The following is a 70,063-nucleotide window of genomic DNA, read 5'->3' as shown; positions in this document are numbered from 1 at the left end:
CACCCATCAATAATGTGATCTGATGCCCTATGCTGGCACATAGACTTATATGCAGATAAAGCACTCACATACATTAAGAAAAAAAAAAAAAAAAGGATAGAAAAGAAAGCGTTCTTTTCCTAATAATTTTTCAGAATTCACTAGAAGACCTGATTAGACTACTGACCTTCAGGACTTTCTGAGGCTGGGCCCACTCACCACTGTGGGGTAGTTAGCCAAGGTTGGAACGTGTTTTCGTTCTCAAAGAGCATTTGTAAGTTGCCTCCGAAACATGACTGTGGGCTTTCCTTTCTTCCCTCCTGATTGCCAACTGCCTGCATTTTGGCCGAGCTCTAGCCTCTTTGCCTCCACAGCTGCAGCATCAAGAACACAGCAAGCGCATAGCAAGAACTTGGTAAATTCCCATCACATGATCGGACAACCCAACCCACACTGCCTTTTTCTGGGGTTTTCCTTCTTTTAACTTAATCCTAGCTCTAGAGGCAGATACAAGTTTTCTTACTGACTTTTTCTTTATTTTATTATTATTTGTTTGTTTGTTTTTCAAGACAGGGTTTCTCTGTGTAGCCTTGGCTGTCCTGGACTCACACCGTAGACCAGGCTGGCCTCGAACTCACAAAGATCCACCTTCTTCTGTCTCCCAAGTGCTGGGATTAAAGGCGTGCGCCAACACTGCCTAGCTTACTTCTTTTCTTTTTTAAACAGGGTCTGATGATACGTTGGCTGACCTAGAGGATTGCCTATGGGGCTGAAGAGATGGCTCAGCGGTTAAGACGGCATGCTACCCTTGCAAAGGATCAAAGTTCAGTTCAAGCAATCAGGTCAGGTGACTCACAACACTCCAGCTCCAAGGGATCTGGCTTCTTTTTCTGGCCTCTGTATGCACAAAGGTCCACAACCCCACACAGTAAGATGATGATGATAATAATAATAATAGTAACAGGTGGAGAGGTGGCCTAGTGGTTAAGAGTGCGTACAGCAGCCGGGCGTGGTGGCGCATGCCTTTAATCCCAGCACTCGGGACACAGAGGCAGGTGGATCGCTCTGAGTTTGAAGCCAGCCTGCTCTACAAAGTGAGTCTAGGACAGCCAAGGCTACATAGAGAAACCGTTTCAAAAAAACAAACAAAAAAAGCGCGTACTGCTTCTCCAGAGGACCCATGTTTGGATTCCAGTGCCTGCGTCATGTAGCCCACCATGTCTCTGGGGACATGGTGTTACAATTTGTGTACAAAGGGTCCTCACCAAACAGTAGACAGAACACCGAGAGGGAACCAGATGCTAAGGGACTTGATCTCATCAACAGCCAATCATAACATTGGGAGGTGCTAGAAATGAGGAAAAGGAAGTCTAGGTGGAATAAGAAATATATATATCTTGTTCCCATGCCTTCCTATGTCTGGCTCCCAGCTGCTGTGGGTGAGAGCGCCTTCCCCACCATGCCCTCTCTGCTGTGTCATCTTGCCTCATCTCAAACCAATGGAGCCAAATGGCTGATGGAAACTTCCGGTATGGTGAGCCCAGATACAGCTTTCTTCCTTTTGTTTCCTCTCAGGTTTTTGTCACAGTTACCAAAAGCTAATGAACACAGAATTAAAAAAAAAAAAAAAAAAAAGAAGTGCTCAGGCGGTGGTGGCACATGCCTTTAATCCCAGTACATGGGAAGCAGAGGCAGGTGGCTCTCTTTTTGAGTTCAAGGCCAGCCTGGTCTAAAAAGGGAGTCCAGGACAGCCAGGACTGCAGAGAAACCCTGTCGTGAAAAACCTAAAAATATATAAATAAATAAATAGAAGCAGAAAATGATTAAAACGTAAAATCTTGGCTATTGCCTGCTATATTTAATATGGCACAAAGCTAACATGCTCTCCTTGGTACGTTCACTAGACAGAGCCCGGCGTAGGGAAAGTACATGTTAACACTTCTTGGTTGCATTTGTTACACTAAATATAAAGCACCTATGAAAACGCAGCGGAAGGGGAACGGATACATGTGACATGGGACAACGGTGTCTCCCCACTGGCTTTGCATTTTTCCAGTTCTCCTTAGGTTTGTGATAAGGCATTCTCAGTGGCAGGATGGTTACGGAAACACATCCTCGCCCTGGCTTGCATCCTCCTCTCAGATGCAATTAAGGCAGTTTTATCTCCCCTGGGGCAGGTGCACGGCCTAACTTCAATTCTAGGAAGGGGATATGATGGGGTGTGTGTGTGGCTGACTACTACAGACACCCCTGGACACGAGGTATATACTCCCTCCCCCGTCTCCCAACCCTATAGGTTCAGAAAGCATCGAGGACCAGCTCCCACCATTACAGCCAAAGCAAATTTGGCTCCCTCAGTCAGGGGTGACTGTTGTCCTCAGTACTCAGGTCCCCTAGGAATGAGACTCTTACCGAAATTCCCCAGGGGGGCGGCTCGTTATCCGAACTCGCTGAGCTGTCCTTTGCCACGGGGAGGAACCCCTCTGCCACTCACTCCTCCTCAGGGGGTCATTACCCTTCCTCACTCCCCGGCCCCACTCCTGAGGTAATTCGTCCCTGAGAGCAAATGCTTTTCAAACTCTAGCCCCCTAGAGGGGAGTCGCGGGTCCCCGCGCTGTGGTCCGGTAGCTGAGGAGGCGGAGACGCGCTCCCCGGGTCGCGCGCCGCCTATTTCCGGGCGTCGCCCCGGGCCTGCCCGAGCTGCTGGGCGGGGCTGCCACGGGGACCCGGAGGCGGCGAAGCGACCCGCGCTGCCCACAGCGCGGAGCGGGTGGCAGCGCCATGGCAGGCTGCTGCTCCGTGCTCGGGGCCTTCCTGTTCGAGTACGACACGCCGCGCATCGTGCTCATCCGCAGCCGTAAAGTGGGGCTCATGAACCGCGTGGTGCAGCTGCTCATCCTGGCTTACGTCATCGGGTGAGCGGACCTGGGGAGGGGCCGCGGCTCGGGGAACCCAGACCTGGCAGCGCCCCCCTTGCTCACCCCTCCAAACCAAGGGCCTGGGGCACGCGCTGGGCCTGCCGGAGTCCTCCTCCCTGAGTCCAAGGGGCGGTCACACGCCCTCCTCGAGCTCTAGCCATCTGGAACCGGCTTGTACGGGACACTGGAGACACTTGGATGTCCTCCGAGCTAAGCTTTGGCTAGAGTGTCACCCCGTTTTTCTTGCATCTCAACCTCCCGACTTGCTCCCTGATGCCCCTTGACGTGGTGGAGGGACTGGGCAGGGAGGTAGGGTTTTACTCCAACCGTCCATTTCAAAATCAGCTGACCGAAACCAAGGCTTGTGATTTTCATTCGGCACTTTCTGCATCTGTGGTTTCTGGCCCTTTAAGAACCTTCTGATAACTCAGTACCCTGGAGATGTCACACTTCCCAAAAGTGTCCTAAGGTTACTTCGTTTTGGAATGGCTGGGAATATGGGTACCTACCTTATCCTGATTCTAACCGCCGCTCCCCGTTTACTGTTTATACATCCCCTGCCATCAGTAGGCATTATTAAACGCTTAATTTTTTTTTTTTTTTTTTTTTTTTTTTTTTTTTTGGTTTTTCGAGACAGGGTTTCTCTGTGTAGCCTTGGCCATCCTGGACTCACTTTGTAGACCAGGCTGGCCTCGAACTCACAGCGATCCGCCTGCCTCTGCCTCCCGAGTGCTGGGATTAAAGGCGTGCGCCACCACGCCCGGCTTAAACGCTTAATTTTAATTGAATGCACCTACAAGAATTTAATACACCCAGGAGAGACGGTAGGAGTTACCTCGCCTCCTGGGCCCATTTCCAAAGTATTCTGGTATCAACAGCTGCTGGTTTGGCAGGTGGATCTCCTTTCTCATTCTCTCTAAGGGGCCTAAAGTACAGATCCCTACAATACACATTGAGACCACTTAGGAATCCTTAGATAATACTGATTGCCAGTTCACAAGCTGACCCCCTGATTCAATTTCCAGCACAGAGCTTGCCAAACCTTCTGTGCCTGACCATACTCACTTGAGGAATTTTTGTGTGGCCTCAGATAGATGAAATAGGTACACAGGTCTCTAAAGAGATGGCCCAGTGATTAAGAATGCCTAAGGCATAGACTTTAATTCTCGTCCTGGGGAGGGAGAGGCAGACAGATGTCTGTGAGTTGGAGGCCAGCCTGGTCTACATAGTGAGTTTCAGGACAGCCAGAGTTATTTAGTAAGCTCCTGTCTTGAAATAAATAAAAATAATAATAAATAATAATAGTAAAGCAGGCCTCCTGCTTTGCCTGCTTTGGCGTGAGGTTTGGGATCTGTTCAGACTAATTCACGAGATTGCAGGTTTCCCTTCCAACATATGGAAGCAGAAGGCACTAGAAATAACCTGGTGAAGCCGGCCGGGTGGCAGTCTGCAAACCCAGTATCCATGGGCCGAGGCAGGAGGAGGTTGAGTTTGAGCCGGTCTGGGCTGCATGAGATCCTGTCTCTGAAAACGTCTTCTGTAGATAGTGTAACGTGTTTAGTGTGAGCCTTTGGACACCTGGCTCCTCTCGAGGTTTGGCTGGGCAGTGATGAACTCTTCAGTGCTGAGGCCCGCTGCTGGCTGACTCAGTGACTGGGATTGCAAGTATCTGGAAATGGGAGCTTCTTAGGTAGCTTTGAGCTCTCGGCTTTTGCTTTCCTGGGAGGGTCTGTTCCCTGTGAAGATTCTGTGGCTGTGGTCGGTTTAAGAGGCTCACATGCAGCCACTGAATGCTGGAGCTGCCTCTAGTCTGAATTAAAATGAAAAAAATGCATTCAAACTAAAACATGGGCACTAGATTTTGAGGTACCAGAGATCAAGCCAAAGGCCTTATGCATACTAGGCAAGCTTTGTGCTTCTAATATATATATGTATCTTTTGTTTAAGTGTTAATTTTATTTATCAGTGTGTGTGTGTCTGTGTATGAGTGAGGATACATACACGCTGTAGCACCTGAGGCAAGAAGACAACTTTTGGGAGTCTGTTCTCTCCTTCCACCGTGGGTTCCCGAGACTCAGGTTGTTAGGTGTCCATAGTGATGCTCTTACTCCCTGAAACCATCTCGCCAGCTTTTATTTGGTGAGGAGGTTTTGGGCTCAGGTTAGACAGCGGCTCATGTGATCCAGGTTTTCCTACTCCGTAGTGAAGGATGATGACGCTGGACTCCCAACCCCGCCTTCATCTCCCAAGTGCTGGGATTACACAGGTGCATACCAGTCAAGCCACCAGTCTGATATTCTACAAATTGAGGATGTTAAAATATTTTGTCACCATGCGGTGGTGGTGCACACCTTTAATCTCAGCACTTGGGAGGCAGAGGCAGGTGGATTGTTGTGAGTTTGAAACAACCTGATTTACAAAGTGAGTCCAGGACAGCCAAAGCTACACAGAGAAACTCTGTCTCAAAAAGCAAAACAACAACAACAAAAATATTTGTCACCGGGCAGTAGTGGCACACACCTTTGAGCCCAGCAGAAGCAGGTGGATCTCTGAGTTTGAGGCCACCTTAGTCTACAGAGAGAGTTGCAGGACAGCCAGGGCAATACAGAGAAACCCTGTCTCAATTTTTTCTCTCTAATGGACCACATAAAAATATGTTATAAATTTTTCCTGTGCCTTTTTTTCTTTTTTTAAAAGACAAGATCTGTAACTATCTAGCCTGTAACTTGATAAGTAACCCAGGCTGGTGTTGAAGTCACAGAGCCCTGCTTCCCAGGTGCTGAGTTTAAAGCATGCACCATCGCACCTGGCTTAGGTTATATTTCTAATCATGGACTCTTAGCACTGATCTCCACTCCCTACCCATGCTGTAGTCTGTTTCCATTGGGCAGCTTAGTTATGGGGTCTCCTTTCATAGTATTGTCTGCCCCAGTGCAAGCCAGACAGTGGCAGAGCACGCCTTTAAGCCCAGCACTTGGGAGGTAGAAGCAGGCAGATCTTGGTGATTTCGAGGCCAGCCTGGTCTACAGAGTAGTTCCAGGACAGCCAAGGGGACACAGAGAAACCTTGTCTTGAAGGAACAAACAAACAAACAAAAAACTGCATTCACCCATCTTACTGACTCTGGGTATAAATTAAGGACTTGTTTTAAACTTTAAACTTTTGTACTTTTTGAAAGAGGGCCCTACTATGTGGCCATGGTAACCTTGCACTCACTATGGTCTGGGCTGGCCAGGGAATCTGCCAGTGATTTTTATGCCTTAGCTTCTTGAGTGCTGGGATTACCCACGTGAGAGTCATAATACCCTAGCTTTTAGCTTCTTTGTAAACTTCCTGATTTCATTCATCTTGGTGGAAGTGTAATCTTTCTGCATAGAGCAAACCCTTTCTCTCAAAACGACACTGACCTCAGAATTCCCAGGGACCTCATTCGTGTGATGAAGAAGTAAATAATTGCATGATAGTGGCAGCATCTCTCTGTCCTGATTTATCAACTCAGTGTGCTGGGTCATAAAACCCGTAGCCTCTCTGCCCTAACCTCTGTGTCAGAGTGGATTACACGCAAGCGTCCGGGCCGCTGGGTCCCTGGAAGCCCGGCAGAAGAGGACTTGGCAGGAGAGAAACCCATCTTTAGGATGGGCAGAGGATTGTGGGATGACTTATACTGAACAAACCTATGAAAAATTAACCCAAAAGCTGGGCGGTGGTGGTGCACTCCTTTAATCCCAGCACTCCGGAGCAGAGGCAGGCAGATTTCTGAGTTCGCGTCCAGCCTGGTCTACAAAGTAAGTCCAGGACAGCCAAGGCTACACAGAGAGACCCTGTCTCAAAAAGCCAAACCAAACCAAACCAAACCAAAAGATAAATTCCTGAGAAGACATGGTGCAGGCCTGGGATCCTTATGAGGCAGGGTATCATCTTAAGTTCAGGGCCAGCCTGGGCTACATAGTGAATACCAGCCTGGGCTACATAGCAAGATTGTGTCTCCGAAAGTGCTTGCTAGCCTGGTATGGAGGCACACACCTTTGATCCCAGCAGTTGGGAGGCAAAGGCAGGTGGATCTCTGAGTTCGAGGCCAGCCTGGTCTACAGAGTGAGTTCCAGGACAGCCAGGGCTACCCAGAGAAACCCTGTCTCCAAAAACCAAACAAAATGATTGCTCTGCAAGCCTAACAACTTGAATCTGGCCCCTAGAATCCACGATGGAGAAAATGAACATCTATAAGTTGTCCTCTTTTACATCTGAGGCCACAACTACACACACACAAATAACCCACACACCATCACACACACCAGCCAACAGCTGGGTATGGTGGCTCACACCTATAATCCCAGCACTTGGGAGTCTGAGGTGGGAGGATTGCTACCTCAGCATTTGAGCCCAGCCTGAGCTACATAGCCTGTACCACACCAGCCAGGGCTACATAGCAAAAGCCAGTCTTTTTGTTTGTTTTTGGTTTTTTTCAAGAAAGGGTTTCTCTTGAAGTCCTGGCTTTCTTGGGTTTGTAGGCTGAGCTGGTATTGAACTCACAGAAATCTGCCTGCCTTTGCCTCCTGAGTGCCTGGATTAAAGATATGCCACCATGACCAGCTGCAAAAGCCAGTCTTTTTTTTTTTTTTTTTTTTTTTGGTTTTTCGAGACAGAGTCTCTCTGTGTAGTCTTGGCTGTCCTGGACTTGCTTTGTAGACCAGGCTGGCCTCAAACTCACAGTGATCCACCTGCCTCTGCCTCCCAAATGCTAAGATTAAAGGCGTGCGCCACCATGCCAGTCTTAAACATCCAAAACTACCCAAGAGACAAGATTCTCTTGTCTAGAGACAATGGAGGCATCAGAAGTTTCTTGCCTGAGTTCAGTTCCCTACTCTGCCACTTGCTAGTTATATGACCTTAGGAAAAGTGACTCAACCATTGTCTCTATTCCCATCTCTATAAATTGTAGGTAGTAATAATGCTGTGTGCCTCATGAAGTGATCAGGATTAAATGACCTGCATGTAAATCAAATGGAAATGTGTTATAATAACCTATTATTGGTGACTCCCAAAGACCACAGTGTTTTGAGGCCTTTCAGACATCCAGTAATAAAGACAGCATTCACTGAGCATTTCCTGCGTGCTATGATTGTGCTAGCTGACCACGTCATTTATTTCTCACAAAATACTCAGAGGGGCTACTATGCCCATTTTACAGAAGGAGAATGTAGAAATTTGGCATCTTTTGCAAGTCAACTAATTAGTAAATGCCACACTTCTGCCCCATGGTGCCAGTTTAAATGGACTGAACCCTACAACCTACTGTGTTTTTCAGGTGGGTGTTTGTGTGGGAAAGGGGCTACCAGGAAACTGACTCAGTGGTCAGCTCGGTGACAACCAAGGCCAAAGGTGTGGCGGTGACCAACACTTCTGAACTTGGGTTCCGGATCTGGGATGTGGCAGACTATGTAATTCCAGCTCAGGTATGTCAGCTGTGACTTGTGTGCACACGGGGCTTTGCAAACATACAGTGAGCGGCGGAGTTCCCCACCTCCGTGCGCAGGTGGTTTTAGCCGGAGAAGGTCATGTAGCCAGCTAGCTCTCCCCTGGGCTGTCATTCCTAACAGAGAACCCTCCAGATCTATAGTGTGGCTGGCTCCACCCTAGAACTCTGTCTCTCCCACACCTTTATTTCTCCAAGCTCTAGAGGGTGAGAAAGCAAAGGTCTTGGGAAGCGAGGCTGGAAATAGCACCTTCCGCATCCTGTGTTTGCTTTCCTGTCTTACACCCACAAGGTAAAGCTTGTCACAGGGCATAAACAAAACAACAGTTCAAAACCCAAACTAGAAGGAATTGGTCAGATTCCATCAGGAACAGAGAGGAAGAAATTGCTGCACGGGGCATCCTAGCCTACACACACTGTGTGTTAGTCCACTCAGATGCAAGTTAACATTCTGGTCTCTTTCTCCGGAGCTGGAAACTTCACACATGCTAGGCAAGCACTCTACCGCTGAGCCAAATCTCCAGCCCCAAAGCTGCAGGTTAAACATTGACTCTGCTATGTGCCACTTGGCAAATGCTGGCCTGGCGTCTCCTTTCATGTGGCTGATGTGTATGTATGGTGGCCAGATTGCTGAAGCAAGAGTATTAGCTCCCTCTGTTTTGTTTTTGTTTTTTTGTTTTCCGAGACAGAGTTTCTCTGTGTAGCTTTGGCCATCCTGGACTCACTTTGTAGACCAGGCTGGCCTCAAACTCACAATGTTCCGCTTGCCTCTGCCTCCCGAGTGCTGGGATTAAAGGCGTGCACCACCACGCTCAGCTTTAGCTCCCTCTGGAACTAGAATCATTTCTTTCCTTTTCTTTTGTTTGTTTTCCCAGATAGGGTTTCACTGTGGAATTGCCTTGGCTTTCCTGGAACTCTCTTTGTAGACCAGGCCGGCCTCTAACTCACAGAGATTCTCCTGCCTCTGCCTCCTGAGTGCTGGGATTAAAGGCATGTGCCACCGCTGCCCAGCTGGAACTAGAGCTGCTCCATGTGGGTGCTGGGAGTCTCGAACCCAGCTCCACTGGAAGAACAGCCACCTCTCCAGCCCCGTCTGACTTTCTTTATGGCCCCACTCACCTCTTCTGAGGGTGACCCAACAAGATTTTCTATCTCCACAGGAGGAAAACTCCCTCTTCATCATGACCAACATGATCATCACTGTGAACCAGACACAGAGCACGTGTCCAGAGGTGGGTAGCTCCGTGGAAAAGACCCTCAGGCCTCACACCCACATCTACTCCTGGCAAACTGTGTATGGGGCTGGACCACATGGAACCTGTTTTCATTCATTTTTTTTCCCAGATCCCTGATAAGACCACCATTTGTAACTCAGACTCCAACTGCACTCTTGGCTCCGCGGGCACCCACAGCAATGGTAGGAGTGAGTAACTCGGGTAGCTGGGACATCTCAGCAGATGCTGGACCTGGGGAAGGTGGCTTCTGGTGACATCACACTTCCTGTGGCACATCTGTGATAGAGAAATTGCAGAAATAAAACCCTGGCCCTCCCCGCCCCACATACACCCGGGATACAGCTAAATGGTAGAACAGGGGCTCGGCGTAGATGAGGCTTGGGTTCAGTTCTAGCTCATCAGCAGAGAAGACTGAGCGCCACCCCCCACTCCCCCCGGCCCCCCCCCCCCCCCCCCCCCCCCGCCCCATGCTACGTGAACCTAGAGGAACCTGGTGTAAGAGCAGATCCAGGGACCCTCTTTTTTGTTTTGTTTTTGTTTTTGGAGACAGGGTTTCTCTATGGTAGTCTTGGCTGTCCTGGACTCGCTTTGTAGACCAGGCTGGCCTCGAACTCCCAGTGATCCACCTGCCTCTGCCTCCCGAGTCCAGGGACCCTTTTAACATTCACCTAGCAGAAAGCCCAGATGTTGCTCTTTTTTTCCCTTTTCTCCCAAGACAGGGTTTCTCTGTGTTATCTTGGCTGTCCTGGACTCTCTTTGTAGACCAGGCTGGCCCTGAACTCACAGTGATCCGCCTGCCTCTGCCTCCTCAGTGCTGGGATTACAGGTGTGCGCCACCACACCTGGCATTCCTCGGGGCCTCTTGTACTACACAAAGGTACAAGATTGACAACCAGACCCCTGTCCTGTTGGACCTATCCTTTCTTCACAGGAATTGGGACTGGAAAGTGTGTTCCATTCAATGAGTCTGTGAAGACCTGTGAGGTGGCAGCATGGTGCCCAGTGGAGAATGATGCTGGTGTGCCAACGTGAGTCCTACCCAGGGTTCCAGAACCTTGGTTTTCAGCCTGGAGGGAGGTGACAGAGAAGGTGAGGTGAGCTTGTGTGCTGGGATGTTTTGTGCATTCTTGGCCATTCTACCCTAAGAGAGTGGTTGTCAACCAACCACAAAGCAGGGACACCACAAGGGTTTGCCACTTGCAATAAGGGTGCAGGTGACCTATGTGTGCTGGAGCACTGTCATCGCAAATAACCAACAGGAAACAGTTCTTGGTTTTTGGTCTTCTTTTTTATTTATTTATTTTTTCTTTCCCTAAATAGAGTTTCTCTGTGTAGCCCTGGCTGTCCTGGAACTCACTCTGTAGACCAGGTTGGCCTCGGACTCACAGAGATCCTCCTGAGTGCTGGGATTAAAGATGTGTGCCATCACTACCCCGCTGGTCTTGTAGTATTTTGTTGTTTTTTTTTAAGCACCTTATTATGTAACCTGGGATGGCCTTGAACACACACTCTCTCTCTCTCTCTCTTGTTCTTGGGTTTTGGTTTTTCCGAGATAGGGTTTCTCTGTGTAACCTTGGCTGTCCTGGACTCACTTTGTAGACCAGGCTGGCCTCGAACTCTGCCTCCTTGAATGCTGGGATTACAGGCGCGCGTCACCACACCCAGCTGTTTAAAATTTCTTAAAGAGGCCGTGTGTGATAGTGCATGCCATTAATCCCAGAACTCAGGAAGCAGAGACAGGATCATCTCTGTGAGTTTGAGGATAGCCTGGTCTAGGTAGTGAGTTCCAGGGTAGCCCGGGCTCTGTAAGGTGTCAGGGAACCCCTGGCAGCCTGGGGGTACCTTTCAGAGCCCACTCTGGTAGTACGGTTTCCTTTTCAGCGAGGTTAGGATGCACCTGCTGGTGAACTCCCTGTGCTCTGACTTATAAAACCACATGTAGGGATCACGGATAACTCATGAACACCTTCTTTCTCTTTAAAAAATTTTTTTCTTTTTTCAAAACAAGGTTTCTCTGTGTAGCCTTGGCTTTCCTGGAACTCACTCTGTAGACCAGGCTGGCCTCAAACTCACAGAGGTCCACCTGTCTCTGCCTAAGGCATGTGTCACTATGCCCGGCTATTTTTGGTTTTTCAAGATAGGGTTTCTCTGTGTAACCCTGGCTGTCCTGGACTTGATTTGTAGACCAGCCTGGCCTCGAACTCAGCGATCCACCCACCTCTGCCTCCCTGAGTGCTGGGATTACAGGCATGTGCCACCATGTCCGTCTTCCTTGAACACCTTAAAAGGCAGACATGAGGCCAGCAACTGCCAAGGCATCATGGTGGCCACAGCCAGCATCCTTTTCAGCAAATGCTTTGGGGCAGGAAGTCCCGCCTCTTCAGAGAAAGGATCCAGAAGGCCTGGTGACCTAGTGTTACACAGGAGACAATAGGAAATGCCAGAAGCTCCCATTCTGCCACTGTAAACTGCTGGAAAGGTTGCACAGCCCTGTGCATGTTTGGTAACCGATACAATTTTTTTTTTCCAGGCCAGCTCTTTTAAAAGCTGCAGAAAACTTCACCCTCTTGGTAAAGAACAACATCTGGTACCCCAAGTTTAACTTCAGCAAGTAAGTGGGGGCAGGCACAGCCTCTTAAAAGAACTGGCTCTCCCTGAGGTCCCCCTTGCTCAGACTTCTGCTTCCTGCTTGACCCCAGGAGGAATGTCCTCTCCAACATCACCACTGCCTACCTCAAATCCTGCATTTATGATGCTCAAACAGACCCCTTCTGCCCCATATTCCGTCTTGGCAAAATCGTGGAGGATGCAGGGCACAGGTTCCAGGATATGGCGGTGGAGGTACGTGCTAGCACGGCTTCTCTCTTACTGTCTTGGCCCCAGGCTGGACCCGAGTTCTGAAAGCATGGCTGTGTGTCTCCTGCTCTCTCCACAGGGAGGCATCATGGGCATTCAGATCAAGTGGGACTGCAACCTGGACAGAGCTGCCTCCCTGTGTCTTCCCAGATATTCCTTCCGGCGCCTTGACACCAGGGACCTGGAACACAATGTGTCTCCTGGCTACAATTTCAGGTGTGTGAGCCTAGGCCCTGCCACTCCCCTGTGGGAGGGTAATAGTAGATACCTATGGGGCTGTTCATGTCCCTCCCACTCCCAATGACCAGTGCGCTCAGGACAGGCTGTGTATCAGCAGTTCAAGGCAGGAAGGCCAGGAACCCAGCGGAATTCTCCCAGCAGGGCCTCGCTCCTGTGATGTCCAAGCCCACAAGGGCTCTCCTTGCTCTGTCATGCTGCAAGAAAAGCATTCAGCCTTTAATCCCAGCACTTGGGAGGCAGAGGCAGGCAGATCTCTGAGTTCGAGGCTAGCCTGGTCTACAAAGTGAGTCTAGGAGAGCCAGGGCTACACAGAGAAACCCTGTCTTGAAAAACAAACAACAACAACAAAAAACAAAGAAAAGAAAAGAAAAGAAAAAAAGAAGTGTGCAACAGCTAGCACCTGCTGCTCTTGCAGAGGACCAGGGTTTGGTCCCCAGCACCGACGTGGCAGCTCACAACAGTCTGTAACTCATAATCCAAGGCATCCAGCACCCTCTTCTTTTGGGCACTGTGTGTACATAGAGTGTTTACACTCAAACACATAAAATAAAAATATTTTGTAAATGTGTTGAGGATTGTAGGGTAGACGAGAGAGAAGCCACTGGCTTAGTTTCCGAGGGTCATCCTTTGCCACATCTCTCCCTGCTGTGAGGAACAGATGAGCTTGTGGCTTCTGTTCTAGGCCAGTGGGATGTGGCCTAGAAATGAGTTTTCGAGGGGTCAAATCGGCCCCAGCATGCAGAGGATAGCAGTGTGTTAAGACTCAAGAGAGGCCTGTGCTCAAGCCAGGCATGCTGATACACATCTACAACCCCAGAATGGGAGGCTGAGGCAGGAGGAACACTAACATGAATAAAGCCTGAGCTGTGTTGTGGGGACCCGACTCAATAGAAAGAGCTACCCTCAAGGGCTGGAGAGATGGCTCAGAGGTTAAGAACACTGACTGCTCCTTTAAAGGTCATGAGTTCAATTCCCAGCAACCACATGGTGGCTCACAACCATCTATAATGTGCAGGCAGAATTCTGTATACATAATAAATAAATAAATCTTAAAAAAAAAAAAAAAAAGAGCTACCCTCAAATTTGCCTCCTGAAAATGCTGCTATACCAGTTTCCCTGGGCTCTCGTAACAACTAAAATAGAACAGCTTGAAACTATAGAATTTTACTCGTTGACAGTTCTGAGACCAGAAGTCTAAAATCAACGTGTCTGCGGGGCTTGTGCTGCTACCAGCTCTATGGTCAGACCCTTCCTTGCTGTCCCACGTTTGCTGGCTATTAGTGATCCTCAGTGTGTCCATGGGTGGCCACCTCAGTAGTCACGTGGCCTTCCCTCTGCATAGCTTCTCTGTGTAGCCAAGGATAATCTTCAACTCCTGGCCCACCCACCTGTCATCACCCCAGGTGCTGGGATTAGAGGTGTGAACCACCATGCCCACCTTCTCTCTCTTTGGACAGGCTGGGAACTTGCTGTGTAGACCAGCTGGTCTCAAACTCCAGAAACAGGACTCCATTAACCTACTGAGTGCTGGGTAAAGGCACCACCAAGCCTGGCCCAGTCTCTCTTCCTCTTCTTGAGCGCTAATGAGTTAGTATCTTAATCTAGTATGACCTCATTTTAACTAATTACATCTGCAAAATAAGGTCACCTTTGCAGGCCATACGTAGGCATGAGCTTGGGAAGGGGGAACCATTAAATCCAGGGCACCTGAGAATCTGACGAGAGGCCTGGGAACACCTCTGTCATTTTCTAAAAGTAGCTAAGTCCTGTGAACATTCAATGTGCATATTTGCTGGGCTGGTCTTAAAAGCCATCCTTGACTCCCTCTAGCAGTATTTTGTGGTATCATATTTCTGTGGGGTTGTAAGGCTGTCTGGGTCAGGTTGTCTGAGTCTTAGGGCTAGTATTTGTTTTTTTTGTTTTGTTTTTTTGTTTTTTGAGACAGGGTTTCTCTGTGTAGCCTTGGCTATCCTGGACTCACTTTGTAGACCAGGCTGGCCTCGAACTCACAGCGATCCGCCTGCCTCTGCCTCCCGAGTGCTGGGATTAAAGTTGTGCGCCACCACGCCCGGCTTTAGGGCTGGTATTTGAACTCACCCCTGGGGGTCAGATTTGCACTGTTCCGTATCTATTACTGCAGGGTTCTTTTTTTGAGACAGGGTTTCTCTGTGTAATAGACCAGGTTGGCGATCCACCTGCCTCTGCCTCCCAAGTGCTGGGATTAAAGGCGTGCGCAACCACGCCCTGCTGCTGCAGGGTCCCTACAGGGATGGCTGTGGAGACCTGAGGCTTGGTTTGGAATCCTAGAGCTGAGAAGTTGATGGGTCCCACAGGACACCTGGCCCCTGGCTTCTGCCCATACAAGTCTCATCTGAGGATCCCAAATATAGAAGCTGTGGACCAGATAAACCACAGGCTTTAGGCTTAAAATCCTGGTAGAAGGCCAAGGGTGGGGCCTGACAGAGCAGTATTAAAGGCAAGATTTCTTCTGGAGCTGTTGAGAATCTAAAACTGGCTGGTTGTGGGTTTTTGTTTTTGTTTTGTTTTTTGGAAACAGGGTTTCTCTGTAACAGAGCCCTGTCCTGGACTCACTTTGTAGACCAGGCTAGCCTCGCTATTTAGGTATTTAAGACCAATCAATTGACCTTTTAGTGGCATGCTGGGATTACAGACTCTCCTGGCTTGCATTCTGTAGTCCGGTGGGTGAGCTGTGTAGCTGCATTGCTGCTCAATTGTATATCTCCACCCAGCCATATGAACAACAAAAGCAGATGGTGGGCAGGGAGAAGCACTGAGGCTTGGTGTACCCCACCTGGATGCTGGGCTGAGAGGAGTGCTGGGGCTGGCTTTTTCTCCATCCTTCCGTAGAGTCCTGCAGATCCCCACTAGCTGACAAGTTCTCTGTTGTAGCCAGGGTTCCCCTGGAGAGAGACAGGTGGCCTCAGCTTTGTCAGGAAGGCCATTCAGAGCAAGAGGCTTCTGCCATCCTGAGGGAGGGAGATGGTGATGACAGAGGAGACCTGTTACTCCAGGAGGGGTCCTGACCCCTCCTGCCACACCAGGGCACTTAAGTGTCTGTGGAACTGGCAGAGTAACTCCTTAGCCAAGACCAGCTGTGCCCAGGGACGCAGATCCTTTTCTAACAGTTCCCTCCTAGAACCCAAGCTCTGTACTTGCTCCCTAACCGACCGTCTCTTCCTCCAGGTTTGCCAAGTACTACAGAGACCCTGCTGGCAGAGAACAGCGCACACTCATCAAGGCATATGGCATCCGCTTTGACATCATTGTGTTTGGAAAGGTTGGCCCTCCTTTGGACCCCAGTGGGGCGGGGAGCCTCCCTCCCACTGCCCTGTTTTCACCAGAACACTCCGGCTCTCCTCCTGTCTCATGCAGGCTGGCAAGTTTGACATCATCCCCACCATGATCAACGTTGGCTCCGGCTTGGCGCTGCTGGGGGTGGTGAGTGGCTAGAGTTGTTCCTTCCTCTCTCACCAGTAAGCAGCTGAGTGAGCACTGCTCCTCCCCCTAACCCTTAGCCCTGACTGGGGTCTGGCTGCCTCTAGGGCGAGGGGAAAGAGTCCCCAGATACCCCACCTGGGGCCAAACGCAGAGAAAGGAGGCGCCTTTCCTCCTCAGTAGGTTAGGTTTCAAAGGATTGGGGGGGTGAGGGGGGCTCACAGAGCAACAGCTAACTGCTCCCTGGTTCGTTCTGTGCCAAATCAGGCGACAGTGCTATGTGACGTCATAGTCCTCTACTGCATGAAGAAAAGATACTACTATCGAGACAAGAAATACAAGTATGTGGAAGACTACGAGCAGGTAGGAACCTGTGCCCCGGCGGGCAAGAAGCGTGAGCACACCTTGTCTTTGTCTCTTGTCCCACTGGAGAATGCCACGCAAGACCCTTCTACAAAGGCTGGCACCTGTCAACTGGTCGCCCAGGCAGTTATACCTGTGGCAGCATTGATTTCCTTTTCTTCTTTACAACCCGGCTGTATCTTAGTCACCCCTTGCTTGTGACAAGGAACAGTAGGACAGACTCTTCATCCACATGGCACTTACACGCATCTTTCGGAGTGAGAGTTTTGTGCCGTACTGTGAGACCCCGTGGAACCAACTTGAAGCCTCTCTGATGTTAAGATCCTTCCAGAAACCTGTAGGAAAAGCCTCAAACCCCTTGCCTGCCCTACGTGGTCAGGAGGCCACGCACTGGGTAGTTACTTGTTTACCCCTCTTTGCAGGGTCTTTCTGGGGAGATGGACCAGTGACGCCCGCCCCCACACGTCAACCCCACACAGGCCTCGTCGAAGCAGTGAGATGCGAGAAATGGCTGCTGCAACATTCTAGAGAAAGTCCCAGAGTTCAGCTCAGTCTCCAGTCCACACATACTCAGGGTTGCCCAGCAGGTCTTGTGTTGTTGTCGTTTCTGAGCCTGGGTCTTGCTCTGCAGCCCAGACAGGCTTCAGATTCAAATCCTCTGGCGTCAGCCTCCATGAGTGCTGAGATTGCAATGTACTTCCCGTCACCCGTTTCCTGGTGGTGTGTGTGTGTGTGTGTGTGTGTGTGTGTCAGGGGTGTGTGTATGAGGCTGGCATTTTTACCTGCTGCATTTAAGAGTCTTGTACACAGCTCAGGCTGGCCTCAAACGCAAGACATTCTTCCACTGTCTACACCCTTTTAACTTTGCTTTTTGTGGGGGGCTCATCTGCTCACTTATACAAAGCGGATTCCTGGTGTGCTGGGTCTATAGAATGTGAGCATATCAGGGTAAGAAGAGAGTCTGAGAGCAGAGATCCTGCTGTGGCTTATGGGACTGCCACCTTCCCCAGGGCCTCCAGGGCTGGCTTTCCTGGGAAGTTCCCATCTCTAGACCCTCTGGACCAGCCCAGTCTCTGAGGCACAGCAGCTCTATCCAAGCACTTTATAAGGAAGGAGGCCCTCCTAGGCGCTGTCAGCAAGCCTGGGACTCTGTCCCTCTTCCCCGCGACCAGAGCCTTTGTCCTTGTCACAGAGGCAGTTAGCTATTCCTTTCAGAAGGGCTATGTTGAAATGACCGAGGACCAAACATTAAAATAAATGACTTTAAAAAAAAAAAATCCTTGTCTGTGCTGTCTCTTAGCACCTGAGCCAAAGCTCTCTTTCATTACAAAAGTTGTCAACATCCAAAGGGAGCCACCAAACAAGGCGTCGGGCTCAGGGGTGAGGTCCTTATGTGGTATCTGCCTGATAATAAGATTATGCCTAAGCACAATCTTGCAGTGAAGGTCCTTTGCAGGAGCAGCTAGAATCCCTAAGCACTGCTTTGGTGGCTGCCTGCAATAAACCTGTGACCAAAGATCCTTGCTTTACCATAGCAGGGCACATGTCTCCCTTTACCTTTTTAAGTTTGCCCTAGCTTCTTGGCTGTACCATATGTGCCGCCTCTGTCCTTCCCACTCACCTCCTGCACTCACTCTCTACCGTCTCTCAATAGACTCCAAGAGCCGCCTCCTGTCAATATCTGACCATGACCACCTCTGCAGTGGGAGTTTTGCTTTATATGGTATGCTAGGAATGGAACTCTGCATCTAGTGTGTGCTAGGTGAATGCTCTGCCACTGACCTACAGCCTGGGGCCTTGCTTTTGGAATGTCTATTTCCCCTATTATAACCGTCACAAGCTTAAAAGCTGTGATCTCCATTAGGTTGTGTTCTTGTAGAAAAAACATTTTCCATAGATATTTTCATATGAAGCAGCTATTAGGAGCTGGGCGTGGTGATACACACCTTTAATCCCATTACTCCAGGAGGCAGAGGCAGGCAAATCTCTGTGAGTTCAAGGCCAGCTTGGTCTACAAAGCGAGTCCAGGGCAGCCAAGACTACACAGAAATAAGTAAGTCTACTGTTCTTTAGGCAACACAATTTCAGGGGCGTGGCTTATCTCCCTTATTCACACCTTGAAACAGGACCGACTGCATCTTATCTTGCTACAGTATGAATGTGAGCAGAGCTATTTCCAGCCTGCAGTTTCACCACACAGGCTTCATTCTGAACAGTGAAAAACTTCCCTCCCCTTTGCCATTAGTCAAGTCCTTTCCAAATACTCGGAGGTATGATAGGTTAGGAACATTCTATTTCTTCTGAATAAACGGCTAGCCTGGGCTTTTCTTGCTTTTATGGTAGGTGGCAGCGTGGGGGACAAGAATTATGAGATGGTTTTAACAAAACTGTTTCGTGGTTTTGCTTGTTTTTTTGTTTCTTGTTTTCTTCAAACTGGGTTTCTCTGTGTAGCCCTGGCTGTCTTGGAATCCACTCTGTAGATCAGGCTGGCCTTGAACTCAGATCGACCTGCCTCTGAGTGCTGGCTGGGATGAAAGGTGTGCACCACTGTCACTGTCCCCACCACCCTGCTGTTTTGTTTTTATTACATGTTCACAAGGCATTGAAGGTGGCTACATGGTTAAGAGCCCCTCCTGCTCTTGTAGATGGTCTGAGTTCAGTTCCCAGCACATCAGGAGCGTCACAACTGATTGTAATCCCAGCTCTAGGTGCTCTGACACCTGCCTCTCACCTTCACAGGCAACCATGACACATGTGCACATAGAAATGACATTTCAGGTGCTGCCTAAACACAGATCAAATGGAACTGGAGTTTTATCAATGCTGACTCGGTTAGAATATGTCCCCTCCCCCACTCCCCCTTCACACTTTAGAAACTGGATCTTTGATGCAGCAGGATGAGGGGTGGGGCCTCTTGGAGGGGGCTGAGCCACAAGCACTCTTCATGAATGGGATTAAGTGCCTTATCAAAGGGCTTAACTGAGGGATTCATGCCTTTGTGGTCCTTCCATGTGCTGGACATCATCCTGGAAGCAGAGCAGTCTTCACCAGACCCAGATTCTGCAGGAATGGTGATTGTGGACTTCTAGGCCTCCAGACATTTGGGGGATTTCTACTCTTTGCATAGTAGGCATTTATGGGCACTCTGTTACAGCAACACACACAGACTAGGACATGCTTTGTTCACTCCCCTGGAGGCCGAGATGGCCTCTTGTTATGTTCAGGGATGAGGGATGGATGTCTGGGGCACCGTTTGCTTCACTTACATGAGCCATCTTGCACCGGGCTGCACCTCTGCTCGTGGGCACATCCTGGTGCTAACTCTTACGTGGGCGTTGATGACAAGATCCCCTCAACCTCACATGCATGAGTAGGCTCCCAAGACTCCTTGAAGGCCCTAAAGTGTTGGGGTGATGAACAGTGATGTACCCCAAAAATTGGCTCCTCCACATCCTCAGGTCCTCAGCGGCACTTCTGAACAGGAACCTTCTCTTGACTTTATTTTTCTTTTATTTCTTTTTGAGACAGGGTTTCTCTGTGTAGCCTTGGCTGTCCTGGACTTGCTTTGCAGACCAGGCTGGCCTCGAACTCACAGCGATCTGCCTGCCTCTGCCTCCCGAGTGTTGGGATTACAGGCTGCGCCACCTCCACCCGGCTCTTCTCTGGACTCTTAAGGGCCTCTATTCCTTACTCTTAGACGCTGACCATGCAGCCCAGACTGGCCTTGAACTTAGAATCCTCCTGCCTCTGCCTCCCAAGTACTGGGATTAGCGGCAGATGCACCACGGCAGACAACATCGATATTTCTGCAGCATGGAATGGGACTTTCTCAGATTTCGCATTCCTATCCCCTGAGAAGAGAAAGCGAAGTTCAAATCCAGGAAAACAATGCCAGGCTCCAGGACGTGCCTCACGGGATGAAAACCACTCCCAGTTGCTTGCCTGTCCAGCCCCACTGAATCCTACCCTCACCTTCACACTTGCACCTTCGGGCGGCTCACCTGGGAGCAGTTTACATGGGACCCAGGAGTGTGCAGAACTGTGGCTACAGCTGGTCTCAGAATCACGCTGAGAAGTGACACCCTAGGACATGCCCGCATCAAGGGATCTGCCAGCTGCGTTAGCTGTGACTCGGGCATCTGACTTGCTGTCTGGCAGCCTAAGGGAAGGGACACGGGGGTAAGCAGAAACATGACAAAGGGGCGGCTACTGACCAAAGAACCCCCAGGAGGCCCAGGCTTTGCACCATTTTGCTGTCTGTTTATTTCAAGTTTACAGAGAAGCTTAATCACCTGTGGAAAAACAACCGAAAGCTTATCTTTTGTCTTACGTTCATGTAAGTGATAAATACACAGTATTTAACTTTGTACACCTGATAAAAAGGAAAATGCATAGTAGAGGTTGAAGGGGGATAAAACAGAAGCAGAGGGTACTGGTCACCAAATATAAAAGTCCAAAGTCCCACGAAACTTGGCCCATGAAGCTGGAGAAGAGAGGAACCAACAACCTCCGTTCCCTAGCACCTCGGGAGCACATGGGGCCTCTGGTTCCACCTGGCAACGTAAAGTACATCCCCTGGAAGACGGACGGGCGAGAGCCGCAGGCCTAACCTGCTGTCGACTCGTATAGATGTTCTCCCAATTTTAAAAAGATTCCAGGGTGAGAGCTCTGTCCCATGGAAAGGCCGAACCGGTGGGGAGGTGGCCTCTAGCCTCAAGGGACAACAAAGGACTCTGTAAGGTGTCAGGGAACCCCTGGCAGCCTGGGGGAAGTGTGGGGGTGGCAGGAAAGACAGAGAAAAAGGATGGGGCTTGTGCTTCCTTCAAGGCCTTAGGTGCAGGCCCAGGTTGCTCACACATTAATCGTGGGTGAGCCAGCTAAGGAAGGAATTGTGGGTATCCTCTGGCCACACAGAAATGCTGCTCTGACAGCTTCTCCCCTCGCTGACGAGCTTTTGAAAACATTTGTGCTCTAAGGTTCTAGTTATGGTTGGACCACCTGTACTTTCCACAGCAGCTGGGTAGGACAGGGAGAAGGCGGCCACTCCTCTCCACAGCCTACCTTGATGTTTCTTTGAGGGAAAAAAAAGTTACCCATGTAGACCTCTCAACTCCTTCTGCCTGACCAGCTGGGCAATTCATCCGAGTAAGACATCCTGAATGCAAGGTGGGAAGAAATGGCATTGCCCAGGAGGGTTATGTAAACACATGAGGAGTTCTGTAGCTCCACACAATGCCTGCCCTCCTCAGGCAGGCCCCTTGGCCATGTCCGGGCAGGCGGGCTGGGACTGAGCATCAGGACCTGCTGGCTGTAACCACCACAAGGTGCTTATTGCAAACTGGCTGAACCCCATCTGCGGCCAGAAGGTGTGGAGCTACTGGGCTGTTTCTCCTTCAATTTAAAAGAGGGAAAGTGACAGGAAGTACTTGATCACAAAGACAATGCAAGCAGGTGAGAGGACCCTCCCTACACTGGAGTCTTTGCCCGAATTCTAACCGCTTATGTGACAGCAAGGAAAGTCTGGCTAAACTGCAGTCAAGAACTTAAGAAAACCCACGAAAGCCGGGAACACGTGGACTGCCAACGCCAGGCGTCGGGAGTGAGCCTCACTCCAGCCTCTGCAGGAAGACCCTGCATCAGGAAGACCCTGCATGGAGCCTCACCAGACAAGACTACCAGAGGGCAGTGTTCCGGGCCCCGTTAGTGACAAGACAGTCTACTAGATCACTCCAAAGCACTGGAAAACTGAGTCTGGAAGCCCTTTTCAACTTACTATTTTCCTCTCTGGCCCTGGGTAGTCACACCCGGAAACCTGGACTTCCCATATCCGCTGAAAGTCAGAGAGATCCATGCTAGCTCTCGAAGGGTCTGGCCCTTTGCCCTGAGGAATGTTCCTGCTTCGACACTTTTCTCTACAGTGGTGCCCTGATGTCACTGTGTGGTTCACGCTGAAGCTTTGATCCTAAGGCTAGCCATTTGTGCCTAAGCTGAGTGACAGTGTTGCCTAAGTGGCCCGTGGAAAACTGATGTTTCACTTACTATACCAACCAGACAGTATTTAAAGAGGGAAGAAACCCGACAGTCTCTAGAATACACAGGTAACAGACAAGTGAAGCTGCTAATGTACAGGCAGAGGTTTCACCAGCTCTCAGTCCCCGTCACGCAGCCGCAGCGTGGACGCCGGCCGGGACACAGCTCCTGGAAGCTCCTGTACATAACTTCTGAACTTCTCCAGAGTTCAGGCTTGGAAACATCTGTGGAGTCTTAAGCCATGTAATGTACATGAGAGAGCAGATATCACCCTGAAGTTTTTGCCAATTTACAAAGAGAACTAGCTTAGCTGATGGCCTCAGAAGCCCATGGCGAGCAGCTAACGTGAAGAAACACGTTCAGGCCTCCAGGCAAACCTTCTGAATGCTCTTCCAGAGTTGCAAAGTGCCCTCGAGCATTCACCTTCAAGCCCTTTTAGTTTTCCTGACTATAATTTTACCAAAAAAAAAAAAAAAAAACCCATTTAAGAAGTCTTCATTACAAATAAATTACATTGAAGGTCCCTGCAGCTACTGAGGGCTAGCCCTGTACTTCCATGCTTCTGGAAGGTGCCGAGGCGTGGGGTTTATACATGGGTCACTCCCTCTCAAGTGCAACCCCAGCCAGCAGGAGTTTCCCAACTTGATTCTCCATGCAACTCAAACCCCACACACATTCACCTGGTACATCTGACATGGTTCTGAATTCACAACGGAAGAGTTTTTGTTTTTTGGCATAAAAACATTTTAAAAAGCAATTGTCCCAAAATGCATGTTGGTTTCCATTTGCAACTCCTCACACCCGCCGGTCCAGCCAGCCAGTGGCCAAAGTCGACGTCATGGAGTCAAGTCCTTTTTTTTTTCTTTATCCCCTTAGACAACAAAGGAAAAACAAAGAAAAAAGACAAAAGAAAAAAAGAAAAAAGAAAGAAAAGAAAAACCACAAAAACAAACAAAACGAAAACGAAACAAAAAAATAGATAACCAGAGATGACAGTCAAGGCTCTACACACGTGCTTGGTTTCCGTAGGACATGCTGCTATGGAAACGCAGGGTGCAGCAGCCCCGTGCAGGGCCACGCAGCCAGGCATGCGAGGTCGGGTGGTCCAGGCAGTTACTCCGGCTCCATCGCCTCCTCGGGCTGCAGCGGAGGCATGCGTGGTGGGGAGTCAGAGGCCGGAACCCCCCAACTTTCCACGCGGGGACCACCTTTCACAAGGGTACTTCCTCCTCCCCTACAGGGGCTGGCTCGGGGCCCTGGAGGCTGTCTTCGCTGCCTTGCTTCCTGCCCGCCGAACAGAAAATCAGCATTAAGGCTTGGAGAAATGATGGCAGCGCCCTGCCCTGTCCCCCACCTTTGCATGCCTCTATCATGTGTCACATCTGATCTTTTAGACCATCTCCCCATTTCTACTTGTTCACTTAAATATTTCAAAGCTTCCCTTGTAAAATGGAGAAATAGCATTTACCCAAAAGAGCAGAGAACTATAAAACAGGTGCCAAGCTACCCATGGAACACCCCAAATCATCGCGAGGTCCTACAGTGGGGTGTGTTTTTCTGAGGTCTGCAGTACTCTTAACCTTTCTCTACCCTCTTGGCTAGAAGTGCCTTGTGGGGCAGAAACTGTGACTCCTGACCTGAGTCATACCACAGTGAGTTCCTGGGACAGTGACAAGGACCTGTGTGAAAGTGGCCTGGTACATGGGGCCCACCACCCAGGCTCACAGGAAGGCCAGAAGTGGGTGGAGTTCCAGCAGACGGAAGGGGAGCTCTAAGGAGGGGACTCGGCCCCAGGGTGCCTTCAAGCAGAGTCCACCATGTAGGAAAAGCCACTGGCCTTGTCACTCAGGGCTACTGTCTAGCTCTTGATGATCATCTGTGTTTTCTACCCAACCAGGGGACTCTGTTCCTACACGAGGAAGGTAAACTGTGGTTCATGTGTCGCTGAGAAAGAAACACCTACGTTTGGGAATTACATTATTTGGTCTTGTGCTCCTGGGAAGGATGCCTGCCCTCCCTGCCCTCAAAGCTGCTAGCTGGCGCAGGCTGGGTCTCACTGCACGCAGGCCTGGGCCCAGGATCTCCATGAATAAAGCCCTATAGGTTCCAAGCCCTCGCTGGGCGATCTGTGTCTGAGGACAAGGGCATGAGGGGGCAGTAGAGCACTGAGAGACTATCTCCATCTGCTGGAATCTTGCCATTTTGATCTCAATGAAAACAAGAAACAGCCAGGCGTGGTGGTGCACGCCTTTAATCCCAGCACTTGGGAGGCAGAGGCAGGCAGATCACTGTGAGTTCGAGGCCAGCCTGGTCTACAAAGAGTCCAGGACAGGAAAGGCTACACAGAGAAACCCTGCCCCTGCCTGGGGGGGGGGGGAGAATGAGAGAGAGTGAGAGAGAGAGAGAGAGAGAGAGAGAGAGAGAGAGAGAGAGAGAGAGAGAGAAGAAAACAAAACAAAACAAAGAAAGAAAGAACAGGCTTGCTCACAGTCTGTTGAGAGGCAGCCTCGGTTTTGGCAGGCCTTACCACAGAGAAAGAGAAGGCCCAGGGAAGGCTTCCATTTCTCATAACACAAAGGTGGGGCCACAGGTTATCTGGGGACAAGGTGGCCATCTGCCTAGCTGCTAATTCAGATTCAGACGTATCTTCCTGGCTCTCCTCAGAGATGACTTCTCTCAAAACAACCCTCCCAAACAGCAGGTGTTCTCTTACGTCAGATGAGCCCCAGGTGGCCATTCCCAGTGAAGAGAAAAAAGTTCCCATCGCACACAAGTGACCACAGCAGGCTCATTCATTTGTGACAGCCAAGACAGAAACCCCGTCCAGCAATGGATCTGGATATTACCACCCATCTAAACAGGACTCGGTTATGAAAAGGAATGAAGCACTGCCCTATGCTGCACTGCGTTGAAAACATGTTGCAGAGAGAAAGAAGCCAGACATAAAAGCCAGAAACCCTGCGAAAAGCACAAATGTGTAGAAAACTGAATGTGCATCGTGGGTGCTGGGAAACAAGACTTGAGTGGACAGAGCTCAGAGGAGGAATGGGTCAAACCGGTCCTGACGGCTGCACAGCTGGGCCCACTTCAGTTGTACACTGTGATGACCTCCGGAGCGCCATCGCTCAGTAAAACTCAGCTTTTCACCCGCCTTGCAGTGCTGGGGATGAATCCCATAGCTTTGTGCTGCTGGCCAAGCATTTCTACCAAAGACCTATATCCCCAGCCTTTGACCAAGCCACTGTGTGTGTGTGTACATGCTCACACGTGTATGGAGGCCACTGTGTGTGTGTGTGTACATGCTCACACGTGTATGGAGGCCACTGTGTGTGTGTGTACATGCTCACACGTGTATGGAGGCCACTGTGTGTGTGTGTACATGCTCACACATGTATGGAGGCCACTGTGTATGTATGTACATGTTCACATGCATATGGAGGCCACTGTGTGTGTGTACATGTTAACATGTGTATGGAGGCCACTGTGTGTGTGTACATGTTCACATGTGTATGGAAGCCACTGTGTATATGTACATGTTCACACGTGTACGGAGGCCACTGTGTGTGTGTTCTTGTTCACACAAGAATGGAGGCACTTTCCTCAGGTAACATCCACTTTATTTTTTTGCAGCTAGGCTGACTAAACAGTGAGCTCCAGTGATCTGCCTGTCTCCTCCTCCTCAGGAAGCTCATGCTATCTTACACGGCATCTTACATGGGTTTTGGGGGATTGAACTCAAGTGCCCGTGCTTGTGTGGAAAACACGAATGAATGATTTCCCTGACCCCAATAAAGTTATTTTTAACAGCAGAAGTGGCTGAGAGGGGCTCCCAGGAATCAGGCAGCCTCATCATGGTCAGTAAGACAGACGCTGTGGTAGCTACCCTGAGCAGGGGAGGCACTCAGGGGAACAGGGTTACCAAACAGGTCCGCCCCACTACACAGGGGCAAAAGCGTTCCTCTGCCCCAAACACTGGCCTAGATATGCAGGCAGGAAGACCCAGATCCTGCTATGGTTAGTTCTAGGTTTAAACCCCCAGAGTTGCAGAGAAGACCCCATAAAGAGCCACAGAGTGCAGCAGGCCTGCCCTACGCTCTGTGTGCACACTTGGAGCACAGCCCCCAGGGGCAGAACACACTTTCACCGCCACCCACGTGCATGGGGACGCAGCCGTCCAGTTGGGCCTGAAGGCCTGGGTGAATTTACAGGCATTCCGGGTGGAGCGCCATGCACCGCAGCCCAGCCCACATGCATCACACACCGTGGGACCCAACCCAGAGGCCCTCAGTGAGCCAGGCGCAGCACACAGCGGCTCAGGCCGAAGGCACATTTGCCTGGTGGAGCTGCCCACGTGCTCTGTAGCTGCCCGCCCCCAGGCCCCAGCGGAGGGGAGGCGATGGCACAGGCAGGCAGACAGGCATTACCTTGGGCTCAGACAAGGGCTCCCACTCCCTGGTTGGTTTTTTGCTGGAATTGCCAGAGGAAGGGGAAAGTGAGAAGGGACCCTGGGAATGCCCCCTGCACCCTAGAGTTAGCAGACCCCTGCGTTTGCCACACAAGGCCCGTACCCACGGGGTCTTTTTGAACAGGTGGTGTGTTCACGTAGAAAGTCCCAGAGTGGGACCATGTGACACATCTATCTCAATGCCCCTAGAATACTCAAGTTTCTGGGGCCACAGAACATGTGCTACACAGTGCTAAACCCAGAGACCCCCAGTGAAAGAGTAAGTCCTCACAGGAAGGTGAACAGGGTGGCTGCCCTGCCAACAGATGGAGGCTGGCTGCACTGAGGACACAAGAGCAACCGTGTGTCTCTCCTGGGATGGCCCAGGCCCAGCTTCTAGTATCCTCCACCCCCCAGACTGGAAGGAAGATGGGGGGTCACTCACGTGAGCAGGTTTCCGGGTGCTGACAAGGAACGTTCCTCCCGTCGGCTGCCCTCAAATGGGTTCCCGAAAGAGCGCTTCCGAATCATGGTCTTCACTAAGATCTGAGGAGGGAGAAGGCAGAGAACAGTGATGGCCACCCCACAGCGGGAGATTCCAAGCACCTTCTTCTCCCGTCTGCTCCCTGCCAGCTCCCAAGGCTCCTGACTCTGGCAGGCCCTTCCTACCCAGGAGCTGTCAGCCAGAGCCATCCCAAGCCTGGGGACAGCTTACTCCCTAGCTGCCCAGGGGTCCAGGCTCCTGGCTCTAACAAGCTGGCTTATTGTCTGTCTTAGTAACCCAGTTCTAGCCTCAGGACGCAGTCTCCAGGAGTGTGGGCTGTACCACTGCTGAAAGTCACCAGAGGCTGCCCTACTCCAGCCAACCAGAAACAAGGTATTTCCATCAGGATAATTCTTGGGGAAGAGATGAAGAGTTCTCAAAATTGAGATTGAATTCACACAGATAAGCTTACCATGTTAAGAGTTCAGTGTCTACATATAACCTTTGTGCGCCCCCACTGGCCCCCCCCCGCCCCAGGATATTTTAAACCATCCCTAGCTAACCCTAAACACCGAACACAATATAAACACTGTCGACATTCAGACCCTATCAGTTAGGGCATGACAAGTCAGGTTTACATGTTTGGTGCAAAACCAATTTCCCTTTTTCATGTTATTTCTGATCGGTGATAGACTGAGCTTATAGATGTGGAAACCAACTACATATAACTGAATGGTTTTTTTAGTGCATTCACATCTCCTTGATCCAGTGTCAGATTTATGTCACCCTAAAAAGAAACCCAACACCTGTCAGTAGTCACTCCCTGTACCCTTTGCCTCCCAGCCCTTGGCAACCGCAAATCTTCCTGTCTGTATGGATTCACCCATTCTGGGCACTTCCTATGAACGGAGCTATACTTTGACTGGCCTTTTGTGTCTACTTGTTCCTTAATTAAAAAGGGTGGTGGATCTGCTGGAACGCCCTGACAGTAGTAAGCTGCCATGTGGGTACTGGGAATTGAACCCAGGTCTGAAAAAACAGTCGGTGCTCTTAACCACTGAGCCATCTTTCCAGCCCCTAAAAAAGTTTTCAGATTTTTAAAATTTGTGTTGTTGTTGGAGCATACATGCATGTGTAGGGGGTCAGAGGTCAACCCCTGCTATTAACCCTCTCCTTCCATGTATGGCAGGTTAGCTGGCTGGCAAGGGAGCTTCCAGATGATTTTCCCATCTGCCTGGCATCTCCTCGTCAGGGTGTGTTAAGATTGGTCTGACTTTTTACATGGGCCTGGGCCTGGGGATGTGTGTGTGTGTGTGTGTGTGTGTGTGTTTTTTTTTTTTTTTTTAAATACAGGGTTTCTCTGTGTAGCCTTGGCTGTCCTGGACTCACTTTGTAGACCAGGCTGGCCTCGAACTCACAGCGATCCGCCTGCCTCTGCCTCCCGAGTGCTGGGATTAAAGGCGTGCGCCACCACGCCCAGCTGACTGGGCCTGGGGATTTGAACTCAGGTTTCTGGGCTTGTGTGTGCATCCGAGTGTGCTTCCAACTCCAGCTTCCGGTGTCCATGTGTGCACTAGTGCAGCCACACACAGTCACACATGCATACACAAGTAACTAGAATCTTAAATTTAAAGCTAAAGAAGGAAGGAAAAAAGCACTGACTTACAAAAGGGTAGAAATACTCAAATGCCCATCAGTTGGGGAATGGACAAACGCATGTGTATAGTACTCAGTCACCAAGGAAATGGAGCACCCACATCGCTACAACACTGGGGAGCCTCGGAAATGTGACTTTAATCAAAGAAGCCAGACACAAAAGGCCACACGGTGCAGGATTCCACTGATAGCCAATGTCCAGCACAGGAGATCAACAGAGGAAGAGAGCCGACCAGTGGCCACCTATGAGGGGGAGGAAGGATGGGGAACTGGGGTTCCTTAGGATGTGATGAAACAACTCAGCTGCAGAAAGGTGGTGACCTTACTGTATTGGAAGCATCCCAAATGCCAACGGATAGTTTACTTTGAAATGGTTAGAGGCAAGGAAAACCACCTGAGAATAAAAGCCACATCCACAGGGTAGCTCTTATAGTGACTGACAGATCTCAGCACAGGGAAGCGCCAGTGGGCTTGGGGGCGAAGCGGCCCCTTCCTCTGAGCTTTGGCTGGTGTTCCTCCCTGGCTCCCCTTTCTTTCAGCCTCCCCTCACCCCTGCCTGGTCTCTCATTCCATGGGAAGGCTGCTCTCTGGGTCCATGTTTCTCACAAGGTTGGAGCCTCAAGAACTGATGGTAGCTCGCACTGGTCATCTCAAGCCTGGCATAGGGCAGGCACCCAGAGAGGGCTAGACCTCATTCCTTCCCACATGGACAACCGCCTACACCTGCCACCCCTCCCTGCTCCAGGTCCCCTGATCTCAACCCTGCAGGCTCCTCCTGTGCTCTCGGAACTTCTACTTTCCTCATCTTTCAGCAATGTGGGGTTTCTGGAAGCTTCTTCTTTTTTTTTTTTTCCGAGACAGGGTCTCTCTATGTAGCCTTGGCTGTCCTGGACTCACTTTGTAGACCAGGCTGGCCTCGAACTCACAGTGATCCACCTGCCTCTGCCTCCCGAGTGCTGGGATTAAAGGCGTGGAAGTTTCTTGTTTGACATTGCCTGCACTGCTCCCTCCTGTTGAGCTGTCTGCTGCTTTGATTGTTCTCAGTAGGTTACACCCTGCCACTTTGCATTCATCTGCTTCTTTTTTTAAAAAATTTTCTATAATTTATTTTTATTTCATGTGCATTGGTGCTTTTGCCTGCATGTATGTCTGTGTGAGGGTGTCAGATCTTGGAATTACAGCTGTGAGCTGCCATGTGGGTGCTGGGAATTGAACCTGGGACCTCTCAAAGAAGGAACCAACTGCTCCCAACCCCTAAGCTACTTCTCCAAACCTGCTCCCCTCATTTTTATATTACGTTTTGCCTACATGTATGTGTGTGCATCACTTGCATGCCTGGTGCCCACAAAGGCCAGAAGAGGTTTCCAGTGTCCTGGGATTGGAGTTACAGACAGCTGTGAGCTGTGGGTCTTGGGATTCAAGGCTGGGGTCCCCTAAAGCAAGTGCTTTGGATCACCGAGCCCTCTCTCCAGGTCCTTTATCCACTTAAGGGAAGGTCCCTTTGACCCATGGTAGGGCCTAGTGTCCCTCCATCAGGGACATCCCCTGCAGCCGTTCTATTGCACCAGACATGTACTCCTTGGCGTGAGAAGGCGGAGAACATGTGGGCTCTGCTCATGGGTGTTTGTGTCCCTCAGGAACCACTTGCAAATGTTCAAGAAGCATTTCCCCAGCGGCGGACACCTACTGCAGATCCCCCAGGCCACAGGCTTTCCCCAAGAGTCTTCAGGGGGACAGAACCACACACAGTGGCTGTCAGACCCAGCTACCTCTCCCACTATAGGCACAGAATGGGTGGGTGGCGGGGGTGAAGAGTGCACTAGGAAAGGTGAGTGGGTGTGGCTCAGTCTAGAAGAGTGGCAGGCATGCAGAGCCCCAGGTGGGGGGGAGAATAGGAAGCGTGGATGAGCGCCCAGCCCTGGAGCTCAAGTCCCGAAGGAGGCAACAGTGTGGGGTAAGCAAAAGAGAGAGCGGGCAAGCAAAGGAGCAGGAGCCAACTCTCAGACTCCAGAAGGGACCCGAGCCTGATGCTAGCTTTGCAGAGCCAGGAGTTTGCTTGTCTGTTGGGGCTGGGCAAACAGAACCGGGGCCTCTGAGAAGGCTCTGGGTGCTTGGAGCCTGAACCCCTGAGCCTCCCCTTTCCCTCCCGGAGCCAGAAACTGTCCTGGGAGCTGGCAACCGGGTAGCTCCCACAGTCTCCAAGTTAAGGCTTTAAGATTACTCTTTCACACTTCCTTTTCCTAGAGCTAGGACCCAGAGTCAAGGCCACAAAAGGAGCCTGGTGTCTCCCCAGCAAAACCCTGGGTCTCAAGATCAGGAAGAATATTCTGCAGTGTGGGGCATGGGCATGCCAAGTTAACTGTTCTGGAGATTGAAAACCTCACCAGCTGTGAACCCCATCTTGGACACCAGGTGCATTGCTGACTCTGGCCTGGTTTTCCTCATCCTCCTGGCTATGCTCTCCTCCTGGCTCCGCTCTGAAAGCGGGAATTCTAGGCAGAGCAATGGATGCCTCCAGGGGGCTGCCCAGCTCTACAGAAATATGGGAGCCCAGGGTCACCTGGCCTAAAGAGTGGCTGTGACTCAGGACAGCCCCCAGCAGGATCCTAACTCTGGCCCTGCAGCTGCTTGCTTCCTGGGCATCTGGCCTGTGTCCAGCCATGCATTCTCTAGCCTGCCTAGGGCTCTCTCAGCCCCTGTTCTTGGTGAGTGGGCTTTCCCGCCTTACCACGGTCGCCAGGCTGGGAATGTGTTTGACTGAATTCTCCACCTCCTCTTCGGTCACCTCAACCAGTGTGCAGTTCTCGTCCTCCGATGGCAATGGCTCGGCCCCGTGCCTCGTGACCCAAGGGTGCAGCTTCAATGAATGACAGGAGGGGTTCCTGAAGGGCCCTGCCAGCGTGCCAAGGACAGCATGCAGGAGGGAGAGGCCAGGGCCTGGGGTCTGGCATGCAGGAAAACTAGTGATCCCAGGCAGAGAGGGTGGGTGTATGAGACGGGAGGAAACTGAGAAAAAGCAGAGATGGAGGTGGAGCTGTGACGTGTGCAGAGACGGTTCTCCATCTGGCCCTCGGTCACGATAAGAACAACCAGAATTTGGCATCAGCTTTGCCCAGCAGCCCCAGGAGCACCCACGGGCCTCCACCAACCCTCCTTGACAACAGAGGCTCTGCTCTGAACAGGCCCGTTTTCCCAGTTTACAGCAGAGGAAACGAGGAGTTGCTGTGGGGCCAGATGGAAGGGCACACTCAGAAGAGGGCCCAGGCCCCCCTCTCTGGGGTCCAAGTCCTTATCTGTGACTTTTGGACTCTCTTAAAGACACCTGTGCAGCTCAAGTAAGCCAGGCACCTCGGAAGCACTGGACTGTTTTTAGACACGGTCTCACACACTCAGGCGGGCCTCTAATTCCTATCTGGTCCTGCCTCCGCACTCCACCATGTGATCATTGACATGCTCTACCATGTGCAGTGGTTACTACGGTGCAGTTTATCTAGAGATAGAGCCAGGGATGTATGCACCCGGCCAACTGTTCATCCCTGATCGATATCCCAGGGTTGGGTGTGTGTATTTGGTCTTGTGGGTGGGATGGTGGGCAAGGTCTCTTCCGGAAGTACTTTCTACCCCAGGGTAGAAGTCAGCAGGAAGAGGTTGAACTGCCCACTAACTTCCTCCCACTCTCTCTGCAGTTCCTCAAAGCAACCGGCCCACATCTCTGATGGGGGGTGGTGGTGGTGGTGGGGGCGATGAAAGGACTCGAAGTTCAGCAGCCAGGAGCATGGAACACACAGAGGCCCCAGATCACTCTTGGAGGGACAGACACCATCAGCTCAAGCTAACGGGAGCAAGCGCAGGCAGCTCAGCAGATTGGTCACAGACAGACCCCACTCCCACACTACAGTGGATGCAACCGTCAACACTCCCTGTCCCCAGCAGCTCAGAGGCCCGCAGAACATGGGAAGGCGGTAGTGCCAGGAGGGTGCGGTGCTGGGGACGGGGCCAAGCCAAACATCTCCAAGCATAGGACACAGGCCTTGAGTAACAGCCTCCTTAGCCATCAGCAGCCAAGTACCTTGATCTCAGGGACCACAATCCTGGACTCTGGATTCTTGTCCAACATCCGGGTGATCAGATCTTTCAAGTCTTCAGCAATATCAGGCCTGGGGGTGGAGACACGTCATGGGTGGGTTTTCACAGAAAACTGAGGAGCCTGAGTACCGAGGAGCCAGAAGGAGGTGACAGGGGACAGACAGGCATTACTCACTGGTCTGGGAACTCCAGGGCCTGACTCTTGATCTTACTGTGCAGATACATGATCCGCTCATCCATGAAAGGGCACTGTGGAGAGGCCGGGGAGTGTGGTGGTTAGCGACTGCCCACCTGCACCCTTCCTTCAGAGGCCATCCATGCTGCGTCATTCCTCAGAGACCGCAGCAGAGGAATGAACAGCAGTGGCCCAGGCTGAGGAGAAAGCAGGGGCCATTCCTTTGACTCCACAAGTCAGTGGAGGGTCAAGAATGTACAGCTGGCCTCAAGCCCTTACCAGCCACACTACTGACCTGCTGTGTTACTGAGCTTCCGTTTCCTACTGACATGAAAGCCAACACTCTTCACCACCCACCTTGCCCGAAAGTAGTAAGGAAGCTGAGAGTAACGCATACGTGTGTGTGTGCGCGCGCGTGCGTGTGTGCATGTGTGTGTATGTGTGTGTGAGCGTGCATGCGTGCATATGATTACAAGGGCCAATCCATGATGCCCTCCATTGTGAGCAGCCATGCAGGTACTGGGACCCAAACCCAGGTCCTCTGCAAGAAGTGCTTTTAACTGCTAGGCTATCTTGCTAGTCCAAAGAAAATTTTCTAAACAAATATTGAGGGAATACAATTATTTATAAAAAGAGAAAAGCTTCCTTTCTTCTTTTCTTTCTTTCTTTCGAGACAGAGTTTCTCTGTGTAGCCCTGGCTGTCCTGGAACTGTGTAGACCAGGCTGGCCTCGAACTCAGAGATCCATCTGCCTCTGCTTCACAAGTGCTGGGATTCAAAGTGTGTGCCAGTATGCCAGGCTTTGAAACAGGACCCTTAAGCTTTCCTCCAAAGGGAACGAACCATGCTTTTATTGCTCACAGAATCAAACTGAACTTCCCAGTTAAAAGAGGTATCTTACCAGGCATGGTGGCGCACGCCTTTAATCGCAGCACTCGGGAGGCAGAGGTAGGTGGATCGCTGTGAGTTCAAGGCCAGCCTGGTCTACAAAGCAAGCCTAGGACAGCCAAGGCTACACAGGGAAACCCTGCCTTGAAAAAACCAAAACAACAACAACAAAAGAGGTGTCTTGCCTGGCATGGTGATGCATGCCTTTAGTCCCAGTACTCAGGAGACAAAGGTAGGTGGATCTCTGTGAGTTTGAGGCCAGCTTGGTCTACAGAGTGAACTCTAAGACAGCCAGGGCTACATAGAGAAACCCTGTCTCAAAACAAAAACAAAAACAAAAAAACCTACCACCACAACCACCAACAACAAAAAAAAAACCCAAACAAAACAAAACGAAAAACACTCTCTAAATAACTATGCCCTATAAATTATGATCCCCACTCCCATTCTATGCCTGGCAATAGCAGCTAGGATGAAAGAACATCAAACCAGTTCTTAGTAAAGCTGCAAAGAATGCAGTGATTGATTAGTGATGTCTGTCTTAGGCTCAGAAATGGATAGTCCCTGTTGATCCTTCTGTTTCTTTGAACCATTTCTATACAGATGAAAATATCAGCCGGTCGTGGTGGTGCAAACCTTTGATCCCAGCACCTGGGAGGCAGAGGCACGCAGATCTCTATGAGTTTGAGGCCAGCCAGGTCTACAAAGCAAGTCCAGGCCAGCCAGGAGTACAAGAGAACTCTGTCTCAAAAAACAAAAAACAAAAAAACAAAAAAAGAAGAAAGAAAAAGAAAATATCATCAGAGATATGTATACTACAAATATTTTTTAGCCGGGCGAAGTGGCACACGTCTTTAATCCCAGCACTCGGGAGGCAGAGGCAGGCGGATCGCTGTGAGTTCGATGGCAGCCTGGTCTACAAAGCGAGTCTAGGATAGCCAAGGCTACACAAAGAGACCCTGTCTCAAAAAAAAAAAAAAAAAAAAGAATATTTTCATCTATTCATTCAGCTTCGGAGATCTAATTTACAAGTAAGAACTGTCTCCCTGTAAGGTCACCAGCCACCCAACAGCACTCAGAGAACAAGACACACTACCCTCTTACCTGGCCAAAAACAAAGCAGTACAGCGTCACACCCATGGCCCAAACATCCAAGGCCTGAAAGGAAAAGAGTTCAGTGTTTACCACGCTTCTTTTTTTGAGACAGGGTCTCTCTGTATAGCCTTGGCTGTCCTAGACTCGCTCTGTAGACCAGGCTGACCTCGAACTCACAGCGATCTGCCTGCCTCTGCCTCCTGAGTGCTGGATTAAAGGCATGTGCCACCACGCCCCAGCTAAACCACCTTTTCTTAATCCACACTCTTGGGGTGGAGCAAACTCTGTCTCCTAACCTCGCTGGATGGAACTTGACCCACCGGCATGGCCAGTGAAAGCTTAACTGCCCCGATCCCCAGCTGTAGCGGGTGGTTGGAGTTTCTTTGCTGTTTCTGTTCAGTAAGCAACGTCTAGCTACTGAAGTTGGCTCTGATGGGAAGTAGCCTGGACGTGCCCAGCCAAGCCGTGGAGACACAGACCCTGGTGTGAGCTCCTGGACCTGGCCGTGACCCAGTGAGCCTGCTGTGTGCATCTTCTACATTAGACTTTTTGCTACTTAGAACCAAAGGACCCTGATCCATGCAGAACTCTGCAGACCTGAAACTTACCTTCCCAGAGAAGATCTTCCGGGTCTCTGAGAGCGACTCGGGTGCCATGAAGGCAGGGGTGCCCACGGTGTTAGAGAGCAAGGCGTCGCTGCCCTTGAACTCATTGCTTACACCAAAGTCAGCTATCTTGATGTGGCCATCTTCTCCCACCAGGAGGTTGGAAGGTTTGATGTCCCGGTGGATGATCTTCTGGTAGTGTACTACAGGGAGAGGAACCGATGGGAGAGAAGCAGCAGGGAAACTCCATGAGAACTCCCGCTTGGCCGTGCGGCCCAGCATATCGCCCCCCCACCCGACCCATGCCTCATCTCCCGAGCCCCAGGTGCCCTCCCCAAACATGCTCTGAAAGATAAAGGGAAAGTGTATTTAAGGATGTTTACACCAATCTCAAAACACCAACTGTCTATAGCAAATTTTTAACCACCTGTCATGGCCTATAAATAGTTTTCCTTGGGTCTGGCTTCCAGCCAGGCACACTGAGACGTGTGACAGTGAAACAGTTTCACTTGCCAACGGCTAGCACTCATCATGGCCAGCAAGCCAGCAGAAGACAGAGTAGGCCTATCTGAACTATGAACCCCAGCGTGGAACCGGGGACTTGGCTTCTCAGTGGGCAGAAGCATCACACAACTCTGTGGTCTGCGAGGCCCAAGAACCAAATCTGGGGCAAAGATGAAGAAGCTGGTGATGTAAAGAGAGCAACAGTTCAGGGCTTCCCTCTGTGCCACATGCCACGCACGCATCCCAGTTAAATGCCAAAACCAAGCCGGGCGGTGGTGGCGCACACCTTTAACCCCAGCACTCGGGAGGCAGAGGCAGGCTGACCTCTGTGAGTTCGAGGCCAGCCTGGTCTACAGAATGAGTCCAGGACAGGCAAGGCTACACAGAGAAACCCTGTCTCGAAACAGCAAATCAAAACAAAAAGTCACAACTATCCTCTGTGATAGGCAGGGGTAAAAGTCACAATGGCCAAAGGAGAAGGACAAAGCCACTGGCGGCTACAGGCTGAGCCCGGCCCTGGTGAGGACACGGGGAGGCTAAGAGGATCCCATCCCAGGAAGCTTATGCAGGTGGAGAGAAAGGGCTGGATTTTTAAAGCTTGCTAGTGGGCTGGGATGGCTCAGTCAGTGAGGTGCTCACAGACACAAGGATCTGAGTTTGGTACCCAGCACCCATTGGGAGGAAAAGAAAAAAAATCCAAGCATGGTGGCGCGTGCACTTATAACTCTGGTGATGGGAGGGGCGAGGGTGAGGGGAGCACAAGGCCTTAGTGGGCCGCCTGCCCGCTTAGCCTGCTTGGTGAGCTCCAGGCCAACGAAGGAGCCTGCCTAAAAAAAAAAAAAAAAAGTCCTCTCTGTCTTTCTGTCTCTGTAGTCCATCATCACATATTAATAAAAAGGGTTGTTCTCATCATAAAAATAGATTAAAATGTTAAAACAAGGTAGAGAGCTCCTAAGGAGAGACAGGGAGGTTGTCCTCTGGCCTCCACATGCGTGAGCACACACGTGCCCACTTCTACAGCAGCTCACTGCACCACTGTTCTTCCTTTCTCTCCGTAGCAGGGCGAAGGGCTTCAACTGCCACGGGACAGCCACAGCCAATTCCCTGGGCCACGCGAGAGACCGCTGCAGCCCACACAGTCCTGTGTTGTGCGTGTCCCAGTCACCCAGCAGGGAAATGGGATACTTTCCATCCCCCACCCACTGGCTAAGTCCCCCGAGGAGCAGCTCCCCCACCAGCATGGCTTACAGTACTCAATGCCCTTGATCAGATCCTGGAAATAGAACCGGGCCTGGTCTTCAGACAGAGGCTTGAGGGTGGGCACTTCCATCACGGGCCTGAAAGGGCGACATGTGTGTAAACAGTGTAAGCCAGATGCAGCTAGGCCTGGCCCACTCCCTCCCTCAGAGCCCGGCTCCCTCCCCCACACGCCCTCAGCTTTCAGGTGAAGAAGGCTGGCATTGCTCCTGGGAGACAAATACTCACCCTTGGTTGACCAATTCAAACACTGTGGGGAAGAGGAGGAGGTAAAACTGTCACACTGGGACACTGAATCCACCTCCCTCCCCCCCCCCCCATCTCCAGGGATGGCTGAGGAGACACACACACAGTCTACCAAACAACAGCTGCTCAGTGACACTAAGTGCCACTGAGGAGGCAAAGGACCTCCTGATACCCCCAGGGCCCTACCTGGACTTTATTTCTAGTCAAAGGAAAGCTGTACCTGGTGGTGCAGGCCTGTAATCCCCATTATTTAAAAGGCCGAGGCAAGAGGATTACAAATTCAAAGGTAGCCTGGGCTACAGAGTAAATTCAAAACTAGCCTGGCCAACTTAGTGGACTCCTGTTAGGGGGGCCTGGGGTATAGAGCAGTGATACAGTGCTTGCAAAGGGCTCATTATGCCCTGGGTTTGAGGCCCAGGAATGGACGAAGACATACACGCACGCCAGCATGCCCTCGCAAGTTTAGGGACTAAACCCAGACCTTGTGCACTGCAGGCAAGCACACTACCACTGAGCTGTATGCTCTCATGTTTTTCTTTAAATTGACTCAAGTTTCTAATTTCCCCCAATCCTTTTTGAAGGGGGCTATCACCCTGCAGCCTCTGTCTGGCCTGGTCTACTTGCTATGTAGCCCAGGTTGGCCTGGAATTCACAGAGCTAGACCCTTCTGCCTCCGCCTCCCGAGTGCTAGGATTAAAGGTGTGTGCCACTGCTCCCGAAGTCCTCACCATTTATAAATGAGGTCTCGGACAATGCACTCGAACCACCTTTGTCTGTGAGTAGTGCCCACATTTTGAGTGCCCCCGTCTCACCACTCTGACCCACGGCTTTCCCCCCTACTTTCTAGCACCAACCTTTCTTCAAGCTTTTTTCCCCACCGAGGCGGGGTTTCTCGGTGTAGCCTTGGCTGTCCTGGATTTCTCTGTAGACAAGGCTGACCTCGAACTTACAGAAATCTGCTTGGCTCTGCCTCCCAAGTGCTGGGATTAAAAGTGTGGGCCACCACAAGCTTTTTAAAAAGTTTGTAAAGCCCTGGGGTCTTCCCACTTGCTTGGTGTCCTCCACCCAGATGAAACACGGCCAAATCCTTGGCATTCCGGTGCTGAATGGTCATTTCCTGGGTGAACTGGCCTCTCCACTTTCCCTAACACCACCCTGAACACCTACATTTCTCACGTCTATTTAATTATCAACACTCTCTTTCCTGTCTAGGATAGCACCTGTAAGGTCTCTCTTACCGTGCTATCCTCAGTGCCTAGAACAACTTTGAGTGTACAGTAGGTGCTCAATAAACAGCTGCAAATGGTCACACAGGAGATGTAGATGCTAAAAGCGCCAGCAAGAACCCCCTCCCGTGCCCTGCTGGACCAGGAAACAGGAAGCTGCCCTTGGTGGTCCCAGGGCTACAGCTGTCTATAGACAGCACCTGGGCAGAGGTGTGGATGGAGGAGAGAGATCTTACCCATGTACAGATGGTCCTCATTGGGGTCATCCAGGACCTGATGGCACAGCCGCCCAGGGACAGGAGCAAGGAGAGAGAGAACAGATATAAGCAAGAGGAAGCGGGAGTGTGTGATGGCCTGTGCCCACAGGAGGGCGCACTTCCCACACTTCTTCCTAGTCAAGACAGAAGACAGACACTCCCAAGGTATGATAACCAAGTATACCTGCCCTCACGGTCTGGACCACGCTGAGGAGAAGACCGTTCGGGAAGAGTAAACACTCCCCAGAAACGCCCACACCTGGATGCCGAGCCAGCCCACCACCTAGGAGATGTGCCCAGGGTTTCAGGGTAAAAATTAAAACCTATGTGAACTCAAGAAGTGGACCCACTCCTCCTGACCCTACCGGGACACGCCTCAAGGCCTGCTCCTGCCTCTCTCTAGTGGGCAGGTCCCAAGCGTGTCCACTTTGTCTTGGTGTGTCCAATACTAGCTGGATACATAGTAGGTACCCAAGAAACACTGAGATGTGAACAAACAGAACGACTGTGCGCTCTTGCTGAGTGGGGTGGATAGATCAGATGCACGGGGTACTGGGGAGAAAAGAGATCCCACTAGCACTCCGTGCTACCTGCAGACTATGTCCCCTGGACTTCCGCTGGAAAGACCAACTCCAGTGTCAGGGGCTGAGATTGGGAGCACGGCATGAACTAAGGACAGAGGGTAACAGTTTGCAGCTGTTCTCTCTATTTTAGGGAGAGACGTGGGTAAGACAGTCAGACAGACAGGCAGGCAGGCACGCGCGCGCGCGCGCGCGCACACACACACACGTGCACACACACACACACACACACGTGCGCGTGCACACACACGTGCACACACACGTGCACACACACGTGCACACACGCGCACGCGCGCACACACACGTGCACACACACACGTGCACACAATGCCTTTTAGTAGGGCCGATGTGAGCAAAGAAGGGCAAGAGCTACAGCCACAGTCGCAGCAGCAGCAGCAAAATATAAAAAACACATCCATTACAAGCCAGGTGTGGTGGCGCACGCCTGTAATCCTAGCACCTGGGAGGCAGAGGCAGGTGAATCTCTATGAGTTCGAGGCCAGCCTGGTCTACAGAGCCAGTTCCAGGACAGTCAGGGCTACACAGAGAGATCCTGTCTCCAGGTGAGAGGAGCACATACTGAATGTAGTCCAATCCAGTGCCCACATCATACAGCTCACAACCACCTGTAACTCCAGGTCCAGGGGCTCTGACACCTCTAGCATCGGCAAGGATGCGCACAGGCCCCATCGTGCAGACCTAAGTAATAAATCTGTTTTGAAAAGTGAAACATGGTGGCACATGTTTTATAATCCCAGCGCTGAGGAGACAGACAGCAACTCTGAGGTTGCTGGCCAGACAGCCTAGCCTAGTTGGTGACCTCTAGGTCACTGAGAGACCCTGTTTAAAAAAAACAAAACAAAACAAAAATAAAAACGGACTGTACTTTCCAAGGAATGACACCCAAGACTGATTTCTGTTCTCATACACATGCGCACGAGTACACTCACCTATATAAATACACTCATGAGCACACAAACAAAAGTTACTTTTCTTTCTTTTTTGTTTTGGTTTGTCAAGACAGGGTTTCTCTGTGTAGCCCTGGCTGTCCTGGAACTTGCTCTGTAGACCAGGCTGGCCTCAAACTCACAGAGATCTACCTGTCTCTGCCTCCTGAGTGCTGGCATTAAAGGCATGCACCACCGTGCCTGGCATTATTCTTAATCATGTATAATAGCATTACTATTTTTCAGCTAATTAATAAATAATTTTAAATTTTGTCAATTTATGGCTTTGGTGTTGGGGTTGGTTTGTTGTAATGCGGCTGACCTTGAACTTCTGGCTCTCTTGTCTCCACCTCAAGCACAGGGCTTACAGGCCTGCAGCACCATGTCTTGCTCTGGTTTGTATTTTAATGGGAAACAGGAATAAATATAAGCAATGTGAAGAGCAGCACACTGAGCTCTGCGGAGGTTAGAGGCAGGGTGCCCCGTCAGGCTCACATGGGGAGGCCCCACCCCAGCAGGAGTGCTGTTCTGGGTAGTGGTAGAACTAAGTAAATCCAGAGGCAAGAACGCACGCACACACAGATAGACACACACATGCACAGACACACTTGCTCAGACATACACACAGACACACACGCATAGACACACACATGCACAGACACACACAGACATACAGACACACACACAATCCCCCAGACACACACACATACGCAGACATACACATACAATGCCCCAGGCACACACACATACAGACGTGCATGCGCGCGCACGGGTGTATACACACACACACACACACACAAACACACACACACACACACACACACACACACACACACACACACACACACACACGCTCTCTTCTTGGCCACGATGGTTCTGCTTTGCCTCAGGCTCAACACAGCAGAACCAGCTCAGCATGATCTGAAAACAGCCTTGTGCTGAAACCAATCTTTCTTCCTATTAGGTTGTTTTTCTAAGTATTTGTTATGATGACTAAAAGCTAACACAAAGTTTTCCAGAATTTCTAAACACATCAAGTCATCTTGAGACAAGAAAACATGAGAACCACTAAGCTGAAGCAAAGGTTGGCTAAATATAGAACGGGCTGAATCCAGCTCCTCAGCGTTTACAAATGAAGGTTTACTGGGGCACCGTCATGCTTTCTTACTGTTTTGTCTGTTTTTGCGACAAGGTCCTGCTATGTTGCCCTGGCTGGCCTGGAGGTCATTCTAACTACTAGGCCAACCTCAAACTCACAGAGAACTGCCTGGCTCTGCCTTCTGAGGGCTAGGGTAAAAGGTGTGCACCTCTGCACCAAGCACTAGTGGTTTGCTTAGTTTAAATGTGGTTGGTTTTGTTATTATCTTGTGTGTACTTGAACCCCCACAGCGCATACATGGAATTCAGAGAACAACTCTGCCTTTATTTGAATTCTGGGGGTGAACTCAGACCACTGGGCTCTCATTATCAGTCATCAAGTGCCTTTGCTCACTGAGCTATCTCACAGGACTCGGCTTATTTATGCGTAGCTATTTCTGTGCTCCAGCTACCTGCATATATAGTAGAAAAAGCTTCAAAGAGAAAGAAGTAGGCAACGCGGAAGCCTGGGAGCTCTCAGCCTAAACTTTTGCATCTGTAAGACTGGGCGTGATAGGCGGCCTTGAGGAAGTGGCGGTGACGTGATCCAACAGTGTGAGGGTGTGAGAGGCAGCAAGTTCCTCAGCCCTAAGGCAGCTGTCTGCTGTGACTTGACTCTCTAAGGATCCTAGCAGGGAGCTGTTCGGCTATTAACAAAGCCAGGGCTAGACCACCAGCCCCGCCCTCTCTCTTCACCTCCACCAGCTTCACCACGTTGGGGTGGTCCAGCTTCTTGAGGATGGCAATTTCCTGGTACACCTGCTCGATGGGGCCCCTGGGCTGGATGCAGCCCCCTGGAGCTGGGCGAGCACCTCGGGGAGGGGGGCGACCTGCAGGGAACACAAACAGTTGGAGTGGCTGCTAAGGCGACAACTGAAGGTCCAAGGACTTCTGGGAGCTTCTAGAATAAGCGAGGCAGCAGTCCCTGGCCCTCCTGTTCACCTGTCAATCCCCCTTTTTCTGTCACATGCCCAACCCAAAGCAAAGGAGGCTCACTGAGGAACTAGTCTGGCTCAGCAATTTTAGCACCCCAGGGAGATGGTTACCCAGGCATAGCTCAGCACACAGAGCACGTGCCTCGCACACACAAAGTCCTGGGATGGATCCCCAGCACTGCATAAAACGGTGTGGTGACGCACCCCCAAAACCTTAGTACTTGGGAGGTAGAGGCAAGAAGATCAGGAGTTTCCTCGTCACCCTTGACTACTCAGTGAGGACAAGGTCAGTCTGAGAGCTGTCGCAGAAAACAAAACAAAAATCAAAAGCAATCCATCATGTGAATCGATCACTTCTCCTCTTTGGGGCTCAGTTTTCCCACTGGATAAAATAGACATAAACAGTGTTCCTCTCCTCAGTGCGCAGAAAGCCAAGGGGAAGAAACAAACAAACAAAAAGAGTCAATGGGAAAAGCGAGGCAACTACGCCAGGACGGAGTGCTACTCAGTAGAAACACTGTAGGAACGCGAAGGCCAACAGCCAAAGCCGTTACATCACACACGTCATGTGAGGAAGCCATGAGTGTGATCAGCAGAACAGACGCAGCTGTTGCAAGGGGGTGCGAGGAAAGGAGCCGGCTCACGCCTCGGCCTGTAGGAGGAAGGAGGGAGGCAGAGCGGGAAGATCACAAGTCCAAGGCTAGCCCCCATCACAGTGAGACCTTGTCTCAAAAACAAAAGTGAGCCTGGAGAGATGGCTCAGCGGTTAAGAGCACTGACTGCTCTTCCAGAGGTCATGAGTTCGATTCCCAGCAACCACATGGTAGCTCACAACCATCTGTAATGTGATCTGATGCATACTGTATACATAATAAATAAATCTTTAAAAAAACAAAAACAAAAAACAAAAGTGAGCTGGGCGTGGTGGCGCACACCTTTAATCCCAGCACTTAGGAGGCAGAGGCAGGCAGATTGCTGTGAGTTCAAGGCCACCCTAGTCTATAAAGCGAGTCCGGGACAGCCAAGGCTACATAGAGAAAGCCTGTCTCAAAAAACAGGAAAAAAAAAAAAAAAAAAAACAGAAAAAAAAAAAAGCTCAATATTTAAATGTGTTTTAATGGCTTAATGGGTTTCTGTTGTTTGTTTATTCTTCCTTTTTATGTGTGCAATTTTACACAAGAGTGTCTCCTGTGTGTATGGCTAGCCTCGTGTTCCCGATCCTCCTCCTCCTTCCACTGAGTGCCAGGGCCTCAGGCGTGTGCCTAGGCGTGTTGATTTGTAGATAAACGCACAACATTTTTGTTGCTCTTTCTGAAAGTCTGATTCTTGCTCCTGCTGCTCTGCCTTCTTCCCCATGGATTTGCCCATTCTCGGTGTTTTATATAAATGGTAATATTTATAGTGAGTGACTTTATGTCTGGTCTCTTTCACTTAGCGTGCTTTCACCCATGTAACAGCAAACGGCTACTGACGGCTGCATATGCACACACATGTTACTCATCTGTTCAAGGCCACTAGGGTTGTTTTTGCTCAACAGATTTGTGAATGGTACTGCTAACACATGTGCTAGCAAGCCGTGTATTTTTCATTCTCTTGGATACTACTAGAGAGGAGTTGCTGGGTCCTAAGCTATGATGACTGATACTGTTAACTAGAAAGAGACTGGAAGACTTGCCCACCACGGGTGGCGCCATTCCCTGCCTGGGGACCCTGCAGTATATAAGCCGAGGATGGGGCTGAACACTAGCTCTCATTCCTCTCTGTTCTTGACTGTGGATACAGTGCAACTCGCTGCCTCGGGCTCCTGCCTCTCTGAAGCCCCAAATACGAGTCAAAGCAAACCATTTCATCCTTCAGTTGGTTTTGTCAGTCTTTAATTAGGACACCAGGAAAAGAAATAAAGACATATGGTAACTCCATGTTTGCCTTTTTAATTACTTATTTATTTATTCTGTCATGTATATGCCAGAGGACAACTTGTAGCAGTTGGTGCTTTCCTACGCTGTGGGCTCTGGGAATCAAACTCATGTCATGAGGCTTGGCGTTGAGTGCCTTTTCTGTGGAGCCATCTCTCCAGCCCTTGAATTCAGCTTCTAAATTCTCAAATGAATTAGAGCCCACATCAAGCAGCTCAGGACTACACTCAGGGGGAACCCTGTGTGGAATGTGGTGTCCTCCCAGAGTCTCCCTGCTGGACATTGCATTGACCTGGCTCTGTCCGACCTTGCCTCGGGACCCACACTTTAGAACAATGGCCCATAACACTCACGTGGAAAGCCAGCCTGTCGGATCAGCTTCTTTTTGGACAGCACTTTCATTGCCTGCGGAAGAACAGACCCCCACCAGAGTCCAGTTAGAGGCGGAAGGGAAGGACGTGAATAGCTCCCACTCCTCCTAGCTTCCTACTGTGCTCCCGGGCCCTCGGTGCATCAGGCCGAAGCAGTGAGAGCCTCGTCACCAGCAGGAGCAAGCTGGTGCTGGCTTGTGTGAAGACAAGACTCCTGGAGTTGTGCCAGGGCCAACCTGGAACTACTTCCGAGGAGGTTCCTGGTTAGCAGACTCAGCTGGGGACCCCTAAGCTCATGGCTCCTGCCACTCAGTCAGACAAGTGAACCAGAGCAATGGGCCACGAAGGATGTGATGGCTACTTGCCCAAAGCCATGCTGCTCATACATGTCAGAGGCAGGGTTTGACCTCACACGGGACTGACACCAAGGCCTCAGCTCTAGGGCAGTATGTCCATCCCTCACTCTGTTTTGGGGCTATGGAAGGGACAGCGAGGGCAGCTCGGAGCCATCTGTAAAACGGAGGGCACTGCCTCTTTCTAAATGACCCAAGAGCAGGACAGGGGAGCAGGTGTCCACACTGTGCTCGGAGGGAGCTGACTACTAGGGGAGGCTTTCCTCGGGGTGGAGACGGGGGGGGGGGGGGGGGTGCACCGGTGGGGGCTGGGGGGGCGGGAGGGGGTACTCACGTAGTAAGTATTGTCATTCTCATTGTAGGCCAGCTTGACCACACCATAGGAGCCCTGGACAGAGGGAGATGCCATGATGCACTAGCCAGAAGCCACGCTCTGTGAGATGAGGGCCCTCACAACCTACGGTCTGCAGCTCACTGGGAAAGCATACCTGCGACTGCATTCTGGTGGACTTAATGCTGCTAACATTTAAGTGGAAAGAACTAACATTAAGAAAAAAGAAAAAAGAAAAAAACAAAACAAAACAAAAAAACCCAAGGCTTGAGAAACCTGGGAAGTATGGCCAAAAATAGACTTTATTTCCACCAAAACAGCTTATCACAGACCTCATCATGCCCCCTGGTTGTACCCACGCTGCTTAAGTCATGGAGCCTTACCCCAGAGCTTAACAGTTAGCTTCAGTCCTCACCGCTCCCTATGGTCTTACACTTAGCATACTTTGGCCAGTGATGTCACTAACTTATCTTCAGTTAGCATTTGAGGTTTCTGCCCCTGCAATAACAACTAACAAAAAACAAACCAAAAAACCCAGACGGGGTAAGGGGACCACCATTACTGTGACGGGGGCTATGGCAATACACGACTTCTCTGAAAGGTTTTCTGAACTACAGAAATGCATCTAATTTTAACATTATATTTAAAACAAATAAATGAGAGAAGTTAGTCATGGGGGGCGTACATTTTAGTGCCAGCTCTTGGAAGGTGGAGGCAGGTGGATCTCTGTGAGTCTGAGGCTATCGTGGTCTACCCAGAGAGTAGCCAGGACTACAGAGTGAGGCCCTGTCTCAGAAGGTATTTTTTAAAAGAATGGTTGGTGAGATGGCACACTAGGTAAAATGCTGGCTATACAAGCAAGAAGATATGAGTTCAAATCCCTAACGCTGACATAAAAAGCTGGGTGTGGTGGCACACGCCTACAATTTCGATGCTGGGTGGCGGCGGGCAATAACGGAATAGTTGGGGCTTGCAGGCCAGCTAGCCTTGCAAAATCTGAGAGCTTCAGCCTCAGTGAGAGACAGTGGAGAGGCGCTGAGGAAAGACACTCTACATCAACCGTTAGCCACTCCACACACGACTATTGATGACAAAACCCTTTCAGCCCAGCAGCCTTGCCTCCAAGGGTCCCTCCTCTCCCCAGCACTACTGGTTCCCTCCGGAGTGTCATGGACGTCCCTGGTCAAGGTACAAAGGCAGCCCAGCTCCTGGGACATTTACCTTTCCAATTTCATCCTTCAGCGTGTACTGATTCAGCTGCACACAGTCCTGGAAAGCAGAGGAGATGAATCTCACTGGAGCAATAGACACATATGGCACACACTGAGTGCATACGTGCAAGGAGGGCAGAAGGGAGGCTGAGGCAGGAGAAGGCAGACTTCAAGGCCAACACTGGCTACTTCGAAAGCTTGACAGTGACCTGAGATACAGAAGACGGTTTACCAAAACAGCGATGCCTACTAAAGGAACATCTCCACTTCCCCGCCCCTCCCCCAAAGAGTCCACATTGGGACAGGAAGATGGCTCAGGTAGTGGGAGTGTCTGCCACACAGCATGAGGACCTTAGTGCAATCGTGAGAACCTACATGGAAAGGCAGGTATACTGATGCACACCTGTAGTCCCGGCACTGGGGAGGCGGAGACAGGAAGATCCCTGGGCCTCACTGGACAGCCAGTCTAATCAACAAAATCTAGGTCCCAGGGAGAGATTGCTTTTATGAAAACAAGACAGCTCTCATCTATAACTTCATGGCAAGCTGATCTCTGCTTTCCACATGCACTCACACCACTGCACATATGAACATATATACACGCACCAACACACAAAGAATATACATATTAATTTATTATTGTGGGGGTACTAGGCATCAAACGCAGGGCCTTGAACACACTAGACAAACATTCTACCTCTAAGCTGCACCCCCAGCCTGTCCGGAGCTACATGGCTGAAGCCCTGTGCCAGAGAAAAAGAGAAAGAGAGATAGCATTCAAAAATAGTTTGCCTGCACTGAGGAGGTGGAGTTTAAAATCATCCTCTAAGCTGGGTGGTGGTGGCGCACGCCTTTAAACCCAGCACTTGGGAAACAGAGGCAGATGGATTGCTGTGAGTTCGAGGCCAACCTGATCTACAAAGCAAGTTCAGGACAGTCAAGGCTACACAGAAAAACCTTGTCTCAAAAAACCAAACCAAACAAACAAACAAAAAATCATCCTCTGCTACCAGGTGAGCCTAGGCTAAATGAGACCCTGCCACCAAAGAAAAAAAAAGTTTGCCTGAGCTGAAGCAAACAATTTACATCACACTCACACACACACCACACTCACATACGCACCACACACTCTCTCACACACACACCTCTCTCTCTCTCTCTCTCTCTCTCTCTCTCTCTCTCTCTCACACACACACACACACACACACACACACACACACACACACACCACCAAGGACTGGGATCCACAATACATAAAGACTCGCTAACTCAGTAATAAGTCCAACAGCCCAAATAAAAACTAGGCAATGGAAAAAAAAATGGGCAATGGGCAAGGTAAAATTGTAGAGACTGGGCAGGTTGTATTTATGTATTTAGATATATGTATACATGTAACAACAACTAGAGAAGAAGAGGCCACGAGCCAGGTGGTACACGCCTTTAGTCCCAGGACAGGGGAGACAGAGGCCATGAGCCAGGTGGTACACGCCTTTAGTCCCAGGACAGGGGAGACAGAGGCCATGAGCCAGGTGGTACACGCCTTTAGTCCCAGGACAGGGAGACAGAGCAGCCTGGTCTACAGAGTGAGTTGTTCCGGGCCAGCCAAAGCTATACAAAGAAACTCTGCTCAAAAAAGAAAGAAGGAAAAGGAAGAAAGGAAGGAAGGAAGCAAGGAGGAAGGAAGGAAGGAAGGAAGAAGGAAGGAAGGAAGAAGGAAGGAAGGAAGAAGGAAGGAAGGAAGGCAGGAAGAAGGAAGGAAGGAAGAAGGAAGGAAGGAAGAAGGAAGGAAGAAGGAAGGAAGAAGGAAGGAAGGAAGGAAGAAGGAAGAAGGAGAAGGAAGAAGGAAAGGAAGGAAGGAAGGAAGGAAGGAAGAAGAAGGAAGGAAGAAAGGAGGAAGGAAAAGGAGGAAGAAGGAAGGAGGAAGGAAGAAGGAAGGAAGGAAGGAAGAAGGAAAGAAGGAAGAAAAGGAAGGAAGGAAGGAAGAAGGAAGGAAGGAAGAAGGAAGGAAGGAAGGAAGAAGGAAGAAGGAAGGAAGAAGGAAGGAAGAAGGAAGGAAGAAGGAAGGAAGGCAGGTCAAGAGTGGAAGGAGAGCAAGGTGAGTGGGTGGTGCATGGAAGGGTAACAGGGGGGAGAGGGAAGGGGAAATGATATAAATTCAAAATATAAAATATTGTTAAAAGCAAGCAACAGATCTGAACACAAGTTTCTTTAAAGAATATGGATAAATGGTCAATAAGGATCAAGAGTTACTAGGCGTGGTGGCGCACACCTCCGATCCCAGCACTCGGGAAGCAGAGGCAGGTGGACCGCTCTAAGTTTGAGGCCAGCATGGTCTACAAAGAGAGTTCCAGGACAGCCAGGACTATTACACAGAGAAACCCTGTCTAGAAAAAAACAACAACAGAAAGGATAAAGAGCCACTGAATAAATATGTATGAAAGCCACATCAGAGCAGCTAATAAAAGACAGGTGACCAGGTCAAGTGCTGGGAAGAGTGCAGAGGGCACAGCCTGCCAAAACAGAAAGCAGGCAGCTGAGCAGTCTCCCTGAAAACAAGCAAGCTCGCCTGCTTGCACGCTTGTGCTCGCTCTCTCCTCTCCTCTCTTCTCTTCCCTCTCTCAAACTCACGGTCTCATAAATTCCAGACTAGCCTCAAACCTGCTATTAAGAGCCAGGGTGTTGTGGGGCACATCTGTAACCCCAGCACTCAGGAGGCAGAAGCATGAGGATCTCTGTAAGTTCAAGGCCAGCCTGGTCTACACAGTGACTTCCATGACAGCCAAGGCTACACAGATACATAGACCCTGTCTCAAAAAATAAAAAAATAAAATAAAAAAGTACAAATAGCCTTGCACAGTGGACAATGCTTAGCCCAAAAATCAGGGGTTACTAAACGGAAATCTTAGTACTGCCTTCCTACAAATTACATGTCAGAGATGGCCCAGAGGCCCCCAAGACAACACAGGCTATTTCCGCTGCTCTTGGTTGCCCAATATGAGCCAACAATAAAACTACTGAAAGACACAACATACCTTGGCAGAAAACATCGAGAAACCAAGCTATAACTTCCTCTCTGCTGGCTAATCCTCAGAGTGCCTGTAGGTGCCATGCAGGACACTGGGGGAGAAACGTCATCCATGGGATCACCCAGAAGCAAACTCTGCATGCTGTAATACTGACCTGTTGGCCAAGGTATGCCCATTGATACAACAGTGGCACAAACTCTACGAGGGAAACCCACGCTTTCTGACTGGATTTGAGGCCTGCTCCACAAGAGGGAATTTATGTGTGGCATTGTAAAGCTAGCTGATAGCTCACAGCTGTGGGAACCCACTACTGCTGTGTTGCTGAGTGACACATTGTCAAACTATGTTCTAGCGGCTTATTCCCATAGGTTAGAGCTGCTCTCAGCCTTGGTCAGAGAAGCTTCTCTCTGCAGTGGGCAGTAGTTCATACAGAGGCTCATACTGGTCAGAGTGCTGTGAATAAGAGACTGTTAAGGATTCAGCCCTAAGTAGAACCTGTATCCCCCCCCCTCTCCACCAAGGCTCAGAGAATATCTCAAAAGGGGACAGAAAACAGTGTAAGAGCCAGAGGGAAGGAGGAGGACTTAAGATGCTGTCTTTAGGACAGGATACGGCCACTGTACTCATGAACTCACTGCAGCCATAGTTGCCTGCACAAGATCAATCAATCCAACAAGGTCAGTCAATATTCCAAAAGGTGGCACTAACTGGACTTAATGGTTACCTCCCCCAGAGGGGGCGGGAATGAAGGGATGGGGGCAGGAGCTAGAATGTATGGAAGAAGTGGGAGAGGACAGGAGTTGAGGCAGATATGATTAAAACACAACATTGACGTGTATGAAACTGTCAAAGAATAAATAAAAGGTACCGTGTTAGAAAAGCCTGCTACTTGGCTGAGGGTGAGCTTGAACTGCTGATCCTTTGGCCTAATCTGCTGGGGTTTCAGGAGTGCATCACCGTGAGGTTGCTAGGGGTTGAACTCCGAGCTCTGTGCGTGTTAAGCAAGCACCGTACCAACTGGGCTGAACCTGTGCTACAGCCCACCAGCTGTTTCTTAGCATATACATTCCATAGGACCCACCATTCTGCTTCTAGGATTACCCAAGAGAAATGAAAATGATTCAGTATAAAAAGGAACCAACGCCAGGCGGTGGTGGCGCACGCCTTTAAATCCCAGCACTCGGAGGCAGAGGCAGCCGGATCTCTGTGAGTTCGAGGCGAGCCTGGTCTACAAAAGGAGTCCAGGACAGCCAAGGCTGCACAGAGAAACCCTGTCTGGAAAAACAAAAAAACAAAACAAAAAAACAAAAAACAAAAAATAAACAAACAAAACAAAAAATTAAATAATAAGTAAAATAAATCAGCTATAACACGCATGACCCTCAGTGTCTGTGGCGATTGCTTGCAGAATCCCAGAGAGAACAAGCATCAAGAGCTCAAGTCCCTTAGAGAAAATGGCGCAGCACTGTTAGAGCTCAGAACACCAACATTTTGGCACTAAGAGCTTGAGACAGCCCTTTTGGGCTGGAGCTCACTATACAGACCAAGCTGGCCTTGAACTTGTAATGATCCTCCTGTCTCTGCCTCCTCAGTTCTAGAATTACAGGTGTGCCCCATCATTCCCAGTTCTCTTCCCCCATTTCTTTTTTCTTTTTTTTTTAAATGTGCTTTAGTGTCAAAGTATCAGGTCCCTTGGAACTGGAGTTACAGACAGCTATGAGCTGGCATGTGGATGCTGGGAATTGAACCCGGGTACTTTAGAAGAGCAGACTGTGTTCTTCTCCTCTGAGCCATCTCTCTAGCCCCTTCCCCCATTTCTTAACTGTTATTTTATCTGTGTGTGTGTGTGTGTGTGTGTGTGTGTGTGTGTGTGTGTGTCTGTATGTCTGTGGAAGATGTCCCCACAAGTCAGAAATGGCACCAGATCCTCTGGAGTTGGAGTTAAAGGTGGTTGTAGGCCTCCACGTCGGTGCCAGAACTAGAACTCAGGTCCTGTGCAGGAGCAGCCATCGTTTTCCCACTGAGCCCCTCTCCCGCTCCCCTCACACACACACTTTAAATCATTTCCAGCTACTTCTACATCTGATACAATGTCACAGTTACAGAAGGCATTCTACTCTAGAGCCTAGAGGCAGTAACTACTTAAATTATCATTTAATGACAAGAAAAAAACAGCCTGCGCAGACTCATACAGATGCACTTTTTTTTTCCTTCTGACTATGTTCAAGGTTGACTGGATCTGTAGCTCTCGGGGCCAAGAGTGTATCTATCCAGTGACACGAATAAATCTCAAAACTATTAAGCTGGAGAAGACACTGAGCTAAAAAACGAGCGCACAGGCAATGAACCTGCTTACATAAAATCCCAGAACTTGCAAACTGATCTAAAACGTTATAAAAAGTAGCTCAGAATGCCAGGAGTGGCGGCTCACACCTGCAATCTCAGCGTTCAGGAGGCTGAGGGAGAGAGGGGCGTGGACAGCTCAAAGCCAGGCTGGGCTACACGGTGAGATCCTATCTCAAAGAACTGAAGCAAACTCAGTTCAGAGCTACTAAGAAAGGAGCGCGAAGGAGGGGTGATTGCCCAGCCTGAAAGATGAACCCTCGGTCTTGACTGAGGGGGTGACTACTTTCCCAGGAGGAGTCACAAAGAAAATTGGATGTTTGTGCAGACAAAATGTGAAAGGATGTTTGTTTTGTTTCTTTCGAGACTTCGCCTCAGTCTGTAGCCTCCACTGTCCTTCAACTCACCCTCCCGCCCCCACTTACGGCCATCACGGCCCACTCAGCGCACGAACCTGCAAACCTGTGATGGAGACATGGTGTGACTCCACTGTGGGCCGCCGGGGCATCCGGGGCGAGGACTGGGGAGAGCTGGATGGTGAGTAGGGCAGGGACGGGCAGATGCAGCGTCCATTCATGTCCAGGCCGCTGCTGGATGCTGGTCCACCCTGAGGCCGCTCCTGCAGGGATATCTTTCCGCCAGGAAGCTGGGGCCGTGACTCAGGTTCGGAGGCATCAAGGGGGAGTTCCTGACCATCGGCCTCCAGAGGCTGGTCCCGGGCCAGGCTGAGGTCCACGCCCTGGCCTGGCTCACACTCTGTGACCACGATGAAGGATTCCATGCCCAAGCGGATGCTTAAGGATGAGAGTCCCCGCAGCGCCTCACAGGGCTTCTGGCCTTCCTGGCTGCCACCCCCACTTCCCAGATCATCCTGGGATGCCGGCCGGCTGCTGGTGGGCTGGCTAGAGACACATGATGACATGGTGTGCGTACCAGCTTCATCAGCCAGGCCGGAGCACTTCCATCGGCAGCAGAACTGCCTGCAGAAAAGAGAGGGCAAAGGTCAGCCAGGCAGGGGTAGAGAGGAGTCACTCCTAGGCCAGGCTAGTGTCTGATTTGTGCATGCTTAGCATCCTTAAAACCATCTTCCAGGCTGGGTGTGTTGGCACACGCCTTTAATGCCAGCACTCGGGAGGCAGAGACAGGTGGATCGCTGTGAGTTCGAGGCCAGCCTGGTCTACAAAGTGAGTCCAGGACAGCCAAGGCTACACAGAGAAACCCTGTCTCGAAATAAACCAAAAAAAGAAAAGAAAAAGAAAAAAAAAGAAACTCCTCTTCTTGCATCTTCCACGCTGCACAGACTCCTCCCAATGGACTAGTAAAACGTCATAAGCCATGGAAGTCGTGGGTGGGACCTACAGGGCAGTCTAGGCTATAGATTGAGCCCTTGTCTCAAAACAGTGGTTAAGAGTGACTGCCTTGCAGGTGGATTGCTGTGAGTTTGAGGCCAGATTGGTCTACAAAGTGAGTCTAGGACAGCCAAGGCTACACAGAGAAACCCTGTCTTGGGAGAAAAAAAAAAGAAAAAGAAAAAAAAAAAAAAAAAAACAAGAGTGACTGTCTTACAAGCAGGAGAGCCTGAATTCAAATGCCCAGCGCTACCTAAGAAACCAAGATGGCTGCCCTGTGGACAGTTCCTCAAAAAGTTAAAGACTTTCTATGCAGTGGACCCTAAGACAGCTGAGAGGAGGAGGAGGAGGTCAGCAGATGAACAGAGAAGCATCAAAGGGCCAGAAGCATCAATAGAGGTGACAACACTGATGAAAGCATCAAGCCAAGTACAAGGCCAGTCCCAAGAGGTCCTGCACCACATAATTCCATGGAAATTTCATTTCCATACTAGGCAAATCTAGGGAGACAGGATTAGTGGTGCCTAGGACTGCAGAACGCTCTGGGGGCAGCACGGTGACTGCTTAATGCGTACAGGGTTTCCTCTTGGTGAAAATGCCTTGGGACTAGACAGACGTGGTGATTTCACAGCCCCGTGTGTGTACCAAATGCAACAAACTGTTGATTTTAAAACGGTTAATCTGCCAGGTGTGGTAGTGCACACCTTTGTTCCCAGCACTGCAGGGACTCCAGTAGGAGGACTCCTGAGTTCCAGATCCATCCTAGTCTACCTAATGAGCACCAGGTAAGCCAGAGGTACACAGTGACACCCTGTCTCAAACGGGAAAAAAAACAAAAACAAAAACAAAAACAAAAAAACAAAATCAGTTAATTAGAGGGGTAGGGGTGTAGCTTGCAGCTTGCTACAAAGTTCCTAACTAGGATTTGAGAAGCCTTTGGTTCTACCCTAGCACTGTGCCTCAGTCAAAAAAAAGTAATGTTATGTCATGTGAACTTGTTTGTTTGTTTTCTTGAGTTTTTGTTTTGTTTTGTTTTGTTTTTAGACAGAGTTTCCCTGTGTAACAGCCTGGCTGTCCTCGAACTCAGAGAGATCCACAGACCTCTGTCTCCCTCTTGCTGGGCTTAAAGGTGTGTGCCACCATGACTAACCACATGTAAACTTTTATATCAGTTCGAGAGAGAAAAAGAGAGAGAAAGGAGATACTGACACACGCCTTCAGGGTTTCAATTCCCACCATCTCTGGGCCAGATTATTAACCTTTGGCTCATGTATTTGACAAATTCTGGTGGACAAATGTCACAGACACTGCCGACTTGAGTAAGCGCGCCCACAAAGTGACAGCGGCTGTGCGCTCAGCAAGGCTCTGGGAAAGCAGTGGGTACTGGCAGAGCTCTGAGAGAATGCAATGGCCTCCTGGGTCAAGCCGGTAGAGGAGGGCCTTGAGAGGACGTGGCAGGAAGTCAGGGCTGCCTGGAGGACCCGGCTGTGGTGCAGAAATGTCCCCTTGCCCTCTCGAAATTGTCCTGTCAGAAATATTTGCAAAACATCTACTATGTCAGCAAGGGGATTGGAGTCCTCCAGTCAGAAAAGCCCTGGCATGTGCCCACAGATGAATACCATTGATAATAAAAAAAAAAAAAAAAAGAGGGGTGAGTTTTCCTTAGTTGGTTGATTTTATTTGTTTTGAGAGAGAGAGAAAGAGTATAAAGTTGGGTAAGTAGGGAGGTGGTGTGGTGAGGACCTGGGAGGGAGGGAAAACACGTGATAAGAAACACACACATAAGCCGGGCGTGGTGGCACACGCCTTTAATCCCAGCACTCGGGAGGCAGAGGCAGGTGGATCGCTGTGAGTTCGAGGCCAGCCTGGTCTACAAAGCGAGTCCAGGACAGCCAAGGCTACACAGAGAGACCCTGTCTCGGGGAGTAGGGGGGTAAAGGTGATAATGACTCATTTTCACTTGATGTGTCATATATATAATTCACACATATATGTATATATAATGCACAAACATATCATTTTTACTTATGTGTAAGTCTGTGTCTATGCCATGGGAGTGCAGGTGTCATGGAGACCAGAGAAGGCATGAGATCTCCTGTAGCCAGGTGGTTGTGAGCCGCCAGACTTGGGGGCTGGGATTTGAACTCAGGTCCTGTGCCAAAGTACAAGGAGCTCTTAACTGCTGAGCCATCATCTTTCCAGCTCCCAAGATGAGTCTCCAGAAGAAAGTAAGCAAGCAGCCATGAGAGGAGTAGATGTGCCACACCTTAGCACAACAGGGGGTGGGGGGGCCATCATTATCTGCGCTCCTGCCTTGGCTTCCCTGTGGATGGACCACTCTACCCAAGGTCCACACTCTGTGCAGCCTGGCTGCTGTCACTTTACAGAGCATCTTTCTTGTGATCCTCATCTTGCAAGAGTACCCTGGAGTGCATGGCTCGAGCTTACCCTCTGTCTAGGTGCCTTACACTCTCTCTGCCTCTGTTTCCTCAGCTGTGAGATGGACACCTTTGGGACAGTCACGGGGAACAACTGAGCCATACACTTAGAGTAAGTGACTTGAGGGCTAAAAAGCTGTTCTTTCAACACAATGCCTACCAACGGTGGGGCTGTGTTCCAGAATGTTCCCGAGTGACTACAACCCTACTGAGTCCACCTGCTCTTCCACGTATCTCACAGCCCTGGCACAGGCACCCGCAGGGCAGGCGACCCGTCCTTCATCTCAGAGCCACTTCTGTTAGGGCTACAAGTGTTCCTGAAAAGAAAACCAGACTTGGCAGTGCCTGCAAAAGTCAATGGAGGTTTTTTTTTTTTTTTTTTTTCTCCTTGCCAACAGAAAAACAATTGCTTATCGATCTCTACTGCAGGCCAAGGACACTAAGCCGTCCACCCCCAACAAAGCTGCTTTTAATCAAGTCTCCTTGGCCAGCTGGTGTCTGGCCCGGGCCTCCCTCGCCACTGCCTCTGACGCAGACTTGGCCTTCAAGGTCTGAAGGAAGGAGGGGAATAGAAGCACTCAGACCAGGCAGCCCTAGCCTGGGTCTAGGGAAAAGATAAACAAAGACCAGGAGGGCTACAGGGAAGGGTCTGCCCCGTCCTCACAGTCTAAGCCAGTACTCTGAACTGTTTACGGGTCAGGGACCCTGCAGGAATTTAATGATGCTACGAACACTTTCTCTAGCAGAAAATTAAACATAAAGACAACAGTTTAATATAAAAGACTGTACTGAAACTGCTCTAAGCCCAGCAGGCACCAGGCGCCCAGTAACTCTGCTTGGTTGTGTAATTCCCCCAGGACAAGGCCTCTTGCAAAGAGGGGCAGGGACTGGAACACAGGATCGACAAGGATCCTCCCACAAAGCTGCTTGGGTTTGACAAAATGCCAGCAGTCCTGGCCTAGCCTTCCCCAGGAATCACAAGTACTGCCCCGCCCAGAAGGCCCCCCTCACCCCAGGGCACCCAGTGGAGCCTCCAGACCCTTCCTGGAGCAGATGGAGCTGGTCCCCAGGCAGGATGAGAGGAACATTCCTTCCTCTGCCAGGAAGCCAAGTGGCACAGGCCTCCAAGAAACGCCTGGCCATTTCCATTTCCTGGGGGCCATTTCCAGCCAGCAACAGCCACCTGCCAAATGCTGAGCGGAGCTGAGCCACCACCCGGGCTGTGATATGACATGTCAGTGAGTGAGTGAGCCTCAAAAAAAGATCAGAGACACCTTCCTCGGGGTCCTTCAGGGTCCTCAAAGGCCCTCTTCCCTGGCACTCCAGGATCAAGAAAAAAATAAAAACTAAAGGCCCAAATCAGCTCCATGGATCCTGCCAAGACCAGGAATGATAAGATCGTGAAGTCAGGAAAGGACTAAGACAGCCACATACTCTCTTACCTGTGGAAACCGAGGCCCGAGGCCCTAGAGGAAATTCACTCATTCATTTGTTCTTTGAACAAGCAAACAGTCCATACAGTGCTTACGGCCCATGTAGGAAGTCCTGGGTTCAATCCCCAGCACAACATGAACCAGGCACAATGGTGCACATCTGTAACACTACAGAGGCAGAAGCACATAAGTTCAAGGTCTCAGGGTCATCCTCTGCTACATAGCGAATTTAAGGCCAGCCTGGGCTATGCAGTGAGAGCATGTCTTTATAAAAAAGAAAAGAAAAGAAAAGAAAAAGAAAGAACCAAATGGTCAAAGGAAAACTCCAAATGACTGTGGAGGAGCTACCATGTGGTTTCTGTATCAAGGGACCAACACGCTCACAAAACACTTAAAAGGAGAGGCCCCCATGCAATAACACAACCAGGGAGACAGACACAAGGGGACAGGAAGGAGGCAGCTGGCAATGAAGAAGGAAGCTGGGGGTGGGGAGGGGGGACCCTAGGAAATATTTTCCTTTTTTTTTTTCCAAGTCAGGGTTTCTCTGTGTAACCCTGGCTATCCTGGACTCGAATCGTAGACCAAGCCGGCCTCGAACTCACAGGGATCCACCTGCCTCTGCCTCCTGAGTGCTGGGACTAAAGGCGTGTGTCACAATGCCTGGCTCTATTTTCCTTTTCTTTTTAAGAAAAAAAAAAAGTTTGAGACAGAGCCTCACTATGTGGCACAGGATAGCTCTGTGATCCTCTTGCCTCAGCCTCCTGAGTATTAGGATTATAGGAGTGTGTCACCACAGCTGGCCAAGCAACCAAAACAAGAAGGGGACTAGGGAAACAGCTCTCTCAGTACAACGCCTGCAGTGAATGTGCAAGCATGAAGACCTCCATAGCGTCCTCATAAAAAGGCCAGGTGTGACTGCAACCTGGTGAGCCGGCGAGAGACCTTGTCTCAAACAATAAAGGTAAAGAGCAACTGAGAAAGACACCTCTAGCCCGTGGTGGCGGCGGCGCCGCCGCACACCTTTAATCTCTTTGCTTGGGAGGCAGAGGCAGGCGAATCACTGTGAGTTCGAGGCCAGCCTGGTCTACAGAGCGAGTTCAGGACAGCCAAGACAACACAGAGGAAACCCTGTCTTGAAACTGAAAACCTAAAATGTATAGACACAGCCTTGCAAAGGTCACCAACTGTGTCCCAAGTAAAGTACAGGCTGGGTCAAAATCCTAACAAAGCGGCCCCTACAGGCCATGGGGCCACCTTTCTGGGAACTCAATCTCTATGAAGGGAGACCCAAGGCAGCAGCCTCCAACTGTACCACGAACTCAGCACAGTGGCGTGACTTAACTAACTGGAGAGAGGTTTTGAACTCACCACTGAATTCGCAGGCCTACAACTGTCTGGAACACAGCTGGCATTCAACGGATGTAAGCTGAAGGTTGTACATTTCAAACAAGGCCAGCCGGAAGGTCGGAAGCTGTTTTCAGTCAGGCTAGAGGCTGCATTCCTTTAGTCTGAGAACGGCAGCCTGGTCTATGTCTGGGAACACCTCCTTCCTCTATGTGAGGGAGGCATCCCTGTGGAACCCACCCCATCACCAGTTTCAGGTCTATGACTCAAAATCGCCCAACTGGGCATCAGCTGCTACGGTCAAGTGATGGATTCAAGAGAACGTATGTGACCCAACTCAGTCTAATGGGTCTTACTCTGAGATTTTTTTTTTTCCAACCGTTAAAAGCAGTGTGGGTTCTTTCTGTTGAGGTTAGTGCTGTGAGAACCCTGCCTTAGAATGAGGTCAACCGGGAGTGAAGACAGTGGATGGAAAACTGATTTGGCACCCTGATCCACCCATGCCTGGAGCCTATATACCCCAATTCTTTCAACGCCCTGAGCCAATAGCGCCCACAAGCAACAAAGAACTGATAGACAAAAAAGCATCTCTACTAAGCTCAGCTCCTTACATCTGAGGGTTCCCATGCAGGCCAAACAGCTAGACAGCTGTCAATCCCCGAATAATCCAGGCAGCCTTCATCTTGATGGTGAGCTGGAAAGCAACACCTACAAAGTCAATGTTGTGTTTGTTTATCTTAGAGAGAACAAACAAGTGACAAGTGACAGAGAAGACTTGATGGGCAGGCTAACTGGAAGAAACACTGCCTGTTCAGGAGGCTCATCCCTGTGGCAGCAGGTGTAATCGCTACAGCTGTGGCAGCAGTTGTAATCCCTGCAGCTGTGGTATCAGTTGTAATAGCTGCAGCTGTGGCAACAGTTGAAATAGCTGCAGCTGTGGCAACAGTTGTAATCCCTACAGCTGTGGCAACAGTTGTAATCCCTACAGCTGTGGCAGCAGTTGTAATCCCTGCAGCTGTGGCAACAGTTGAAATAGCTGCAGCTGTGGCAGCAGTTGTAATCCCTACAGCTGTGGTATCAGTTGTAATAGCTGCAGCTGTGGCAACAGTTGTAATCCCTACAGCTGTGGTAACAGTTGAAATAGCTGCAGCTGTGGCAGCAGTTGTAATCCCTACAGCTGTGGCAACAGTTGAAATAGCTGCAGCTGTGGCAGCAGTTGTAATCCCTACAGCTGTGGTATCAGTTGTAATAGCTGCAGCTGTGGCAACAGTTGTAATCCCTACAGCTGTGGTAACAGTTGAAATAGCTGCAGCTGTGGCAGCAGTTGTAATCCCTGCAGCTGTGGCAACAGTTGAAATAGCTGCAGCTGTGGCAGCAGTTGTAATCCCTACAGCTGTGGTATCAGTTGTAATAGCTGCAGCTGTGGCAACAGTTGTAATCCCTACAGCTGTGGTAACAGTTGAAATAGCTGCAGCTGTGGCAGCAGTTGTAATCCCTACAGCTGTGGCAGCAGTTGAAATAGCTGCAGCTGTGGCAGCAGTTGTAATCCCTGCAGCTGTGGTATCAGTTGTAATAGCTGCAGCTGTAGCAGCAGTTGAAATAGCTGCAGCTGTGGTATCAGTTGTAATAGCTGCAGCTGTGGCAGCAGTTGTAATCCCTACAGCTGTGGTATCAGTTGTAATCCCTGCAGCTGTGGCAACAGTTGAAATAGCTGCAGCTGTGGCAGCAGTTGTAATCCCTGCAGCTGTGGCAGCAGTTGTAACCCTACAGCTGTGACAATAGTTCTAATCCCTACAGCTGTGGCAGCAGTTGTAACCCCTACAGCTGTGACAATAGTTCTAATCCCTGCAGCTGTGGCAGCAGTTGAGACTAGCTGTCTTGGCTGCTTGGCATCATGCTAAGCCTACATCAACTCATCAGCTGTCGTGGTAGGTAACCTTATTACCCCTTACTTCTCTAGTGAGGAAACTGAGGCCAAGAAAGTCTGAGTTAGTTGCCTGCGATTACACAGCCAGGGAACTTTGGGGAGGGCACAGGCGTGGATGCACAGTAAGTAAAAGCCAAGAAAAGGGTTACACAAGTAGAAGGCCAAACTCCCTCACTGTGGGCTGGAGAGACAGATGGTTCAGTGGTTAAGAGCACTGGCTGCGCCTGCAGAGGGCCCCCTGGGCAGCGCACAACTGCCCATAACTCCAGCTCCAGGGGGTCTCACATTCTCTTCTGGCTTTGTGGACACTGGCATACAGATGGTGATTATTCACACAAACACACATAAATTTACAAATAAAAATTAAAACTACTTGATTGGCTTTAACAGATACGGCATACTTTTTTGTTTGTTTACTTGTTTGTTGTTTTGGTCTTTTTGTTTTTTTATTTTTATTTTATTTTATTTATTACATATACACACAAGAAGAGGGCATCAGATCACATTGTAGATGGTTGTGAGCCACCGTGTGGTTGCTGGGAATTGAACTCAGGACCTCTGGAAGAACAGACAGTGCTCTTAACGTCTGAGCCATCTCTCCAGCCCTGTTTTGGTCTTTTTGAAACTAGGTTTCTCAGTGTAGCCAACTTGCTCTGTAAACCAGGCTGGCCTCAAACTCAGAGATCCACCTGCCTCTGCCTACTGAGTGCTGAGATTAAAAGTATGCTACACCATGATTGCCTCAAATTTGAAATTTTGTTTGTTTTTTGGGTTTGGAGGCAGGACTTCTCTGTGTAGCCTTGGCTGATCCTGACAAATTTGAATCTCTAATCTCACCATGCTAACTAAACTCTTTCTGTCTTCTCTCCTAGCTTTAATGGAATGCATCATTTGCTACAAAATTAGAAGAAAAAGAAAGGTGTATATAATTTCATATGCAAACGGACATGTTGTAAGAGCTTTACACTGCCCGCTGTTCCAGCAATCAATGTGGCAATCAATGGGGGGTGGGGGCGGGGGGAGTGTGAAGATGCTAAAAGCCAGGGTGAGACAAGGCAGGCCAGCAGGCTTGTGGCTGGGCAGGGGCTAGAGCCAAAGGTCCAGAGCAGCCCAGGGCCCAAGACCCTGAGTGACCAACGAGTTTCTGAGTCATTGTTGGCTGCTGTTGAGAGCTGAAGGGCCACATATATCACTGAGGTAACAGGACAACCCTGTCTGTAGTCATGCTTTGAAGGCCTTGAAGATACAGAAAGGGTGAGCAGTTGGGGTGCAGGGTGCGTGTTTCGGGAGGTGGAAGTTGAGGTGTGAAGTAGGCTTACTCCTTCCTTATATTTTTCCAACTGGCTCCCTCCCAGCTGTCCACTGACCCAAAGGAAGAAGCAGAGAAACAAATGGAAGGAATTTTACTTCACAATGAGAAGAGAGAGAGAGAGAGACAGACAGACACACACACACACACACACACACACACACACACACACACACACACACGGGCATCCCTGTCTTGCCCACCTCTCTCTCCCTCATCCCTGCTTGTCTACAGAGTATTTAATCTATCCCTTCCTCTCTAGCCTCAAGTTTATAGCGCAATAAACAGGGACAAGCCCAAAAACCAGGTCTACAGGGCCACCTGTTCTCCCACACCTGGACCCAGAGTAGGAGCAAGGTCTGAGATAAACCTCAAGGTACCCTCTGCCAGCCGCTTTGAAGGCAACATTCCCCGATGTTTAAAAGCACAACAGAGCTAGGCATGGCGGCACACAGATCCCAGTACTAGGGAGGCAGAGGCAGGATGATCTTTCCAATTTCAGACCAGTCTGGGCCACAAAATGAAACAGGGACTGTGTTCTCTGCCCTGCCTTCCCCCTCCCTAACCACTCGCTCCCCCTTTTAGGGTTCCCTAACAGAAGCACTTGGGCAACACCCACCTTGGCCTTCCCACAGCTCTGCCACCAGCACAACCTCTCAGGGCAGAGGGCAGGCAAGATCCTGCCTTCCCTCTCACCCCCACTTCCTGTGGCACCATCCACCTCTCCTTCCCAGGTTGAATTAGCATACTTATCTCTGTAACTGCCATCTCTCAACTATTTACAGCCACCACCGGGATAAAAAGAGGCACCGCAAAAATAGTCCCTCTGCAGTTTTCAGGGGGGTGGGGGGGCGTGCTGTGGAGGATGGAGAGGGGAGGGGGGAAGGGGGCATGCTATGGGGATGGGGCAGAGGGGGGAGGGGGGCACGCTGTGGGGGATGGGGACGGGGGAGGGAGGAAGGGGGGGTGTGCTGTGGGGGCACGACAGAAGCGTCTCATTTTCTTTTTCTCCCTTTCCAAATGGGAGATGTATCCTAGAATACAGTTCATCTGTTCCACAGACCTCCCCAGCAGCTCAGAGACTCCCACAGCACCCCTGAGCTCCCTAGAGTACAGCTTCTGTTCCCACCCACCCCCCAAACAAGGGGTTGGAAACTGCAGAGCCAGGCTGAGTAAAGGGCAGCACCCTGTCCAGTTCCTGTCACGCCCAGGGCCTCCCTCCTGCCATCTGAAAAACAAACCAGTCTAAATGAACAAGACCAAACCAAACTTTGGCATTTCTCTGTGCTTAAAATGTTTTATAATTGGAAAAGAAAGAAAGAAGAAAATCAGCTAGGCATGGAAATGTCCGCATGCAAGAGGCAGAGACAGGAAGATCAAAGGCCAAACTGGGCTACATAATGAGACCCTGTCTCCAAGAAAAAGGAAAGGAGAAGCCCTTATACCAGAAACAACACAAATGTCTGTCACTAGATCAATAAACTAAACGTAGTCTGCGCAGACTGTGGAATATTATTCAGCCACGAAAAGGGACGAAGCACAGAAGACACTGAGTGAAGCCATACACAAAGACCATCTATTACAGATGATGCAACTCACGGGAAACATCCTGTGTGAAACAGCACGCTAGCCCTAGGGAAAGCAAATGTGTGGGTGTCCGAGGCTGGAGGGAAGGACACAGGAACAGGGAACGACTGTTTATTAGGTACAAGATTTCCTTTTGAGGTGATGAAAATGCTCTGAAACTAGAGAGCGGGAACAGAAGCACAACACTGGGGGAACTTCACCTCATTTTTTTTTTTTTAAGAGTTGAGGAATGGGGTTGGATGGCAGAGGGCTTGCTGGCAAGGTGCACCAGGCAAGGCCTATCAACTAGCTACATCTCCAGTCCAAGAGTCAATTCGTTTGTTTGTTCGTTCTTCGAGACAGGGTTTCTCTTGTAGCCTTGGCTGCCCTGACTCACTCTGTAGATCCACCTGCCTCTGCCTCCAGAGAGCTGGGATTAAAGGTGTGTGCCACCAGGCCTAAAGGAGAAATGTCTAAACCCCTCAACTTCCGAGGAAGAAGTGTAGGTGTGATTGGAGGCAGCATTGCAACCTGAGAGCTACCTGCATGGAGCCACCTTGGGACTCTCTTGCCCACTCGTTCAAGGACTCTAGAAAGAGAAATATGAAACAGCTTCTGTCCAAATGCCCAGGATGGCGGGAAGGGACAAGATGCACAGGGCTCTAGAGCCACCGCAAGGAGGCATGTCAAGGAAAAGATCCTGGTAAGGCGAGGGTAACTGGTGGTCTGTGTTAAAGTCTGAGCAGGAAGTCTGCCCGGCCCCAGCCAGCTGTCTCTTCCTAGAGAGAACAGCACTAGCCCCTGTCCACGCCAATCCACAGTCCCTCTGTGGAGCTGCCTTCCATCTACGCCCTCTGATTTCCATCTGGTCCTCGAAGGCTTGGCACAAAAGATACCTCCTCCAGGAAGCCTCTGGGGTTCACTCCCATCAGAACAGATTTCTCCAGAAACGGCGCCCTGCGGCTATCTCTTCACTTCCAGAGCACTTGAGGCTTATGGCATTTCTTAACGCCTCCCTACAGCCATTTAGGGAAGGGACGTTCTTGCAGGACATTTGGCATTCCCTAGCTCCCGTCCACTCAACACCAAGAGTGCTCAGTCTCACTTTGACAAACCAAAAGTCACTCCCACACGGTTCCGAATGCTCACCAGGAGGGTGAGACTGCCTGTGACAACCACCACAGAGTTCTTAGCCCACTAACCACTTGGAGGGAAAGACAAGACTGAGTCCTGACAGGACAGCAGGACCTCTGTGTCCTCATATACTGCCTAGTAAACAGGCCTGGGCTCCCCACAAGGTAAGGGAAACCTTACATTGTCCGACCCTGTCTAAGTTAACTAACCCCCGCTCACCTCCCAGGCCTTTCAATACAGAAAAAAGTGTTAGGAACTGCCATCAACCACAGCGGCCAAAACTACCCCGCCACATAGGATCTGGATAAGATTCAATGAGACAATGCAGACAACATAACGGCATTTGCCACATAGCAAGAACTCAATAAATGTTAACGAGGAGCAGGGAGCGTGGTTCAGTGGTAGAGGCTCTGGGTTCTATCCACACAGCATGGATGAAAAAAGTAACCACGATTATCAAAGGTAGAGAGACTCATCAAATGATGGCTTTGATGAACTGGTTAAGAGCAGCAGAATAGCCAGGCATGGTGGCGCAAGCCTTTAATCCCAGCACTTGGGAGGCAGAGGCAGGTGGATCTCTGCGAGTTCGAGGCCAGCCTGGCCTACAAAGCACGTCCAGGACAGCCAGGGCTGCTACACAGAGAAATCCTCCTGTCTCAAAAAACAAAAAGGAAAAAAAAAAAAAGCAGCAGAATATGTGGAACAGAAGGTGCTTTTGAACACCTATACACAATCCATTCTGTAGGGTGGCTTGGGAACAGTGGCGGCCGCAGCTACTTCTAAAGAACAAAGGAGCAGTGGGTGACACAGAGCAATCCTCCTATCAGTCCTGTGGGGGCAGAATTGGGAGGCGTAAAAGACAGCGTCAATGCCCCCAGGGCACATGAAGTTTCTACTCCAGGACTGAGGGAAGTGACAGAGGAGGCTGGGGAAGGTAAAAGTTACATCCAGGGTAATGAACGCGCGGCATGACCTACCCCCCCCCCACCCCCACCCCCGATCTGGAGGCTGCTTCTCTGGCCATGGCACCTGAGACGTCCTCCAACCCCCAGCTCCATCCCTTTGCAAAGTGCCACCTCTTCATTTCCAAGTGAGAGCAGACCGGGAGGAGGCTGGCAGAACTGTGAAAACACCCCGTTTCCCAAACTGGGCAGCCAGGGGGTGGGGAGAACCCTAGCAAAGACCGGGTAATACCGGGGCACAAGCCCCACGGATGAGCCAGGGGGACCGGGGCATGCACTCCTCTACATGCACCGCGCTGCAGCCGAGGTAAATTTAGGTCAAAAGGATCAAGGCGGCCTCTGAGGACCAGGTGGTCAGAGGGCAGACTCGGGGCTAAGACCCCAGGGCCGAGGTCGCCCAGTGCCCAGCAGCCTGCGGGGGTGGGACGCTCCCGCGCGCTCAGGTTCCGCACCTGTCAAGCGTCAGGGGTGGCCTAGGCCGTCGCAGGGACCGGGGGCCGCCCCGGGCCGCCGACCTCGGTGCGGAACTCCAGGCCCGCCCCTGCCGCCCGAGCCCGAGCCCCGCCCGGTTCCGGAGGCCCAGGGAAAGGGGGCGCAGCCCTCCACGTGGCGGGGCGCGGGGCGGCACACGTGGGGTCCCCTCGAGGCCCGCCTATGGGCTGTGTCTGCGGGCCCGCGCGAGTCCGGGACCCGGAGCCCCAGAGGGGTGGTTGCGTCCCTCCCTCAACCCGGTCCGCCTCGGGCCAGCTCACCTGGGCTCCGCGCCGCCGCCTCCCGCGCTCTGCGCCCCCGGCTCGGCTTGGCTCGGCTCCGCTCGGTCCGGTTCGGCTCTCCGCGGGAGGAGCCGCCCGGGCTTCGGCTCGCGCGCGGCGGCGCCTCGGGCTCCGAGCTGATTGGCCAAGGACCCGGCGTGGAGAGCGCGTGCCCGCCGCAGCCTCGGCCGCGCGCCGGGTCCCGCGGAGACTTAAGTAGCGGCGGGGCGGAGGCGAAGTGGCGGGGGACGGAGGGGGAGGAGGGGAGGTGGCCAGCGGCAGGAAGCGAACCCGGGCCCGCGCAGGGGCGCAGAGGCCCCAAGTTTGTGAGTGGGTCTGGGTTCCTGCCAGCTGTTCCACGCAGCTTTGTTTCTGAGCGCGGAGAAGTTCCCCAAAGGCGATGGGGGAAACCCAGGAGCCAGTCTGGCGGTTCCCTCCCTGGATTTCGGGGCAACGCCCATTATGGGGAAGCCCTTTCCGCAGCCGCCTCCCTACTGACCACTGCTGTAAGCTCGCCCTAAAATGCATCACTCTGAACCGCCCAGTGAAGTTCTAGGTCTCCCCACAAGGCTGGCCAGACACTTCCGCAGCCTTAAGGTTGTTTAAGTCGTCCCAGTTGGGTAACAAGGGAAGGAAAATGGTATTTCAAGGGCTCGCTGACCCGGTGGCCTTGGAGGTGGGGGTCAGTGAACTCAGACTTGGATGTTCACCAGTGGCTGTCGGTCTGTCCCTGCCGGCTGCCAAAAGGGAATCAAAGTTGAGACATCAAGTTCACCAAGGAGTCAAAGCTCTTTGTCAACTGGGCCTGTTTCTAGCCCTCCTTAGTAAAGCATTCCAATATTCCCAGGCTACAGGAGCATTTACAATTTCAAGGACCAGACAAATAACCTCAATGAGCATTCTACTTAGAGCCACCTCCAGTATTGCTCACATGCGCTCACAGTCACTTGCTAGTAACAGCAAGTAGAGCGAGATGTAGTGGAGTACTACACAATAGTTAAAAGGACTGTGTTAGATCTATTTGTACCCACACGAAAAAAAGCACAAAAACGTGTAGAGTGAGAGAGCAAGCTGCAGAATACAGTATCATGCGCAGTCTGTGTGGTGTACTTTTAGCCCCACTCTCGAGTGACTTCCTAGGGAGACGTGAACAAAATGTCTATTCACCCAAAATAGGGCGCCAACAACAGAGCAGAGACACAATTCCGTCCAAGCCCAGCTTGGTGAACCAATGAGTTTATTTTATTGGGTTTACTCATCTCCAGCAGGGATGGTGACTTGCCGAAAGCTTCATAGGTAGAGTGTCTCCTTCCTTTACCTCCCCCTCCTATACGCCCTGGCATCTCCCAGGGCCACGTGCTGTTGGGGGTGGGCACCAGAAGCTGTAATCTGAGGTGAAGGTCTAATGACTCTCCGTGCTCCCTGGTGGAAGGACTGACAATAGCCTGGTTCCTGTGAGGGGTTGGTGCAGAGGCAAGCACAGCTGCTATGATTTCAAAAGGGTAGCAGCACGCTCTGTGATGCCCACACGATGTATGCTTATGGACACATGCTTATGCAAAAGATGTAAAAGTCCTAAGAACTGGTTCATTTTAGATTCATGACAGTCTGACACCAAGAAGCAAGTAGGCAGCTAGAGGGGTAGAGTGCTTGCCTAGCATGTGGGAGGTGCTAGCATGGTATAAAAATAAAGAAACGGGGCTGGAGAGATGGCTCAGTTGTTAAGAGCACCAGCTGCTCTTGAGAGGACCTGAGTTTGATTCCCAGCGCCGAGGGGCGTAACTCCAGTTCTAGGGGATCTGACGCCCTCTCCTGGCCTTCCCAGGTAGTGCATACATGTGGTAAACAGACACACATTTGGGTAAAACACTCCTACACATGAAAATAAAAATAAAGGAAGGTGGGTCAGGTGTGGTGGCACATGCACCTTTAATTCCAGCACTTGAGAGGCAGAGACAGGAGGATCTCCAGGAGTTCAAGGCCAACCTGGTCTACATAAGGACAACCAGGACTATTTAGAGCATGTTTCAAAAAAGACAACAATAATATAAATAAAAGAAGGAAATAAGGAATTAAAGGTAGAGAAGCAGACAGGTAGTGTAGGGAGGTGTTATAATTCTTGTTTCCTCTATAAATGACTGAGAAGCAAATTGCTGACAACAGTAGTAGGTACATGATTCTGTATTTTTCTGTGTTGCATGGCTCCCTCACCACACATCTGTATTAGGGCTAGTTAGTGTGTGTGTGTGCGTGTGTGTTAGGCTTTGGGGTCATAACAATAATGCAAGGGTTGGCAAACTTCTGTAAAAGACCATAAGGTCAACATTTCAGACTCTACCCCATGCTCTCAACAGCGATGACTCAACTCTGCCATTAACCAGCCACAGACAATAATAAATCAATGGGTGTGGCAGTGTCCTAATAAAACTTTATTTATAGGGGGCTGGAGAGATGGCTCAGCACTTGAGAGCACTGACTGCTTTTCCAGAGGTCCTAAGTTTGATTCCAAGCAACCACATGGTGGCTCACAACCATCTATAATGGGTGGAATCCGATTCCCTCTTCTGGTGTGCATGAAGACAAAGTGTTCATATACATAAAATAAATATTTTTAACCTTATTTATAAACGTCAAAGGGCGATTTTCATACAATTTTCCTGTGTGTTGTCATTTAGGAGGCACTCCATGAAGTAGCTTCCCTGAAGTCATTATGCATAAGGACGGGACACTTTGAAGTGATGCAGCTGTTTCAAGGTCACCCATGCTTCTCTAAGTAAGTCCAATAAGCTCACTGGTTCAGGCCATTTAAAAAAAAAAAAAATATATATATATATATATATCCATCCGGGCATGGTGGTGCATGCCTTTAATCTCAGCACTCAGAGGCAGGTGGACTGCTGTGAGTTCGAGGCCAGCCTGGTCTACAAAGTGAGTCTAGGACAGCCAAGACTACACAAAGAAACCCTGTCTCAGGAAAAACAACAACACACACACAGAGAATATATATATATTCTATGAGCAACCCTGCTTTCTTAAGGTAACCAAAATAGACCCTGGTGTTCTTTCTCATCATTTGCTAAGATACACAATTCTGTACGACTATGTCATGTCTTAGTAAGTTGCCTGTGTTTTATTATAACACTGTAGATAACACAGGCAAAAACTCAGTGTAAACGTAAATACCAAAGAAAAGTTAAAAATGCCCATGCATGGGCTGGAAAGCTGT

At 50.4% G+C, this 70,063-nt stretch overlaps 2 protein-coding genes across 6 annotated transcripts; one reads left to right on the top strand and one right to left on the bottom strand.

Moving 5' to 3' along the window:
• Positions 1–2,681: 2,681 nt before the first annotated feature.
• On the top strand, positions 2,682–17,195 carry P2rx4 (purinergic receptor P2X 4). 2 transcript variants are annotated; one of them, XM_051161543.1, is made up of 12 exons: positions 2,682–2,894; positions 8,203–8,350; positions 9,531–9,602; positions 9,715–9,793; positions 10,537–10,633; positions 12,136–12,216; positions 12,305–12,446; positions 12,541–12,677; positions 15,906–15,999; positions 16,095–16,160; positions 16,425–16,520; positions 16,943–17,195. In XM_051161543.1, the coding sequence occupies exons 1-12, from the start codon at positions 2,761–2,763 to the stop codon at positions 16,967–16,969; spliced, it is 1,173 nt and encodes a 390-aa protein (XP_051017500.1). In that variant the 5' UTR covers positions 2,682–2,760; the 3' UTR covers positions 16,970–17,195. The 2 variants fall into 2 exon arrangements, with proteins under 2 accessions (XP_051017500.1, XP_051017501.1); XM_051161544.1 differs by having other exon boundaries at positions 2,683–2,894; positions 9,715–9,787.
• A 6,266-nt stretch (positions 17,196–23,461) lies between these two features.
• Positions 23,462–66,963, bottom strand: Camkk2 (calcium/calmodulin dependent protein kinase kinase 2). Of its 4 annotated transcripts, XM_051161527.1 has the most exons (17): positions 66,838–66,963; positions 53,078–53,603; positions 47,265–47,312; positions 46,047–46,100; positions 45,342–45,393; positions 42,834–42,967; positions 39,452–39,488; positions 37,972–37,993; positions 37,735–37,823; positions 35,986–36,185; positions 35,387–35,440; positions 33,396–33,469; positions 33,204–33,291; positions 31,863–31,991; positions 27,440–27,540; positions 26,975–27,017; positions 23,462–23,834 (listed from the first exon to the last, which is right to left on the bottom strand). In XM_051161527.1, exons 2-17 carry the CDS (start codon positions 53,543–53,545, stop codon positions 23,664–23,666), a joined length of 1,764 nt encoding a protein of 587 aa, XP_051017484.1. In that variant the 5' UTR covers positions 53,546–53,603; positions 66,838–66,963; the 3' UTR covers positions 23,462–23,663. The 4 variants fall into 4 exon arrangements, with proteins under 4 accessions (XP_051017484.1, XP_051017486.1, XP_051017485.1 ...); XM_051161529.1 differs by lacking the exon at positions 26,975–27,017; XM_051161528.1 differs by lacking the exon at positions 31,863–31,991.
• Between the last annotated feature and the right edge of the window lie 3,100 nt (positions 66,964–70,063).

Source organism: Acomys russatus, chromosome 19, assembly GCF_903995435.1.
Source record: "Acomys russatus chromosome 19, mAcoRus1.1, whole genome shotgun sequence".
NCBI lineage: Eukaryota > Metazoa > Chordata > Mammalia > Rodentia > Muridae > Acomys > Acomys russatus.
The sequence above is the reverse complement of the archived record's forward strand: the minus strand, read 5'-3'. Positions and strand labels throughout refer to the sequence as shown.

Bases quoted from the DNA above. Each gene is read 5' to 3' on its own strand.
- P2rx4 (XM_051161543.1), top strand. From the start codon at position 2,761: ATGGCAGGCTGCTGCTCCGTGCTCGGGGCCTTCCTGTTCGAGTACGAC. The intron at 9,603-9,714 runs GTGGGTAGCTCC...TTTTTTTCCCAG, and splicing joins CACAGAGCACGTGTCCAGAG to ATCCCTGATAAGACCACCAT. The intron at 16,161-16,424 runs GTGAGTGGCTAG...GTGCCAAATCAG, and splicing joins GCTTGGCGCTGCTGGGGGTG to GCGACAGTGCTATGTGACGT.
- Camkk2 (XM_051161527.1), bottom strand. From the start codon at position 53,545: ATGTCATCATGTGTCTCTAGCCAGCCCACCAGCAGCCGGCCGGCATCC. The intron at 37,824-37,971 runs GTGAGTATTTGT...TCGCCCTTTCAG, and splicing joins TTTGAATTGGTCAACCAAGG to GCCCGTGATGGAAGTGCCCA. The intron at 27,541-31,862 runs GTAAGGCGGGAA...CTCCCTCCTCAG, and splicing joins TTCCCAGCCTGGCGACCGTG to ATCTTAGTGAAGACCATGAT.